A 71,388-nucleotide genomic window follows, 5' to 3' on the forward strand; every position below is an offset into this window, starting at 1 on the left:
TTGGCTCCTCCTGGTTCGATAAACCTTGGTTTCTTTCTGAGGGAAAACTTGCTACTGTCTGCATCACACCTTCCTCTTGGGGTTCCCAACGGACGTGTGATGTACACGCCATCAATCGTTTACCTACTCGAGGGCGAGCAGGAACTAAGCTTGGGGATGCTGATACGTATCCAACGTACCTATAATTTCTGATGTTCCATGCTTGTTTTATGACAATACTTACATGTTTTGCTTGCACTTTATAATGTTTTTATGCATTTTCCGGAACTAACCTATTAACGAGATGCCGAAGGGCCAGTTGCTGTTTTCTGTTGTTTTTGGTTCCAGAAAGGCTGTTCGGGCAATATTCTCGGAATTCGACGAAATCAACGCCCAGAACCTTATTTTTCCCGGAACCTTCCAGAAAGTCAGAGGGGGACCAGAGGGGTGCCCTAGGGGCCCCACACGTGGTGGCGGCGCGGCCCAGGAGGGGGGCGTGCCACCCTAGTGTGAGGAGGCCCCGTGGCCCCTCCGACTCCGACTCTTCGCCTATTTAAGCCCTGGTGACCTAAAACATCGATACCAATTGATGAAACTCCAGAAAGACTCCAGGGGCGCCGCCACCATCGCGAAACTCCAATTCGGGGGACAGAAGTCTCTGTTCCGGCACCCTGCCGGGACGGGGAAGTGCCCCCGGAAGCCATCTCCATCAACGCCACCGCCTCCATCATGCTCCGTGAGTAGTTCCCCCATGGACTACGGGTTCTAGCTGCAGCTAGTTAGTACTCTCTCCCCCATGTACTTCAATACAATGATCTCATGAGCTGCCTTACATGATTGAGATTCATCTGATGTAATCGGTGTTGTGTTTGTTGGGATCCGATGGATTGTTACATTATGATTAGTCTATCTATAAAGTTTGTGAAGTTATTGTTGCTGCAATCTTGTTGTGTTTAATGCTTGTCACTAGGGCCCGAGTGGCATGATCTTAGATTTAAGCTCTATACTTATTGCTTAGATTGTATCTACAAGTTGTATGCACATGTCTATGTCCGGAACCAAAGGCCCCAAAGTGACAGAAATTGGGACAACTGGAGGGGAAGGCTTAGATATGAGGATCACATGTTTTCACGGAGTGTTAATGCTTTGCTCCGGTGCTCTATTAAAAGGAGTGCCTTAATTTCCAGTAGATTCCCTAGAGGCCCGGCTGCCACCGGCTGGTAGGACAAAAGATGTTGTACAAGTTTCTCATTGCGAGCACGTATGACTATATATGGAAAACATGCCTACATGATTAATAATCTTGATGTTCTGTCTTAATGTTATTTCAATCCTATCAATTGCCCAACTGTAATTTGTTCACCCAACACTTGTTATTGGAGAGTTACCACTAGTGCAGATAGTTGGGAACCCCGGTCCATCTTTCATCATCATATACTCGTTCTACATGTCATTGGAAGTAGTATCAACTATTTTCTGGTGCCATTGCTCTCATATTACTGTTACTGCTGCTGTGTTACTATTACTACTGCTCTCATATTACTGCTGCTTTCACATCACCCCTGTTACTAGTGCTTTTCCAGGTGCAGCGGAATTGACAACTCAGTTGTTAAGGCTTATAAGTATTCTTTACCTCCCCTTGTGTCGAATCAATAAATTTGGGTTTTACTTCCCTCGAAGACTGTTGCGATCCCCTATACTTGTGGGTCATCAATGAGCATGATCCATAGGACAGGTGTCTCGAGAAGAGAGATGAAGAAGCTCACCCGAGAGATCAACTTGGCAGAAGCATCATGGCAAACATCCCCGAGTATATCGAGTGGTCCTCTCAGAACATTACGTTCAGTCGAGCAGATCACCCGATGACCATACCAAAACCAGGACACGCTGCCTTAGTAGTCGAAGCACAAATTGGGGGGTTCAAGATGAGCAAAGTCTTCATGGATGGTGGAAGCGGGTTAAACCTGATATTCGTCGACACAATCAGAAGTATGGGGATCACAATGAGGATGCTAGAAGAAACAGACACTTGCTTCCATGGGATCCTCCAACTGCACCGGGCTACTCTCTTGGCAAAGTTTACTTGAATGTCGTCTTCGGCAAAGCCGACAATTTCAGGAAGGAAAAGATCGAGTTTGAAGTAGTAAACTGGGAGTCACAGTATCACGCTATACTCGGGAGACCAGCTTATGCCAAGTTCATGGCCGTACCGCACTATGCATACCTCAAGCTGAAAATGCCTGGGAACAACGGGACAAACATTACAGTCTATGGAAGTTTTTCACGCTCGGACAATTGTGATCGCGACTTTCAGAGGATTGCTACGAAGTTCGGGTCACAGCAAGAAATTGTTGACCCTCTACCCAAGCTGTCATTACGTGAAATCAAGGAGGAAAAAGATGTCAGGGAAACCAAGAAGAAGCCAGCTGCTCCTGTCCTAAAAGCTCTGACAGCCGAAGCTTCGGCAGTAGAAGCTTCGGCAGCAGAAGCCTCGGCAGCAAAAGGTTCGGCAGTTGATGGCGCAGAAGGCATAGGAGACAGCAAGACGCTGGCAACCACTGCCCAAATCCGTGGTGAAACCAACAACGCTGCAACAACCACTAACGTGGTGAAGAAGCCAGAAGAAGAGAAGAACCCCTTCATTGCTTAAACAATTTATCAGCATTTAATTCTGCCCCTTTTATTCTAAACAGGGCCTTCCTTTTTTCGCCCTCTAGTCTCATGCTTACCTTATCAATAAGATTTTAAGCTTCGATTCTTTGTTAAAGCTTTGCAGTAATTCAAAACGACTAAGCCGCATCACTATGCAAACATAGTACAAGGCAGAAGATCGTGCTCCAAAAGAAAAGCCTCTACGAGTGCTACAAAACATTAACCTTTCCCTTTGCTATAGATGCCTCTACGAGTACCGTAAATAGCAAGAGTCCGGAAATACATACAACCCATGTTCGATATTTTACTTATGGAAATATCAATGGACAACGGGCTCATCGGCAGCATCATTACACCCGAAATATTCGGGAGTGACTGCCGAAACATACATCGGTTGAAAGCAAAGTTGCGCATACAACAGGTTTAGCAAAACCTGCAACACGAGCTGATCACTCAAATGATTTGCTAACCAACCAATACACATACATTTAAAACGAGCAACTCAGATTCGCTCAGTCAAAACTTGCCAACGGCATTAGCACGGTAAAAGTACATATGCATGTATCTACCGAACAAAAGGGCCTCATTACATAGTCCAAACATTTGGATGAAGTCGCCAAATTATCTATTTCAAAAACAAAACTTAATCCCTGAAATCACCCTTGCGGAGTTCCTCTTTCCTCAGGTGCCTTTGAGTCCTCCTCAAGTCTGTCGACAATTATATTGGCGGGCAACAATACCTTCGGATACAGTGCCTCCAAGTCTCCAGTTGCGTTGGCAATCGACAGCAAACCTGCTGAGGGATAACGGGCAAGCACAAGGGCAAGTGTAAACCTGGCCCCTGCAAAAACTTGCGCACGCACCAAGTCTCGGATCTTCTTGGCATTACCAAACTCAGACATCAAAGCTAGGAGCGTGGGGGGAACCGCGTTCAAAGGGAACATCGTTTTCCAAACCACCCTCATAGCCTTGTAGCACTTGTCGAAGAAGTGATGGACCTGCTGAACCCGATCCTGAAATTGCGCGACAGCCGAAGCCTTCGAGTGCTCTCGCCAGAAAATCTCTTCGGCTGAGGATAGCTGGGTTAACGCATGCACACGCTCGTGAATCCGTTTATTCTCTTCCGCACGGTTCAGAGCTATGACTGGTAAAGAAATAAATGAAAGATAAGATGAGGCGTTGTCGACAAAAGGGCGCAGGGATCAAGAAACTCACAGTTCAAACTCTCGGTAGCTTTATGCAGCTCAGTAAGAGCGTACCGCTCCACGTCGACTGCAATCTCGCTCTTCTTATTGACAATAGCAGCTAAGGCGTAAGTGCTGCGCAGGTCCTTTTCCATCTGGGTGATCCGATCCTTCATTCGCTGGATCCAATCACCTTCAGGAAGAACACCCGATGAGTCGTCGACGAATGAGGGCACCGGGAAAACCTGCAGGAAACAGCGTTAAAAAGGATGTCGGATACGGCCAAATTGGACACCCAACGTAACTCCCATCGGGAGAAGTGCAAGTGAAAATATTATGATAAAGGTGTGCCAGCAACATTGCCAGCGCAGGTAAAGTTTTGCAACAGGAACAATGTTTCGCATCAGCTCAGTTTGTTACAAAAATCAAGGGGCCTGGGTCTGATTCGACAAACTAGGTCCAGCCGATGTCCTCCCTGACGAGACTAGTTCAAGGAGCTGATGAGCACAAGTGAGGGCAGACGTTTTAAAGGCGCTTAAGTCAACAAATCGCCCATCTTGCTCTTTCGGCAGCTCCTTAGTCATTCCTTCAATGTCAGCCTTAAAGTCGTAACCCATCAGAAGTTGGAAGGCAAGGAGGGCACCATAGGTACGCGAAGTACGCTTGAATACCTCGATAACCTCCTTGGTGTCAACCGCGAAGGCATCAATCAGCTGCCCCAGAGTCTTCTCCTGTTTGATCTTGGGGAAAATCATCGAGTGCATCCGCGCCAGGGCACCCTTTCCCTTTTCAAGAAGCTCCCGGGTAAGCTGGTGGGAGGCGAGAACCATCGACACACCATTCGCCGGAGAGTTGTTCGGGACTTTGTCCAAGGCGGCGGGGATCTTGGCGGCTTCTGCAAGAAATCGAATTGGAAAAGATCATTAATGAAGAAACGAATCTATGAGAAGTAATAATCAACAGAGATGTATGAAAGAGCTTACCAAGTAGAGCCAAAGCAGATTGACGAAGGAGCTCATCCTTTTCAGCTGCCCGAGCTTCCTCCTCCTTCAGCCTCTCTTTCAGCTTGTTCAGCTCCTCTTTTAGGGAGTCGACCTCCTGGCGAGCTATGGCAGCCTTTTTAATGGCGCCATCCAACTTTGAAGAGGAAGACTTAACTTCCTCCTGCAGTCGAACGTTGTCCGCCTCCAGAGAGGTAAACTGAGAGGCAAAGGCATCTAAAGAGGATATCACACCTCGCAGGTCCTTAAGGGAAAAAGGATGTTTTACAAAGAATCATTAGGCAAGGCATATTCCAAGAGATTCGTGTTGTATTCAAGAAGGGCTTACTGAATGAGGAATCATGGTGGCGGCAGGAATGTCTTTCCCCTTGGAAAGGGAAGAAGCAGTCGATGCCTGGGCCGCGGGAGTTGCCTTAGGAGCCGAAGCTTCGGAAGCTGCAACGGCCGGCGGAACAACATCAGACCTGGCTTTCTTAGACGGAGGCTCAATAAAACCTTCGTCACTACAAAAAGGAAACGGTCGACAGAAGTTATGTAGAGAATGCGAGGAACAAGAGGACAGAATAAAGTAAAAAAGAAGAAGGTATTTACATATCGAGAAGATCGTCTTCGTCAGCAAAGCCGCCGATCGATCTCTTCACGGGCGAAGCCCTGGTCTCCTCCACAGCTGCATTAACAAAGGCATCATGATCAGCGTCATCATCACGCACTGATCCCTCTGTGTAGCAAGCATCATCGGCTGAAGGGGGAAGATTGGTGTGAACAGTTTCTGAATCTATCGGATCATCACAATCGCTTTCTGGGCTTGTGTGCTCGATAGTTTGAAAATCAGTGGGTACAAGGAACCCCTCCCCTCAGAAATGTCGTTCGGCGAGTCGTGCAGGTTCCCATAGGCTATGGCGGTCTGATGAAGAAAAAATATATGAGGACAATAGTACTTATGTTGACTAGGAAGATGTCAATGGGAATTTGAAAGGAGAAGTTACCTCTGGCGGTGGATGTTCGGCATCGAAAGGAGTGTAAGAAGATGTCAATGGGATCGAGTCCTCTTGACTAAAGGAAGTAAGGCGACGGACTTCATCGAGTAGTTCCTTTTCCGACAGTTCGGCCGCATTAATCCTAGTCTCATCCTTAGGACCTGAATACAACCACATCGGGCGAACTCTGACCATGACTGGTTGGACTCGACTTTTCAGGAACACTGTCGCCACCTCTGTGCCGACCATGGTTTGACCATCAGCTTCCTTGATCCGAAGAAATTTGGCAAATAATTCATCGGCTGCTACTTTTTCGTCGGGAGAGAGAATATTCTTCCAGGAATTCTTCGGCTTGGCTTCAAGGACATCGACTAAGCAAGGAAGCTGCGATTCGGGTGACAAGGAATCCTTGACGTAAAACCACTTCAATCTCCACCCTTGCACGGATTCTCTCATTGGGAAATTGAAGTAGTTGACATCCGAACGAGCTACAAATCCCACTCCTCCGGTGACAAATGATCCATTACTACTGCTGTATCTCTTCACATAGAAGATCTTTTTCCACAACCCAAAATGAGGCTCAATGCCCAGAAACGCCTCGCAAAGGGTGATAAACACAGCAACGTGGAGGATGGAGTTGGGAGTAAGTTGCCATAATTGGATCTCGTAAGTCCGCAAGAGATGGAGGAGGAATTCATGAGCGGGAAGCAAAAGACCCCGGTATAAGAACGACAAGAACATCACGGTAAAGCCAGCAGGGGGATTAGGCCGAGAAATCGCACCTGGAAAGATCACATTCCCCTCATCAGAGGAGATCAATCCCAGGCTTCGGGATCTCTTATCGTCACGCTTGGTGACGGTTGATGCTATCCAATCTCCAGGCCTAGCTACTGAGCTTGGTGGCGCCGGCGGCGCCGGAGCTGGGGGAGGAGCGCTTGGGGCACCCTCCTTCAGAGGAATCGAGGAAGATTTGGCGGCGGCACCACCGCTTGTGGAACTGGCGGCGGCGCTAGGGTTCTTCTTCTTCACCATCGTGAGATCTGGGAGAAAATTGGAAAGCGGTGGTGGCGGCGCGGCAGTTGCGAAAGGGAGAAGAGGAAGAACGATGAAGGGAAGTTATGACGAATGAAGGAGAAGATTGGGGATTTTCATCCTTTGGAAAATTTAAGGAAGGCCCCGTACTGCTAGTGGACCTTTTCTTCAGTTAATGGTTGCAGAAATCGAGGAGGTGCCTCAGTAACTGTGTAAAAGGAGCAGGAATTGCTCGAAAAAAGGGCCGGTGGGTCGCGTCTTATCAGTCAGAATCGAGGTGTCAGAAAAACGTCATTAATGACGTCATGAGGAATGATTGCATACGAAGAAATAAAAAGCTATCGGATGGTCAATTCGAGTCTATGCACAGATTGCAAAGCATCAGCATTTAGACTCGGGGGCTATTCCCATCGGGAGCGCTGGACGCGCACCCGACAGAATGAGGACTCGAAGGAAAAATTCGACTCGAGTCTACACCCGGACGCAAGCGCACGTGCCCAGACTCGGGGGCTACTCCCATCGGGAGCGCTGGACGCGCACCCGACAGAACTTTTTTTCACTCCAGGATCATGCCCGGGGACTTGATTCTGTATAGGGTAACGTTGTTTTGCCCTCGGCAGTTAACCAACAAAAGTTGGGCACGTTATTCATTATCCCTTGCATAAGGAAAATATATCGGATGACCTACGAAGACTTGCAGGAAAAATTTCGGCAGAGGAAAATGTTCGAGTGGTACAACTTGAGTCTACGCACGGATTGCAAGCATCCGTACCTAGACTCTGGGGCTACTCCCATCGGGAGCGCTGACGCGCACCCGATAGAAGAAAATGGTGCAGACAGAAGGAAAGCAAAGAATGATCAAGGAGAAGGACGTCGGAAGAAGACATGCTTCAGTCTCTACCCGAACTATGTTCGGCTAGACACTCGGGGGCTACTGACGTGGGCATTACCCTTCGGGTAACCAATGTTGCTCTACCCTATACGGTCCAGCTGGAGGCCCATGAAGGTACTTGATGGCAAGATGGGCCACTAGGACGGTGCGGCGGAAGGTTCCTTGAAGTACAAGACGCGGAAGGAGCCGAACAAGGAAAGTTTAGAGATAGAACTACTGTAAACCTAGTCGTACTCGGTTAGACCTCTCGAGACCTGGCCTCCTATATAAAGGCCAGGAGAGGGGCTATCGAGGAACACACAATCAACCTTAGCGATCTTAGCCAACAGAAGTTTAGATCTAGGTTACCCTAGCACTTAGCTATCTCGACGAGATCTCAGCCGAACTATTCGGCACCCCATTGTAACCCATTATCATCATAATCAAGAACAGACAGGCAGGACGTAAGGGTTTTACCTCATCGAGGGCCCCGAACCTGGGTAAATCGCTCTCCCCGCTTGTCTGTGAACCGATGTCTCATGTCAGCTTGCAGGATTCCATCAACCCTAAGCCCCTATCGGAGGGCATTGCCGAGGAGCACCCTCGACACATTCTAAAAGTGCAACACATCCTAAGGAAATCTTTACAACTCACCAATCCTAAATCATCGGGGTTAGGTTACGCTTAGGGCGATTGCATCTCGTACTATGCATTACAATTATGAATATGACTATGTAGTGGGCAATGGAAGCATGGTATGTGTTATTGGTGGAGGTTCCATTGCAAGGGTTCTAATCATCTAGGACTAATTACCAATGTCGTCTAGTGATTCTAGCGACATACATATCGCGTTAACCATGAGATCTATAATGGCTCTAGGGAAGTCAGTTTTATCTTTTTTCCTTCTGCATATCAACGGACTTGATAGAGCCTGGCTGGGTTTTGTGATAACACCGTAGTAGGTTGGGAAATCCTTTTAAATCCCCATCCATGTGGATGAGAGCGCTCTACCGTCTATGATGGATTGTCCGTAGCACATCGAGTGTAAAGCCATATGATTAGGAGATGTCTACCAGGGATGTGCGGATTGACAAAAGGGTGGGTATGCAGGGTCGCGGAGAAGGCAGTGATTGGCTTGGTTCTTATACTAGGCCTCACACCAAGGAAGTGTTGACGAGGCTCATGACTCGGTTGGCAACAAGGATAAGTTCTCTTCTGGGAAAAGTAACGCACATCTGCAGAGTGTATTGAATTGTGGCTTGTCACTCCCTGTTCCGGGAAGGGAACTACGGACGCGGCAAGAAAGGAACTCCATGAAGTTTTGGTCAACCTGTGAAGACTGACGGGCATAGTTTTCAGAATAAAATAAATATTTTGAAGAAATGTTTATGAAAATTTGCATTCGCCTATGACTTTCTGGTCTGTGGCTGTAGATAGTGCATGATACACCTATTTCCTATAATGAACTTGCTGAGTACGCTCGTACTCATTCCCTCCCTTTTGAACCCCCTTCTTACATCAAAATCACCGAAGGAGAAACTACCGTGGAACCCGAAGACGAAGGAGTCAACTACAACAATATGGAGAACCCAATCAAAGAAGTCAATGGAGACAACTTCTGCATCAGCTAGAGTGGAAACCTAGACTAGTAATAGAAGGGAACTATTTCCCTAATCCTAGCACCAAAGTAGGTAGAATTCTATAACAAGCCAAGTAGCTCTAGAGCTAGTACTAGCAATAAGATAGACTTCGAGTTGTTCTTTTGGAGCTTTATTTGAAGTTTTGCCTCACTGTAAAGTAGGAGGCTATGTTGATCTTCTGTAAACAGTTCGTGTATCCTTCTATAGACATGCATTGGACTCGCATATCTTTCTGTTGTACCACTCTGAGGGATGTAATATGAGTGGAATGGTGTTTCACTTGTGTAATGTCAACGACATGCGTACTACACCATGCAGTGCTATGCTGGGTCATCGCAAAAAGTTGGCCAATCATAATTTGGGCCGTTTGTACTGCTTTTGTTTGACCCATTATGAAGAAACTATAGCCTATATTGTACTAACCCATGATTTGGGCCTTTGCTCAGTGATCAATGTATGGCCCGTTATGCCCTATGACAGCCCATGTATTCTAGCACAGTCGTAAAGAAAATAAGGCACATATAGTAGGCCCAGTTCTACGGCGCCAATAAAATCGATTATGGCCCAAATGAGGATGAAATGCAGCCCTTTCTTTTGTACTGTTATGGGTTAATGCAGCCCATTTAGGATGTATAGAATATTCTGCAAAAGAGGGCCACTTACAACATTCGGGCCAATTAATTATTACAGCATGTTTACAGTGTCTCTCGCAGTCCACCTGCGCAGAACAGAAGGCTCATAAACATTTGTGCCCAATACTGGCTTGCACCAACTAGCAGAGCCCTACAGTATTAAAATACATGCGCCTACATATTGCAGGCAACATTCACACCGTATCAAAAATAACATACAATCTTTGGCCAACGAGCAGCGTCGGAACGACAGTTCAGTTAGCACCACCGCATCACCAGGAGAGAAAAAATGACACTTCAACCATCGAACACTGCACCACCAGGTCACCACGTTACCTGGGTTAGAATTTCTAACTTTTCGTGAGCATTATCTTGCGTAACTCCTCAATCCTTGCCTCCATGATGACATGATTTTTTATCCTTCTTCTACCTTGCTACTGAGTTTATCCATTTGATCACGTTGACTGCTCACAACATCCAGCAGCTATGCGCTTCCTCTCTTCTCTATCTCCAAATCTACAACAAGGTTGCTAATCTTTGATCCAAAAGAACGCACGAGCCCACATTCCAAAGAAAAATTAGGTTTGGTTGTATTTTTCTAGAGGACCTCGGATAGAACCTAGGCCTCATTGTTTTGTCCTCCATCTGCCGTAGGTTCAAGAGCTGCTTTTTCATCTCAGTTTTAATTTGCAAATAAGAAAATCAAGGTTATGAGAAGCAGCATGATATCATTCAACTTCCTGCAAATTCTTTGAAAGCTTACTTAGAATTACATCTTGTACTACGGTGGAGAAGAGGGCGCGGTCTCAGCGGCGGCGGGGCATGGCAATGGCGCGGTCTCAGCGGCGCGTGCTAGAGGAGAGGGCACGTTGGCGGCGGCGGGGGGAGGGGGGGGGGGTGGTGTTCAGCGGTTGGGAACGTGTCGCGGCTCATTTTGTAGCGCGCGCCTCATTTTCTAGCGCGCGCCAAATATTCCGCGTGCTGCAAAGTTTTTAGCGTGCGCCTTTTTTACCTGCATCTGCTGAACCGTCCGTCTTCGTTGCGTGCGCTAAACTGAACCGCACAGGCAATATACGACGCCGGTTGGAGATGCTCTAACGTGTCCGATTCAACTAGGAATACGTACGTACACGTGCATATATGTCGATCCGAACCGGCTCCTACAGGTCAACCTGGAACAGATCCACACGTATTTTGTTTCGGAATTAAAGATCCACTACACGTAGTTGGACTCGATCACGGACTGGATCGACTACATAAAATAGGCATCGGTTGTTGCCTCTGTTTGTCCAGCGCAGCGCATCGCCTCCCACCTGATCCAGGCCGGCCGGCACCACGAAAACCAAACCTACACCAAAATTCCAGCCGCCGACACCACGCACGCCCTGAATCTGATCGCCCATGGACGCGATCTACAACGCCCACTGGGTTGGCAGCTGCGCGTCCCACGAACAACTCTTCGTCAACATCCTCTGCCGCCTCCCGCCCTCCACGCTCGCCGTCGCCCGGCTCGTCTGCCGCAGGTGGCACGCCGCCGTTGACGACAACAACCTCCTTCCAGCCGAGTACAACCATGTGACGTGCGGCATTCGCGCCAGCAACTACGGGGGCCACTGGGGGTATTGCTCCATCGCCCCGACGGCAAGGCCTTGGCGCCTTAAACCAGATAACAAGGAAAGGCGCCATCATGACGCCCCTACTGATGACAACAACAACTACCTCCTTCCCAGCGGCTTCAGCAACGTCGATGGCCACTGGGTGTAACGCTCCATTGCTCGCACGCGTGACAACTTTGTGCTGAGCAACTACGGAGGGTGCTAGACCTGGGAGTGATCGATCCTTCATCGCCCCGACCACATTGTCTCGCAGAGCGAGAGCGAGCGGCCAAACGCGGAGTAGGTCCGGACATTGTAGCGGTAGCAAAAGCACCCAAGTGTTGCCTCATTATTCTACTCCTATATTTTATTTTATTTTAGATGATGTAATCCTTTTGCTCATAACCTATTGAACGACGTTGCACTTATTTAATTTCAGTATGGACTTCGTAAAAAAGGTGAATATTTACTCTTCCCCTTATTATTTGTTCGGTAGCTCATAACTTTGCTAAATATGACAACATATATAATGTGACACACCAAAACTGGTACAATGAGGATTCTACCGTTTTCGCCAAAAAAATCCGCGCAATATCAATTCAGAGACGCCCACCTGATCCAGGGCGGCACCACGAAAACCAAATCAACACCAAAATTCCACCACCACGTACGCCCTGAATCTGATCGCCGATGGACGCGATCTACAACGCTCACTGGGTTGACAACTGCGCGCCCCACAAACAACTCTTCGTCAACATCCTCTGCCGCCTCCCGCCCTCGACGCTCGCCATCGCCCGGCTCGTCTGCCACAAGTGGCACGCCGCCGTCGACGACAACAACCTCCTCCCGGCCGACAGCCACTATGTCAAGTGCGGCATTCGCGTCAGCAACTACGGGGGCCACTGGGGGTATTGCTCCATCGCCCCGACGGCAAGGCCTTGGCTTAAACCTGCAGGTAACAAGGAAAGGCGCCATCATGGCGCCCCTCCTGATGACAACAACAACTACTATCACCTCCCCAGTGGCTTTAGCAACGTCGATGGCCACTGGGTGTATCACTCCATTGCTCGGGCAGCAACGTCTCGGCCCAAAATACCGGCCTAACGGCAGGCATGGTCATACCTTCTCTTGCACGCGTGACAACTTTGTGCTGAGCAACTACGGAGGGCGCTAGACCTGGGAGCGATCCTTCATCGCCCCGACCACATCGTCTCGCGGAGCGAGCGGCCAAGGAGCGAGCGGCCAAATGCGGAGTAGGTTCGGACATTGTAGAGGTAGCAAAAGCACCCAAGTGTTGCCTCATTATTCCACTCCTATATTTTATTTTATTTTAGATGGTGTAATCCATTTGCTCATAACCTATTGAACGACGGTTCTACTTATTTAATTTCAGTATGGACTTCGTAAAAAAGGTGAATATTTACTCTTCCCCTTATTATTTGTTCGGTAGCTCATAACTTTGCAAATATGACAACATATATAATGTGACACTCCAAAACTGGTACAATGAGGATTCTACCGTTTTTGCCAAAAAAATCCGCGCAATATCAATTCAGAGACGCTCACCAGCACAAAGCGCATGTCGAAACAATATCAATATCTGTTAAGCGGTCATGTGCGCTTAACAGACCCGCGCAGGCCCTGGTCCGATTTGATACACCTTTGAGGTAGTATTCTCGAAAAACTAAGTATTGGGTCAGACTTGATCGGGTGCTGATTTGTTAACACATTTTTGTCATGAATTTCATACACGAGTTGATCATTGTGTTTATTGGTAAAAGACAGTGAAATAAACAATGACATCAAGCATGCCGTGTGCTAGGGACTCGAACATAAGATGCTTTTGTTGTTAGTTGGTTTCACAGTTTCAGCATGTATCTCACTAATAGTTATTGAGAGCACCCACGAATTTTTTTATATTGAGATCCCGGCTTAGATCATATGATTCTCCATGTATCTCTTTCAGAGTTTCAGCATTCCACAAATAGCATTGGTTTGAGTATGATTAGTAGGTGAGGCTGTTGAAGTAACCGCACTGCAGATTATCCATGTCAAAGTAGTGTTCATTGCGTAGATACAATTGACTGAACTAGAGATTAATTCGGGGCTCAGACATATTGATGCAAGTAAGCTGAAAGCGCATACAGAATCCAACAGGATGATTAGCTAATTGGAAAAAGTGTAATTAACTCAACATGAAGGAAAAGACACATGGACTCGAGATCAATATGGCAGGAGCAGAATCTAAAGGTGTATATGATGCCCCCCATAGGGGGCCTCACAGCGCTTTGGATTTTGGGCCGTTAGATCGAGCTGATGTGGCGCGATCTCGGCCGGCCGTTCGTCCAGGGCAGCGAGGCCCTCCCGCAGACCCGCATTTTATCCAAGGGTCATCTGAACCCGCCCGGCCCGGCGTCTCGCGGGAAGAGAGCACGCAACCCACTTCCCTCGCGCCAAACCCTACCGCAGCATCTGCTCTCTCCTCTTCCCTCGCGCCCACCCCCTCCCGCCGCCATCTCGCGCGCCCCTCGCATCGCCTGGAGCAGCACCACCCTCTGCTTGCGCCGCCGCGGTCCCGAGGTAGGCCACCGTCTCTGTTGATTTTCCCAACGGCGCGCCTCCATCTTCCTTGCGCGTGCGGCGGCTGCCGGCGGCATCCCCTCAGCCATCACCGTGTCCCTCTACAGAACCATCGGCGCGGGCGACGGACGGCGCAACCGACCTCCGGCAGGGGCCGCTAGCTCGGGCAAGGGGAGGCGTGGCCCGGTGCGCCAGGGAAGCGCGGCCGACCTCCGCAGGGGCCGACGCGGGAGGGCGGCTCGGGCGACCTTCATCAGGGGCCGGGCGAGAGAGCCCTGGCAGGGCGTCGTGGCGACCTCCGTTACTCCGGCGAGGATGGCGTGGTCGCGGAGGAGTGTCGAAGGACGGTTAGCAGGGGCGGCGTGGGTGAGCTCCACCAGGGCAAGCTCCGGCGAGAAGTGCACGAGATAAACAAACGAGGCACTCCGGCCTCCAGATCCGCTTGGGAAGAAGTCAAGAGGGCGGACCACCATGAGGTTCTCCTCCAGGAACTCGTCATCGTCCGTCGCGGCCGGTAACCTCCCAGATCCCTCCCCATCGATGTCTTATTTTTTCGTGGTTAGGCTGCCTGCAAGGCCCGTCGTACGGGAGTGCTCGGATCCCTCCTCCCTTGGGAGATTGGATGTGGTGTGCCTTGCCTCGGGAAGATCCAATCAGGAGTTGTGTCGTGTATTGCGAGCGTACGAGACACCATTCCTTGATTGCAGGTATTAGGTATTTGGATTGCTTATTACGGGATGGTTTGGGGGCAACTGTGAACGACAACTTAGATACAAACAGCAGCTGCCCTCTTCCTTACTACTCTTTTCCATGAGGGAATAATTAATTTAGATGTCTTTGTGGATTTGTATACTCAAGCCTTCGTGGGCTTACTTTGTTAATTCTTCACGAGCAATAGCAAATAATTGTTTGTACAAACCTACCTGTTGCTTGTCTTTTTGCAAGGAATTCATATGTTTGTCTGGACTGGCATCTATTCCTGGTATTTCTGGAAGATCGGATATCTCCAGCCTTCTTTTCTAAGCTTAACATAATTTTCTTTTGTGTGGAATGGTTTAGCAATTTTACGTAATGGTAATAGGAGGTGTTGAATCTTGGATTGGTGCACAACTGGGTGTCTATTTGCTTGCCATTGTCAGGTTTAATTATTTGCTGACCTATGCCAGTAATGTTCGCAAGCATAGTACGTCTCTCTCACCATTCCCCTCATCTCAGATTATTTTTGGTCCAGATTTACCAGGTTGTTACCTAGATATGAATTATTGCTTGCCAAAATCATTGATTGTTTGTGTTTTAGATCATGTATACATGTGGCTCTATCAAGTGGATAATACTGAACTTGATGGATCTTCCGTTCCTCTATCGCTTTAGGCGATTTTGTTAATCTCTGAAACCGAAAGTATGATCCTTATTCTTATTGTAGTATTCCTTTTCATGGTTTCCTGCCATCCACTTCAGACTCCATTTTCTCAACAAAGGTGGCTCCAGTTGTCCAATACATGTAAATGGATGCACGGTTGCCTGAGTCCATGTTTCCGATCATTTTTCTTTGTCTTGCTTACAAAACATGTTTAATGAACTGCAATGGCTAAAGAAAATCTATTTTGCATGTTGCAGGATTTTTTGCAGGTGATGAAAGAGGAGATATACAAATCAGCAACTATTGTTGCATCTCTTCCTTTGTAGGTTTCCTCCACTCTTGCCTCTTGCGTTGTATTTGATGATGGTTTTGATTTCTGCATGCTTGAATAGTTTGTCTATATTTCCAACGTTAGTCTGAGTAGCTGCCTCTATGGTGCTTTACTGAATGAACAAGCATTTTCCTTCTAGAGTCTAATGGGTTTCTCTAATAAAATAGCAATGCAATCCCTAACATGCTAAAACTGAGAAACCAATACACGGAACAAATAATTTACAACCCTGTAGTGAGCTGGTTGGTACTTTTTTGTATTATTTATAAATATATTGTTAGAAAGTTAGCATAAAGTGTTCGTGGAAATGAATTTTATTTTTGGTTTACCTATGGATCTTCCTCTGTCTCTGTGATAGAAGTTTTAGTTTCTTACTCCACCTGAAAACTAAAAATTTCATCAAAATAAGGCTCACATTTGGATTTACACTGCCACTAAATTAGGAAATTGATTGGTTGTATTTCTGTTGGCACTTTGGCCTACCTATGTATTTGTGTTTATCAATAAATTTTTACTGATGTTTCAGTTTGGGCATAGCGGTACCAATATGTTTAGTGTCGCCATGTTGAAGCTCTGTTTTGGTGATGTCTTGATTTAATCATAACTGAATCAAACTAGGTTGCAAATATCATAGAATTTATAGCGCATGACTGAACTTGTGTGATTCATGGCAGATAGGCCAACCAAGGATATTTAGTGTGTTACTCGTGGCACGGATTGCTTGTATGCTGATGCCCCAATAAGAGAATATAATTTTCTGTAATCCATGTTGTACATGTTACTGATCAGTGCAAGGTTGCCTCAGATCTTCATCTGTTTACTGCATTTCTTATTCATTTCCTATTTGTTGTTGATGTAGTTAATTATGGCTGGACCTTGGAAACCAGAACTTGCAGCTGTTTTTATGTATTTCAAGTTCATGTGCATCATGCGTACCATGCGTCGCCTCCTCATCTCAAAATGCGGCTATGGTATTGGTGTGCTGCTTATTCTTTTACAATGGATCACTTTTTTATGTACTTCGCTGTTCTCATGTTTTGGTCCGTTTATATATGTTAGGGCTTGTATCCTTGAATCTATCAGGGTTAATTATGGTCTTCATCACGAACCGCTAGGACAGAGCAGCTTAATGATCGTGTATCTCAGAAAAGCATCAAAGTGAAGTCACTCATTTTAGGTGAGTACAGCCAATATGCACCATATTTAAATTTGTTAGATGTGTTTTAGCTTCTCTAACTGCACAATATTTCTCCGACCTTTTCAGCATTTGCATTCTTCTATACATCTGATGCTAGCACCGGTGGCAGACAAGACTTCCCAGGTGCCTGATGCGCTTCCAACTTCTTGTGAATACATTTTATGCATTTCTTGTGAATACATTTTATTCATGTAACTTTTGCTAGAGGGTGGAGTATATATAGTTGGAATTTTTTTAAATAGTTCTGACATTAGTTTATTTATATGTAACCTTGTTCTAGAGAGGATAGGCGTCAGAATGTGGTTAGTTTTGCATCTGTCAAGCTTGCTGCTGTTATGTATAATTTAAATTTTATTTCAATCGGTTATTAATGGTGGAAACATTTTTGTTCTAATTTTTTTGTATCCATGTGAGAGAAACAGAATGCTGACATCATCCTTCGATAACAGGGGTGGCATGGGACATGGTTGGATCAGCTCACAGTGAGCATGCGTGCCAGACCTTGACTTGAGCAGAGCTGAGCAGCGTGTTCTAAATAATCTGAAGTTTTGGCGTGGTTGTAGGTGGGGAGCATCAAACCATTCCGAACCAGCGCCAAGTAGGCAATGACTCTGATGGTGCTCCAGTTACATGGAAAGAGTACAATTCCATGCGGTTCACATTCTAGGTAGATGATAGCATGCCATCAATGTTCCTCTGAGACGTGAGTAGGAAATGTGTTTCTGCTACATAATCACACTCAGATCCATTGCTACTAATTTGTAGCTCGTGCTTTACAGGTAATAAATGAAATGGTAACATTGCGCATGGCATTTTCATAAAGAGTGAAATATGTTCAACTCAAAGGTGTGGCCCTACTTATACAATTGCAGAATACTAATCTATCATGCATACAAGCCAAACCATTTTATTCTGATGTTATGATCTAAGAAGTCGAATATTACTCTTAATTCTGATTGTGCTTTCATCAGTTTCACATTGAACATCAGTTTAGAGTATTACTGTGAGTACACCATGAGTTCTTGAACATTTTACTCTGACCGAATAATGTCCACCCATTCTCCTGTCAGTAGTCACTCATAAATTTGTAGTCAGTGGGTGTGCCATGTAGCTTAAAAGATAACCTTTCCCCATCCTTACTTTTGAGTGGTTCCTAATTAATCCTGGATTGTAACTATTGTTTTCTGTAGGATCTCTGATCTGATCATACTTCCATCTTTCATGTTGTTCAACTGATATTATTGAATAAATTGCTGGTCTACTCTCTTGGAATATTTGTATGTTTAGTCATCCTTTTAGAGAATATTTCATACTATTGTGTTGTCTTCACTAGGATTTATCGAAAGTACTATCTTCGCTTCTTCTCCCCCTACATTTCAAGGATACCTGAGCCCATGAATGTTCAGAAAGTCACCAGGGAAACTGTTGCAGATCACATATAGGCAAGCCACTTAAATTTACATTTTGGTATTTACCAGTACCGTGCTAACCTTGCACTACTGAGCTTAAGTCTGTACTGCACAGTTATCTTGGGACAAAACACTGCCACCACCATCACAGACCTGGGTCTAAAAAACAAAGGAGTAATACTAAAGCTGGATTTTAAGAACACAAGTTTGTATCTTCACTAAAATACTCTGTAGTTATAGGAACATATCAGGAGACAAGTCAATCAGTAGTCTGCTTGAAAATGTTTTCCTGCAGTAGTCTCAACACCATTTAAGAAGATTCAGTAAGTGTGCCATGCTAAAATAAGGTTGTTGCATCCAGGTCAAGTAAAAATAGAAGTGGCAGTTGCATAATAAATCATTTGATGCTGGTATTTTTTCCATTTGATATAACCATATTAGTAAAAGCAGGTAATCAAATCATTTTCTCTACTTATGCTTCGATGTGCATCTGATTTTCAAATTTGACCAGTTTGTGATGCAGATCAAGCAACATTAGTTAAGACTATCCTGCCAACATTAATTATGTAAATCATAGATTGCCTATGCCTATATTCTGTTTTATTTCTTTGCAAAACCGTTTAGTATTTCAGTCCGCGTGAATTTTGAGATTTGTACAAGTTGTGCCTTCGTTGGACCTGACCAATATTGGCACATGCCTCTTTTTTCTCTCTCTTTTTTAGGTGTTGTTTCTTCTACAGTGTACATGCCATTTTGAGGAAAGTATGTTAGAAGTCTGGCTCTATGCATTGATTTAGTAGCCTTGGTGATTAATTTACTCATATACTTACTTTAAATATTAAAATGAACATCCATTTCAGTTTCAAAACTATACTCAGATATGTGACATGCATGTATAATATATTTCCTCTCTCAATTTCAGCTACGTGAATTGTTTCAGATTCACGCATCAGATAATAATTCACATATTTAAAGTACATTTTACAGTCAAATTTCTACTGATTCAGCCTTTGTATACTAATAGGTCAATATCGTTTCTCAAGTAATTTTTAGAATTGAAAATCAATGTTTTGAATTCTATACAGATTTGTCAGAAAGATGCACAAAGTCACGGAGCCGAGGAGAGGCATTGCTGATTCACGGTGGGCTTTCTGCTGGAGAAAGGTGTGTGGGTTGTGGTGTCTAGCATGTTGCAACCATGGGTATTAGGCTCATTTTTTGCTCTAAGTAGTCTAACTTAGTTTCTTCTGCAACTAGCTAAAACTCAATATACTTTCATTAAAATCCTCTTGGTTCTGAGTATGTGTACTATTCAGATTGCTCTTTTCCAACGACAGATAACCCACCTTTGTGTGCACCAAAATTATGAACCGCAAATCTATAGGTGTTTGTGACTTATTGCATCAATGTTATAATTTTTACTCAAAGTATGTATTCTTGTGCAGTGCCAGATATTTCGTGAAATAAAAATGTTTATAGGGTTGTGTGCCAATAATATGGAGCTTAGATTGATATTGATCAGGTGTTTATCATCTCATAAAGAACATTCATAGTCTCTTTGCCTTTTTTGCTTCTGAACTAAAACTTGCTAAAACTACCCAAGTGTCGAGGAGCTTGCCTTCCATCTGACATGAAGGTAGCAGCTTTTATCCATGCCAGTCAAACCACTGTTATGACTAAATATGTTAATCGTCGGCTCGTCCCTTGCAGGCATGGACTAAGATACCTAAAAATCGCGGACTGCACACTGGCCAGTAGTAAAAATCTTAGACTATGAGCTTGGTTGGTGGCCCTTGCATAATTATCTGTTATGCTTAATTACTGCTTATTTATGTTCACATAGATTCGTCACTCATTGACTAGGCCTGTTGTGTCTTGGATATACATATTATCCAAATGTGCCTCCTCTTATGTAGAAAAAATATATTTGTTTGTTGTGTGGCATAGCATGATGGAAACTGATAATTGGCCTCTTCCCGATGCAATCGACCAATTTGAGCGCATCATGGCTTCTCCGCTGCCTACCATTATCCCTTTCCGTCTCCTTGCAGACAATTACCCAACAAAATCTGTTATTGAGCTAAGCAATTTCTCAAGCTAATGTCTACTGCATATATTTAACTATTATAGTCTAATGGTTAAAGTGTTAGTTTCTCTTGTTTCTCTCTTTGATTATTTTGATTAATTATTTGTCCATGGTCTTTGCTATGATATTATTGCTTCTTAATAGTGTATATAGCAAAACTTTAATTACCTCTTTAAGGTTTGAATTCTACGGGATCATGCGCCAAGGTGCACAACTAAATTTTTCTATCTTAACATATATATGTCAAAGCTTGTGTATTTTTATGTCATGACCTATTTGCAGTTTTTTAATCGTTTGTTCTTTTCATTATCACCAAATTAATATTCCTATTTCCTTACATCAAGATTGAAATGATTTCCCTTTCCTTTGGTAGATTTTGGCACACAAGATGTTGTGAATGACAAGCGCGTTTATGGTTGAGAACATCAAGATTATTCCCATAGAGGAGAAAGCAGTTTATAGGTTGTTTATTATACAACCAGCACCATGTAGTAAGACATGTGGTATTAATGCACCATGTAGTACGACATGTAGTATTAATGTTGATTTACATAGTGTTTCACCTATCAAGATAGTTTGATTTTTCATTTGATGTTTATTACCCCAAAATATTCATCTATTTTCCTGATTATATAGAAGTGTTTGATACTTCATTCGTGATTGCTTGTGTCTTATCCTAATTTCAAACTATTGGTTTTGTTTTGTAAAACCTAAATAGAGTGTTATCATTTTTCCAGCCAATTTTTATCTATCAGTACATAAATTGTAAATCAGTGCGAATTTTATGGGATCGTGCGCCAAGGGCACCCCGAAAGTGAGTTTTGCATGTGTAAAGCTGCATGTGGGCATTGTCTATAAGCTTTTTCCACTACGTTCATGATTTCGTCTGATTTTTTACTAATGTCATCCTCAACTTTTTTTTGCCTATGTTTTATTGTTGATATATAAAGTTTAAATCAGGACAAATTTTACGGGGTCGTGCGCCAAGGCGCACATTTAAATCTAGTCTATCTAAAATCTAAAGCAGATGCATGCCTGCAAGTTCACTCCAAGGTCCAAGCTAGTTGATCCTGGTGGCGTGAGCCATGAGCACTCGCTCGAAGCTGGGATTCAGCAGCACCTTGACAACGGCGAGGGCCTCCTCCTCGCTGCGGATGTTGGCGCGAGTCTCCAGCATCTTGGTGAAGGGCCCGTCCCACTTGCCGGTCCTGTTGGAGCGGAGGATCTCGTAGGACATGGTGTCCCAGTGCTCGATGTAGGGCAGGTGCTCGGCGTTCACGCGGGCTCCGCTCTCCCATCCGCTGCTGACGGTCTCGTGGATGGGCTGCAGCCGCTGGGCCTCGGATAGCATCACCTTGAGCGACGCCAGCGCCCGCTTGAGCGGCTGGTGGTCGGCGGTGGTGGCCGGGTCGTAGGCGAACATCACCTGGGCCGCGTGCTGCATGGCATCCCGCCCCAGCGGCACATCCGGCAGGTTCGCGAGGCCGCCGATGAGCTCCTCGTAGCTGTCGCCGAACGGGAGGGGCGTGGACGTGGCGAACAGGTGCTCGTGGCCTGGGAAGGCTTGCCAGTCGCCCCTGCCGTTGGTGAAGCCGGGCAGCGAGAGGTCGTGGGTCTGCATGCCCACGGAGGTCTTGCCGTCAACAGGGGCGTGGCCATGAAGATTGACGACGATGAGTGCAGGTCTGTCGTCTTTGGCATCAGCAACTGCTCCGGCGAGAGCGAGCATGAGGAACAGGAGGAATGCTGGTGCAGCCATGGCGATCGATCGAGATGTGTATCTGTGTGTCTATCTCTATCTCTTGGAGGTATATATGGTGTGGCTGGCAAAGGAGAAGCACGCAGTTCGCATAGCACAGCGGCGGTTAATAGCTCAGTACTGCAATGAAATCAGCGAAAAAGGCGTGACTAATCTGTTGGGGCAACTTTTTGACCGGCATCAGGCGCGTGGGGGAAGAGAAAGGATGGTTTCGATCCCAAGCTCTAGTGTGTGATTCAGAGTAGTACTCGTGCTACGCACGTGATACAAGTGATCATGTAGACTGGTTTCCCTCTCTTTATTTCAAAAATTCCACCTTGCAGTATAGAGATGGATTTAGTGTTAGGAGAATGCAAAATAATACTATGTTTATTCCATAAAACCAGTAGTCGAAATTTGTTGTTGGAATCAAAGGGTGTATCCAGTTCTAATTCTTGTTTGTATGGACAACACATGGAATTTGATGTTTTTTCGAATTTGGACACTATAAACTTGATGTATCTCTACTACTTAAAAAGACTAAAGTGGTTCCTTATTCTGCCATCCACAATACGTCAAGCTTCGTCGTTCCTTTCGTCGTCGCGCTTCCCCGTCCGTCGTCCACATGGGCCAGGCCCAATGAAACCTGCAGATCGAATCCACCTGCTCCACTGCTCGACCTCCCCCAAATGCATCGATTCAGGCTTCATCCCCGCCGCCGCCGAATCCACCTACCCCTGCTCGATCTCCCCAAAATTCATCGATTCGATCTTCAACCCGTTGATCTGGCGTTCACCCCGCCCATCTGCTCCGCCCCTTCGATCCGGTCGGCGTAGAGGAGTCGCTCTGGCGCGCTGCACCAAGCACGTGGCTGCACCGGCGCGCTCCTCTCCAACGCAGCGCGTGCACCCGCACCGAAGGCGAGAGGGATGCGGCGCCCGGCGAACGGATGACCAGATCGCCGGCTTGACAATAGGTTAGGAAGCTCTCCTACGGGACACTCATCAAGGTTGTCGATCTTGGTGCAGCTAATCGGCCGGCCGGATTTTTTTCTCAACGAGATGGGGAATGCTTTGATCGCCGTTCCACTCCTCAAAATCCAACGACAAGACGACCCGTCCACCGCCGGTCGACGACCCCTGCAGCCTACAGCCCGCGATTCAGCCTCCTACCAGCCTTCAAGCATCCGTCAAGGCAACAAACCAATCAGCGGCTCTGGCCTACATCATCAGGTGAGCCACTGGTGCTAACCTGCAGCTCATTGACTCAGCTCCATCTCCATAGTGCAGAGGTAATATTCCTTTTCTTTGATTTGATGCCAGTTAGGACGAGATGGGAAGAGGCACACGATCTATACAGGTGGACATAAATTCTACATATACGTCACAAGTTAAGCCGATGATGGTTGATAGAGGGCTTCTCCTTTTTTTATTAACTTTAGATTTTGTTTCTGGAATTCGCTTTTGCTTCTCCCGGGTTAAGCCCTTTGTTGACAGAGGTCCTCTTTTCCTGTTTCTAGGAGGAATCTTCAAGAAAAGCCATCAGGGGATAAGAAAGGTTCAGACTAATTGATGCCCTTCAGCCTGCAAGTCTGACTTTGAAAATTTACCTTTGACACACAAGCTCGCAGAAAGCATATTTCATTAATACGTAGTGATGCGTATGGCTGTTAGTGGATGGCATTACTGTGTTTACAAGACATAATTTCAGTGTTGTTCTAGCCTATTTTTGATGCTTTGCATTTTCATGCACATCTTGTTGTACGACAGGAAGAAGGTTTGCGTGTGCTCCATCTTCTCAAGTAAAGGAGTGCTGGATTTAATGCCAGGGCTAGATAAACTGGCAGGGTCGTTTCTCATGGAGTTGTACTCATTGCACTCACCTGGTATGTTCATTTTGGATATTTATTAAGCATTCTATAATTTTGTTGTATGTGTAAGTTTACCAGTCTCAACCAACGTCTAACATTTTGGTATGATAAATGGATTTATATATTTATGATGAAATGGATAGAATTTTATTTTATTGGAAAGGCTGATTAATAGAAAAAGGAGTTTACATTACAAGCCTAAGACAAGACCGAGACACCCACACACACACCCAACACTCAAAACGATACTACGACAAAGTGCCGAAATCCGTCGAGTGCTTCTCTAAGATGCTACAGAGAGAGTTCCTCCGCTAAACAGGACCCATGCCGGTGAAAGTCGCCGTGCTTGTGCATCGACGAAATTACCAAGAACCTGCCATCCGCAGCCAAGTCGCGTACCACCCGGATCCCGCGAGCCCACCACGGCTCAGCTGTGGGCATTGCTGCTCCGGCCTCAGCCCAGATCCGGGGACGCCGTCGGCGCAGCGGCTAGCTCCCAGCAACCTCACCCGACGTGCAAGTGTGCAGTCTTCAGCAGCCCACCATCAAGCACAGAGGCCAGCCCACCACTGCACATCCAGAGGCTTGCTTGCGCTATCCGATGAAGATCCTCGTCGCGCAAGCCACCGCGATACCGCTTGATGTCTACTTCCCCCTCCTTTTCCTGTAGACAGTGTTGGGCCTCCAAGAGCAGAGGTTTGTAGAACAGCAGCAAGTTTTCCCTTAAGTGGATCACCCAAGGTTTATCGAACTCAGGGAGGAAGAGGTCAAAGATATCCCTCTCATGCAACCCTGCAACCACAAAGCAAGAAGTCTCTTGTGTCCCCAACACACCTAATAGGTGCACTAGTTCGGCGAAGAGATAGTGAAATACAGGTGGTATGAATATATATGAGCAGTAGCAACGGTGCCAGAAAATAGCTTGCTGGCGTGTAGTTGATGGTGGTAGTATTGCAGCAGTAGTAACACAGTAAAACAGTAAACAAGCAGCGATAGCAGTATTTAGGAACAAGGCCTAGGGATTAGACTTTCACTAGTGGACACTCTCAACATTGATCACATAACAGAATAGATAAATGCATACTCTACACTCTTGTTGGATGATGAACACATTGCGTAGGATTACACGAACCCTCAATGCCGGAGTTAACAAGCTCCACAATTCAATGTTCATATTTAAGTAACCTTAGAGTGCAAGATAGATCAATTCGACTAAACCAAGTACTAACATAGCATGCACACTGTCACCTTCATGCTTATGTAGGAGGAATAATACACATCAATACTATCATAGCAATAGTTAACTTCATAATCTACAAGAGATCATAATCATAGCATAAACCAAGTACTAACACGGATGCACACACTGTCACAATTACATCGTGCAGGAGGAATAGACTACTTTAATAACATTGCTAGAGTAGCACATAGATAAATTGTGATACAAAATACATTGCAATCATAAAGAGATATAAATAAGCACTTCACTATGCTCTTCATAACAGTGAATAAGTATTCTGTGAAATATAGCCTAAGAGACCCACACGGTGCACACACTGTCACCTTTACACACGTGGGACAAGGAGTCTCCGGAGATCACATAAGTAAAATTCACTTGACTAGCATAACGACATCTAGATTACAAGCATCATCATATGAATCTCAATCATGTAAGGCAGCTCATGAGATTATTGTATTGAAGTACATAGGAGAGAGATGAACCACATAGCTACCGGTACAGCCCCGAGCCTCGATGGAGAACTACTCCCACCTCATGGGAGCTGCAGCGGTGATGAAGATGGCGGTGGAGATGGCAGCGGTGTCGATGGAGAAGCCTTCCGGGGGCACTTCCCCGTTCCGGCGGCGTGCCGGAACAGAGACTCCTGTCCCCCAGATCTTGGCCTCGCGATGGCGGCGGCTCTGGATGGTTTCTGTGTGTTTCGTCGAACGTGTCAGGGTTTTCGCGACGGAGGCTTTAAATAGGCGAAGAGGCGGCGCCAGAGGGTCGAAGGGGTGCCCACACCATAGGGTGGCGCGGCCCCCCTGGCCGCGCCGGCCTAGGGTTTGGTGGGCCTGTGCCCCCTCTCTGGCGGCTCTCGGGTGTTCTGGATGCTTCCGGGCAAAATAGGAACCTGAGAGTTGATTTCGTCCGATTCCGAGAATATTTCGTTACTAGGATTTCTGAAACCAAAAACAAATGAAACAGAATGGCACTTCGGCATCTTGTTAATAGGTTAGTTCCAGAAAATGCACGAATATGACATAAAGTATGCATAAAACATGTAGATAACATCAATAATGTGGCATGGAACATAAGAAATTATCGATACGTTGGAGACGTATCAGCATCCCCAAGCTTAGTTCTGCTCGTCCCGAGCAGGTAAAACGATAACAAAGATAATTTCTGGAGTGACATGCCATCATAAACTTGATCATATTGTAAACATATGTAATGAATGCAGCGATCAAAACAATGTATATGACATGAGTAAACAAGTGAATCATACAGCAAAGACTTTTCACGAATAGTACTTAAAGACAAGCATCAATAAGTCTTGCATAAGAGTTAACTCATAAAGCAATAATTCATAGTAAAAGCATTGAAGCAACACAAAGGAAGATTAAGTTTCAGCGGTTGCTTTCAACTTGTAACATGTATATCTCATGGATATTGTCAACATAGAGTAATATAATAAGTGCAATAAGCAAGTATGTAGGAATCAATGCACAGTTCACACACGTGTTTGCTTCTTGAGGTGGAGAGAAATAGGTGAACTGACTCAACATTGAAAGTAAAAGAATGGTCCTCCATAGAGGAAAAGCATCGATTGCTATATTTGTGCTAGAGCTTTGATTTTGAAAACATGAAACAATTTTGTCAACGGTAGTAATAAAGTATATGTATCATGTAAATTATATCTTACAAGTTGCAAGCCTCATGCATAGTGTACTAATAGTGCCCGCACCTTGTCCTAATTAGCTTGGACTACCGGATCATCACAATGCACATGTTTTAACCAAGTGTCACAAAGGGGTACCTCTATGCACTTTGTCTGAGAGGTCTAAGGAGAAAGCTCGCATTGGATTTCTCGCTATTGATTATTCTCAACTTAGACATCCATACCGGGACAACATAGACAACAGATAATGGACTCCTCTTTTATGCATAAGCATGTAACAACAATTAATAATTTTCTCCAAAACTGAAACTTCCACCGTGGATCATGGCTTTAGTTAGCGGCCCAATGTTCTTCTCTAACAATATGCATGCTTAACCATAAGGTGGTAGATCGCTCTTACTTCAGACAAGACGAACATGCATAGCAACTCACATGAAATTCAACAAAGAGTAGTTGATGGCGTCCCCAGTGAACATGGTTATCGCACAACAAGCAACTTAATAAGAGATAAAGTGCATAAGTACATATTCAATACCACAATAGTTTTTAAGCTATTTGTCCCATGAGCTATATATTGCAAAGGTGAATGATGGAATTTTAAAGGTAGCACTCAAGCAATTTACTTTGGAATGGCGGAAAATACCATGTAGTAGGTAGGTATGGTGGACACAAATGGCATAGTGGTTGGCTCAAGGATTTTGGATGCATGAGAAGTATTCCCTCTCGATACAAGGTTTAGGCTAGCAAGGCTTATTTGAAACAAACAGAAGGATGAACCGGTGCAGCAAAACTCACATAAAAGACATATTGAAAACATTATAAGACTCTACACCGTCTTCCTTGTTGTTCAAACTCAATACTAGAAATTATCTAGACCTTAGAGAGACCAATTATGCAAACCAAATTTTAGCAAGCTCTATGTATTTCTTCATTAATGGGTGCAAAGTATATGATGCAAGAGCTTAAACATGAGCACAACAATTGCCAAGTATCACATTACCCAAGACATTATAGCAATTACTACATGTATTATTTTCCAATTCCAACCATATAACAATTTAACGAAGAGGAAACTTCGCCATGAATATTATGAGCTAAGAACACATGTGTTCATACGAACCAGCGGAGCGTGTCTCTCTCCCACAAAAGCATTTATTCAACAAAAACAAAAACAAGAAACATACTGACGCTCCAAGAAAAGCACATAAGATGTGACCGAATAAAAATATAGTTTCAAGAGAAGGAACCTGATAATTTGTCGATGAAGAAGGGGATGCCTTGGGCATCCCCAAGCTTAGACGCTTGAGTCTTCTTGATATATGCAGGGGTGAACCACCGGGGCATCCCCAAGCTTAGAGCTTTCACTCTTCTTGATCATAGTATATCATCCTCCTCTCTTGACCCTTGAAAACTTCCTTCACACCAAACTTCTCATAAACTTCATTAGAGGGGTTAGTACATAATCAAAAACTCACATGTTCAGAGGTGACAAAATCATTCTTAACACTTCTGGACATTGCCCAAAGCTACTGGAGTTTAATGGAATAAAGAAATCCATCCCACATAGCAAAAGAGGCAATGCGAAATAAAAGGCAGAACAGTCCGTAAAGACGAATTTCTAATAAATACTTCAGTTGCTCAGATCAGAAAACTCAAAACTAATGAAAGTTGCGTATATATCTGAGGAACACGCACGTAAATTGGCATATTTTTCTGATTTTTCTACAGAGAAAACAGCCCAGATTCGTGACAGATAGAAATCAGTTTCTGCGCAGAAATCCTAATCTAGTATCAACCTTCGATTAGAGGCTTCACTTGGCACAACAAAACACAAAACTAAGATAAGGAGAGGTTGCTACAGTAGTAAACAACTTCCAAGACACAAATATAAAACAAAGTACTGTAGCAAAATAACACATGGGTTATCTCCCAAGAAGTTCTTTCTTTATAGCCATTAAGATGGGCTCAGCAGTTTTAATGATGCACTCGCAAGAAATAGTAGTTGAAGCGAAAGAGAGCATCAAGAGGCAAATACAAAACACATTTAAGTCTAACATGCTTCCTATGAAGAGGAATCTTGTACACAAATAAATTCATGAAGAGCAAAGTAACAAGCATAGGAAGATAAAACAAGTGTAGCTTCAAAAATTTCAGCACATAGAGAGGTGTTTTAGTAACATGAAAATTTCCACAACCATATTTTCCTCTCTCATAATAATTTTCAGAGGCATCATGAACAAACTCAACAATATAAGTATCACATAAAGCATTCTTATTCACATGCATAAAAGTATCATTACTCTCCACATAAGTATAATCAATTTTATTAGATGTAGTGGGAGCAAATTCAATAAAGTAGCTATCATTATTATTTTCATCATCAAATATAGGAGGCATATTGTAATCATAATCAATTTTATTCTCCATAACAGGCGGTACTAAAAGACCACTATCATTATAATCATCATATATGGGAGGCAAAGTATCATCAAAGAAAATTTTCTCCTCAATGCTTGGGGGACTAAAAAGATCATGAAAACCAGCTTCCCCAAGCTTAGAACTTTCTATATCATTATCAACAATGGTGTTCAAAGCGTTCATACTAATATTACTACCAGCATGCAAATAAGATTCCATAGGTTTTTTAATTTTCGCATCAAACAATCCATGTTTTAAATCAGGAAATAGCATAAGAAGCTCATTCTTGTCCATTATGCCAAACTAGTGTAAACAAGAAACAAAAAGATGCAATTGCAGGATCTAAAGGAAATAGCTTTGAGTACTTACGGCGCCGGAAAATAGCTTAGTAGCCGAGATCCGGAGTGTGAGTACCTTTTACCTTTCCTCCCCGGCAACGGCGCCAGAAAATAGCTTGATGTCTACTTCCCCCTCCTTTTCCTGTAGACAGTGTTGGGCCTCCAAGAGCAGAGGTTTGTAGAACAGCAGCAAGTTTTCCCTTAAGTGGATCACCCAAGGTTTATCGAACTCAGGGAGGAAGAGGTCAAAGATATCCCTCTCATGCAACCCTGCAACCACAAAGCAAGAAGTCTCTTGTGTCCCCAACACACCTAATAGGTGCACTAGTTCGGCGAAGAGATAGTGAAATACAGGTGGTATGAATATATATGAGCAGTAGCAACGGTGCCAGAAAATAGCTTGCTGGCGTGTAGTTGATGGTGGTAGTATTGCAGCAGTACTAACACAGTAAAACAGTAAACAAGCAGCGATAGCAGTATTTAGGAACAAGGCCTAGGGATTAGACTTTCACTAGTGGACACTCTCAACATTGATCACATAACAGAATAGATAAATGCATACTCTACACTCTTGTTGGATGATGAACACATTGCGTAGGATTACACGAACCCTCAATGCCGGAGTTAACAAGCTCCACAATTCAATGTTCATATTTAAGTAACCTTAGAGTGCAAGATAGATCAATTCGACTAAACCAAGTACTAACATAGCATGCACACTGTCACCTTCATGCTTATGTAGGAGGAATAATACACATCAATACTATCATAGCAATAGTTAACTTCATAATCTACAAGAGATCATAATCATAGCATAAACCAAGTACTAACACGGATGCACACACTGTCACCATTACATCGTGCAGGAGGAATAGACTACTTTAATAACATTGCTAGAGTAGCACATAGATAAATTGTGATACAAAATACATTGCAATCATAAAGAGATATAAATAAGCACTTCACTATGCTCTTCATAACAGTGAATAAGTATTCTGTGAAATATAGCCTAAGAGACCCACACGGTGCACACACTGTCACCTTTACACACGTGGGACAAGGAGTCTCCGGAGATCACATAAGTAAAATTCACTTGACTAGCATAACGACATCTAGATTACAAGCATCATCATATGAATCTCAATCATGTAAGGCAGCTCATGAGATTATTGTATTGAAGTACATAGGAGAGAGATGAACCACATAGCTACCGGTACAGCCCCGAGCCTCGATGGAGAACTACTCCCTCCTCATGGGAGCAGCAGCGGTGATGAAGATGGCGGTGGAGATGGCAGCGGTGTCGATGGAGAAGCCTTCCGGGGGCACTTCCCCGTTCCGGCGGCATGCCGGAACAGAGACTCATGTCCCCCAGATCTTGGTCTCGCGATGGCGGCGGCTCTGGATGGTTTCTGTGTGTTTCGTCGAACGTGTCAGGGTTTTTGCGACGGAGGCTTTAAATAGGCGAAGAGGCGGCGCCAGAGGGTCGAAGGGGTGCCCACACCATAGGGTGGCGCGGGCCCCCCTGGCCGCGCCGGCCTAGGGTTTGGTGGGCCTGTGCCCCCTCTCTGGCGGCTCTCGGGTGTTCTGGATGCTTCCGGGCAAAATAGGAACCTGGGCGTTGATTTCGTCCGATTCCGAGAATATTTCGTTACTAGGATTTCTGAAACCAAAAACAGCAGAAAACAGCAACTGGCACTTCGGCATCTTGTTAATAGGTTAGTTCCAGAAAATGCACGAATATGACATAAAGTGTGCATAAAACATGTAGATAACATCAATAATGTGGCATGGAACATAAGAAATTATCGATACGTTGGAGACGTATCACCGCTCAAGAGGCTAGCGCGTCACCTGCATCGCAAGGCGCCTCCCATGTGCCAGCACAGAGATCCACGAGGAAGGACTACGGCCTGAACTCAAAGCTCCAAAGACGACGCCTCCATGGAGGGTACGACGTCAAAGACGCCGCCGTCACCCGATTTGGCATGTCAAATCTAAGGTTTTCACCCGGAACCTGAGACCCTAGGCGAGGGAGATGCCGGAACTCCTCGATGACGCCACAGAGGAAACGGCGCCCTCAGGCGTCGCCGTCACCGGCCCCGAAAGGCAGGGCTTTCTCCCGGAGAATGGTACCTCACCACCGCACGCACTGTCCGCTCTTCGCCCAGAGCTCACGCGCTCACCAACCAAGGGAGGACTCGCTAGCAGGTCTGCGCGCATCCACCTCAGAGAGGCATCGCCGGCCACCCAGCACCGCCAACCGTGCCGCCAGCGCTGCACGGGCGCCTCGAGCCACCATGCCAAGATGGCGTTAGGCTAAGCTCAACCCGGCCAGAGCATCAACACCCTGCGCTCGGAGCCGAGGAGGACGGGCGTGGAGCAGGTGGGTGACCGCACCCGGGCGCAGGTGCCCAGACCGGCCGGGGCCCGCCTTCCCCGGATCGGGCCCGAAGGGCCCAGATCTGGGCTGGCCGACCCGCGCCGCCACGGCGCCAACTCCGGCCGCCCAACACCGTCGCCGACAACCAAGCGCCGTTGCCGTCATCTACAGCGCCGTCGCCGCCTTTCCCAGCGCTGTCGCCATCGCTGGGCAGCCATGGAGCTCCTGCCGCCGCCATCGGGTTTACCCGCGCCCCTACAGACATGCGGTTGGTGGAGATGCCCGCCGCCGGCGGCACCGCGCGAGCTTTGCCCGGTGGCTCCCGCCGCCGGCGGCGGAGGAGGGGGCGGAGTGGGTCTGGGGCGGAGGAGGGATTAGGGTTTAGCCCTGACTCGCCCGCGGGGACGAGCCAGGAGCGTCCGTCTCTCTCCTATCTCACTGAATCTAGCACAAATTATTGATGTTCCTTTTTTCTATTAAAATTTGTGTGTCAAACATTGTATTGTTCAGTAGAGTTTATCTCATGCTTCAATTTAGTCTATGGTGCATCTTGTTTAGTCAGAATGGTACTCCAAACTTAAGGGAGAGGACATTGTATTTTAAGCAATATTAGATTGGAAGTTAGATACTCGAGTTATAGTATACTAGCAGAAGTGCTCGAGCATTGCACTGGGAAAGACAAATACTCAAACACTCATGCAGTCATGCCTCTTCTATTTGTTACCATTGTCGATGGTGGTCACATTTTCTCTTATTCATGATAAAAATAATTATGCATAATAAAATCAGATTGCAAACCCTTCACTGCACTAACTTGTAATAATGGTGGGCTCCATCCTTAATTTTTATTAGTAAGATACAAATTTAAAACAATTTAATGTTAGTACACATAATATTATGGTCGTCTTCTTGCTGGTACGGCTCTTGTTCACAGGAGGTATGGGGGCGGCGGGTAGCTCGAGCGGTTTGAACATTGTCTCTACCTCTTCCTTCTCTCGTCAAATGGGATACTCTTCGTGCACCGACAGTTTGCCCTGTCCGCGAGCTCAACTCAAGGTAACCACATCACGCATGCCCTTATTTGCTTTCCACTGTGCCTCGCAGAATCTTTAATCATGCCTAAGGTGCAGGCATGCGTGCAGTGCATGCAGTGGTGAAGGAGACAGGGCAGCCTTTGTTAATTGTTGTGCATCTAGCACCATCTGGTACTCGTATTTTGGTTGCGGTTCATCCTAATCGAGCTCGCCACCGTCGTGTCCTCTGCGATTGTTCATGCTTTTCCCCTTCTCCTCTCTCTTGTCACCGCGTCGAGCTCCTCTCTACCCAACCCCGACACCGCCCCCTCTGTCCAACTGCACACCAGACGCCCCTCCTCCTATCAGGGCGACGCCCATGTCTGCCCCACCCCTTCTGAGCGGCGAGGCTCGCCTTCCCACGCGGGCGACGCGCCGCGACTGCTTTCCCTGCTGCTTGGACCGACGAGCGCTAGAAAGAGTATAAACTGAACCGGTATAGTGGCTTTTGTCTGTATTATGTATTTTGGTGGGAGGGCAAAATGGTCTAAAAAATTGTTGGACGAAAATTTTGGCAGAAACATTACTCCTTTATTACTAGATATAGATTCTAGAAATCAGGTCTAGGGAGCCAATGCTACTTTTGGAATCCCAGCTTATAATCGCATCACTTATCACATTTGTTAGGAGCATCTTTCCTGATTCAAATGCATAAGAATATCTCGAAATATGTGCATTAGCTTTAACATTTGAGTTCTCTCTCTTAATTTGGTTGATCATTTACGTAGGCAGGGCCTGTACCGATATGTCTTTCTCATGTATTTATCTTTGACTGGTAGTATTAAAATGACATAAAAAATAATGTGCACACTAAGAAGAAAATAGCAACAGTAAAATGTTGAAGTGTAAAAAACTCAAATCCAATTTTATTCTGGATGTGACCTTGTCATCGGAGCACTTGATGAAGAGCAAGCAACACATTGCGTGGCTTGAGGTGAATGATTCTGAATCAAAAGCATCCGGCCACATGCCACAGGCCACAGGAACAGGAGATCTCTTGTGCACAAATAAATCATATCTTAAAAAGGTTGAGCAAGAAGTTCTAAGGTTTTGTCTCAACGCTGCCCTTCAGATTCATAAGATTCATACACTGTACAATAAGATAAAGATCTTTCTAGAGCTTGGAAATAGTGACTTAATTGTGGACTTGTTAGTAACTTCATTTTGTTCCATATACCTGGTGGTGGATTTTACAAAGGGAGATATTGTCATCTTCTGCATTGCTTCGTGAGATTTGAAGAGCTATTCTGAGAACAATGACAAGATTTTATCTGGGTCTAGGAAAGCCACCTTTAAAGCATACAAGGGGTTTATTGTTTCTGATGTTTATTAACTTATTACACTGGTATCTCTCATATGTCAGATTGTGTTGTTTTAACGGAGCAGCAAAAAATCAAGTTCATAATGTGTTGATATATGTTACTACTGGAATATCATCTCTCATGTATTAACTTATTGCTGATTCCTAGATAACAGTGTAAAGATGTACAAAGATGCAACCTTGACAATATTGTATAAGAAATACAGTTAGGACTATGCAAAAGAAGGATTCAACTGGGATTTATGAGCGCTGATGTCAGTATTGTATAAAATTGAATGTGGCAGAGAATTAATTTGCAAGGTTTTACTTGATCATATTTCTCTTCTTTGCAAGTATTTGGGATATGTGGAAAGAACAAATGCATGATTGTTCTGCTTATTCAAGTCTTGTCATTCTGGATATTTTGGGACATTTGAGTCCGGAGAATATGCTTCAAGAGGATGCAGGAGTTTTTTCTCGAATGATTTGAATACGTAGTGATGATTTTCTGTAATTGTTTTGTTATTGTCTTGTGCTGACTACGTTTTAATTTGTTTCAACTACACCATGCTCGTAGTAGTATTCAACTTTTTGGAACAAGCAAAATTTATTCTAGACTAAACACGAATAATGAATAGAAATTGGATATTTTTATGTTGTCATGTATAGTGGACAAATCTTTTTTTACTTTGCTCTGATCATGTGGTCATTTAATATAAATATTTAACTCCTTGGTTATTAGTTTTCAGGTACAGTCATATTTTTTACGAGATATCACACGGTATTATACTTTTCACATTATTATAGTGGCGCCATCGATAGTACATATGACAATCTCTAATACTATGAAGAGGGAGATTCATCATTTGTGCGACCCGTCATCCGCACTTGTAAGAAAAACCATTGCCAAAAAAGATTATGTTGAAAGAACCAGTTTGCATGTGTGTTCATACTGATGTGCTTCAATTCGAGCATGACAAAGTAGTCAGCACGGGACATCATTGAGGTGTTGAAGGGTTAGGTGGAAGAGGATAGCCTCGCCGTCATACCTTGGCCTTCAGCGAGGCCATGGCTATGCTGCTACACCTGCAGAGGGAGAAGGCCCATGCAAAACTTGGACCTTTGCCGGTTCTACCGTGCAAACTTGGACCTCTGCCGGTTCTGTTGCCTTGCCGACAGGAAGATCGTCATTGTTGCCGCCAAGTTTGAGATTATGGATCCCGCTGCAGTGTCAAGGACATGTTGCATCATTTATTATCTTCCTCATTTTTCAATGTTTTACTTTGTTTCCTTCCCTTAATTGACCTGCTGACCAGCTAATCGTGCTCTTGACCATCTGTGTTTGTTTCAGCGAAGGAATCAACATAATATTCTTGTAGATATACAAGAATTCTTGTTCCTCAATTGAGATCCCGTTTCCTAAAGCTATTCCCTTATGTACAAGTGTACGACTACCCTAATATCATGTTTCTAAACATGGATAATGCAAATTTTGGAGTGAGTGTTTGTTTTTAATTTTTATAGAAAGTTGTGAATTATATATGTGCATTGAGAAATGAAATTTAGTACCCGTGGCAACGCACGGGCATTTGTACTAGTATGTAAAAAAAAATGAGCTGTTTTGTGGTACCCCCAGATAAATAACAACCATCCATACTCGTCAATCCAAGGGTTCACAACAATTCATACCTGGGCAAAAAAGATGAGAAGTATGATTCATACTACTCGTCCGGTGAAGTCAAAATCGGCGCCGCGAGCCGTAGACAGGCTCAGCCCAAGAGAGCCCAACTTGTCCTGTGTCCATTGAAAAAAAAAACAGTCCTAACTCCTAACCCTCTCTTCTTCCGCGACTCGACCTCGCTGCGTCGATGCCGCCGAGCCGATCTCCATATGCGCCACCCCAGGCAACTTCCTTGGAGTCGCTGCAGCGTTCCGGTGGCCATCGTCGACGAGGGCGCCTCCCCATGTCTTTTTCCGCGAGTGTTGCCCCTGCGATTACATCCACTCGCAGGTGGAGATCAACTCCAAGATGTGGGGCATCCTCGCCGACTGGATCGAAGCGCATGAAAAGTTTGATCTGATGCCGGAGTCCATGTACCTTACGGGCTACATCATCGACCGACTTCTCGATGCACCCCGTGCTTCGGACGGAGCTACAACTAGTAGACACCTCGGCCCTGCTGATCGCCTGCAAGTAGGAGATCTGAGCTCCAGAGGTACTAGACTGAAGAACTTCGGTTAAATTGCACTTTCAACTGTCCACTGAGTTCATGTTTGTATTATTTAAATTACTCATGTGTAAATGGCTAAGAATGGTTCGATTTCTGGTTTAGCTAGTATGTTTCCCTCTACTGGAGCTGAAACTTCGAGAAATGCTTAGTCGGAAGTTTCTCTTTTGAGTAGTTGCAGCATTTACTCGCCATTACCTGTTTCAGATCTGCCGTAGTAGCTTGTGTTTGCTCAGTATGTGGTGGCTACCAACTTGCTGACTTGTATTGTAACATAAGTAGACACCTAATAACAAGTACCTTGTGTCACCAATTGTTTGTGAGTTGTTTGAAACATGAGCATTGACTGCATACCGTCTCAAGTTTTTTCCCCCAAATTTTGAAATTGAGGATTTAGATTTTTGTTAGCCTAGTTTTGTCAATCTTAAGCTGTTTAAATTCAGTTGTTTGTTATCCTTATTATTGGCATTGTACTGACCAAATCCAAATCACCCAAAGCTAGCACTTGATGACTTCGTGCCATGTATTTCCTCGTTAGGTATATATGTAACAGTGACATGAATGCTTCAACACTCAATTGAAGTGGTCTACTGATGTGGGCTCCCGACAACATCTAAGTTTGAACTGGATCGTGGTGTTTTCCTTTTTGGGATGTATTACTTTCTCATTTTTATTCAGAATAGTTTGCCTGATGTGCATTTACTTACTCTCGAGCATTTACTTGCTGTGCATTTACTTACTTGCTCGTTTTTATTCAGAATAGTTTGCCTGATGTGCATTTTTATTCACAATTGTCACTACTCAGGAACCTCCTCTCGAGCAGTTGAACAACAAAAGAAGAAAGAGGCACTTGTGTGACAGAAGCAATGCAGCAGCTCAACACTGTAGTGACAATTGTCACGGTTCAAGTCTTTCAGTAACAGAAGAAATAGCTGAAATGAAGCCTGGATGTATTTGTATCCATTTGCTATCTCTATCATAGCTAGTTCTAATTATTATCATGTGTATATGACTCTTTGCAGGGAGAATGTTCAGGAGGAATTCCTTGATCATGGAATACTCACTACTCTGAGAAACTGGCTTGAACCTTTACCCATGGAAGCATGCTGAATATGAATATCCGAACTGTGTAGTGTGTACTGAAGTTACTATCTGATGTAGGCGAAATCTTCTTTCCCTTCTAAAATGTGGAATCACGGTAGTTGTAGCATGAAAGCACTACTGTGAGGCCAGTTTCAAGGAGTCAGAATGGAATCACACATATGGAAGAAGAAATCCAGAAGAGGAGCAAGATAAATACTAAGCTGGTAGCAGCGATTAAGAAATTAAAGTAAGAAGCAAAATCAATTCAGAGAGCTCATAGAGAAGAGATGAGAGTTAGAGACAAGGAGGTGGCTTTTGTACTTTTGGTAGCTGGATGTGGATTTGTTTATGCACCGTGTGCATTGTGGATCAGAGGTTGTATATATCTGTGTGTGTACGAAAAGATCATGATTGAATATAATATTGTGTGTTTGCAATATTTTATAAATTAAATAGTTAGTTGAATGAATAAAATTCAGCGCTGTGTTGCCAAAATCATAGAATGTTGATCTATCTCAGTAGTTATTTGAGGAAATGTACCTAGTTATCCTGGTTGTGATGTATATATTTGATTGCAGGTTTGCAGTATGTTCTCAGGTTCCTATGTTTCAGGAAAATGTTTCCAGGTTGGCACAATGTAGTCTAGATCTATATATATGATTATTCTGAACCACTAGTAATTCCCAGATTGACCAATATGATTATAGTATAAGAATAAAAATCAACCTTGCATGAATCGGTTGTCAGATTGAGCAATGTATGCAGAACTAGCATGTAGTGCAAACTAACCAGTACATGTAGTTCACAATAACTAGTACATATATTTCACAATAACAAATACATGTAGTTCACAACAATAATTAGTACTGCACATGTATTTCACAATAACTAATACATGTATAATTCACAATAACACGTGTTCATTTAAACCTATTGTTCAAAACGAGTTGAGATAAAAACAAAGTGGAAAATATTCTGGAAATCTGTGTGACCAACAACCAACTATACAACATCTGGATCTTGTGCATTTTGGGCCTTGAGTTTTTTTCAAGTCCAGTCTTTCAAAGTTCGCAATGTATGGTATTCTTGTATAAAGCTCGTATAAAGCCACCTGAACCGTGGCAAGTATTTCACCTCTTCCTTTCTAACATTGAACCCTTTGCCCTTAGCATATTCAATATAGCACTGGAATCCTTCCTGCTAACCCCGCGGCGGTACTCTTCACCCTCCATGTCTGAAACTTCCATCATTAAAGTAAGATTCATGTTATTAGTCAAGTAAAACATGTCTTAAAGAAACAACTTTATGTATAAGATGGAGCTGCATATGAAGCACCATTAAGAGTTAGCCTGGTGTTTCATTGCCATTCAATATTAAAAGGATAGGAAAGCCTCCTAGAAATTCTCTCAGTCAATACTATAAGTTGAGTGTAAAATTTGTGTCCTCTCTAGTATTTAGTTAACACTAAATATGAACTTGAACAGATACTTGGGACAGGGGCTAGAGACTCATTTTAGTGGTCAAAGAAGTTCAGCTCCTGACAATCTAGTTGATATGAACATTGAAAAAGGTAGATTGGCTCTGAGTTCTAACAAAACAAATATAACTCAGTGAATTCGTGATGAAATTCATCTATGCCTAGGACGATAAAAGGGGTAGAACATGTTGGAAGTAGACAGTTCTATCCAAAGTTCCAGACCAAAAGATGCAACATATGTGAAACATGAGTAGAATTAGGTGCTGGGACTTTGGAGAGGTAATCAACTAATCATACACGATTTTCTTTAGTTATCTCCTGATGAGGTCTCAATAATTTAGATGGCTGCTAGTACTAGTCAAAACCTCAAAGGGGAAGCTCTGAGATTTGTGGGGGAGATGGATAGGGATCTATTCAGTGACCGGAGTGAACCACCTGTGGTGAACCGCGGGGCGGCGCAGGCTGCGTGGGAGGTGTCACGGTTGAGGAAGGCGGCCCCCGAGAGATTGAACTCGGCGATGACGGACTGCAACCACCGCTCGTACGCGGCCGCTGCGGCGAGACACCGCGGCCACTGGGAGGAGACAGCGGCGGCGGCGGGTCAGGTGGAGCCGCTTGGGCGTGTGGGCTTGCGTTCTCCAAGGCATCCCGAATACTGTTTTTTTTTTTCTAATACTCAGCTTCTTGGGCCTGCTGGGCCTAATCTAGGTCGTTGAATCTGTGCCGTCGGTTGACTTCATACCTCTCCCTCCACTAGGAGAAGTAAAAGGTACTGTAAAAGTAGCCAAAAAAAATAGCATGTGTATATTACAATGTACTCCCTCCGTTCCTTTCTATAGTGCCTATAGATTTTTGGCATTTGTTTCAGAATATAAGGTTGTAGCTTAGCTTTTTTTCAATTACCCCCTCTCCATTCAACTCCCAAATCGTTCAGGTCCCAAAATTGTTATGGTATGTTAGGAAGATATGGATTTCCCAAATTTTACGTTGATCTCAAACCGTTCAGCTAGGGGTCTTGTGTAAAAAATACTCTTGCGCTAATTTCCGTGCCAAAAAACAATAGGCACTATAGAATGAAACAGAGGGAGTATATATTATTTCGCACACATATTAAAACAGTATAAACGGAATAGTGTGCTCATTAGCCGGTGCTTTTAGGGTCAAACGAGGGTGTACTTGTAGCTAGGATCTTTTGACCAGATAAACATTACGTAGCTCTACCACTGAGATCAAACCTATATGGGCAGAAGCCATGAAAACTACATCGCTCTGAAGCTTTTTTTCCTGTAACTCCATGATCGACCCGGCCAGATACTGGCCAGAAATTGGCCGGAAACCATGGCCGCCATTCCCCTACCTCCGCCACTACCCCCAGCCGCCACCGTTTCATTTCTAGCTGCTCTCCCCAGCTCTATCTTCGAAGTTTGAACTAGGATTTCGGACGAAATCATGTAGGGCTGGACGAGGGAGAGGAAGAGGACATCCGGAATTGGAAGAGGACGGCCGGACGAGGAGAGGAAGAGAGAGACGAGGGTGGGGAACCTACTTAGGGCATCTCCAACGGGGCGACCCATCCCACGTCCGCGCGTCCGGATGGGTCGAATTGGACAAAACTACAGCCCAACGCGGCCACGCATCGCAAATGCGGATGGCCACGGTGTCCGGAACGACCCAAACCCGGCCCAAATCTGGGCCAGGTTTGCGTGACCGCGGATGGCACGCGGCGTCCAGTCGCGTCCGCCTGCTCGCCTCCCTTGGGCCCATCTGTCGGTGGGGGCGCGCGTCATATTAAATGTGGACTGGGAGGGATATATCCCTGTCCAGTCCACTCCTCACTCCACTCGACAGTTCTCCACACGCGCAACCGCCGCCATGGCCCCAAAGAGGGCTTTCGCTCCCGGCGCCAACGACGGCGAGGCTAGCAGCAGCCGCTGTCCTCCGCGGGCGCTGAGGGCCGGGGGACACCGCGGCGGTCTCTACATCGGAGAGGCCGCCCGCGTCGGCGCGGCAATGGCGCAACCCGCGCCGCTGCTGCCAAAGCCGGAGGAGGAAGACGACCCGAAGATGCGCGCCGCGATGGCGCTGTCCAAGTCGGACGAGGCCAACTGGCCGCATCTCGCGGAGGTCATCCGCACCTTCATGATGGAGGAGCAGGCCCGACAGGCGGTCGAGGATGCCGAGGCCTGGGCGTTGCTCGACCAGGTCCGCCGGGAGGAGGAAGCGACGCGGCGACACGAGGAGGCTAGGCTCCGTCGCGAGGAGGAGACGCGCTAGGAGGCCAGACGCGTGGCGGAGCAGGAGAGGCGCCAGGAGGACAGGCGCCTCGCGTGGCAGGAGAGGCAGCTCCGCCTCAGGGAGTAGGCGGAGCTCCGGGCTGCTGCGGCGGAGCAGCGGGCGGCTCCGAACCCCCACTCGGCCAGGGAAGAGGCCCTGTGGTCGTCGTGGCCGGAGTCCCCGGCGCGGTCCACAACAGCGCCTCGCCGCCCGGGAACGTTGTCGACGGCGACGAGGCCCACAGGGACTAGGCGGCGCACCGGCGGCCACCTCGTCCTCCTCAAACCCTAGTATAGGTTTTTTTTATAAGTTTAAAGCCCATATAGAGGGTTTTCTTTTGGTAGTTTAAATTTGCCCAAAATAGGGCATATGTTTAATGAAATATGGTTAGGTTTAATTGTTTTCGTTTTTTGTTGTTTTTACATATACGATGCGTCCGCGTGTTGGGCGCAGCGTGCGACCCAAACTGACACGCGGACGCGGGCCGTTGTCCGCGTGTCCATGCAGCCACCCAAACGAGCTAAAACGGACGACCCAACACATGCATTTAGGTCGCCGCGTTGAAGATACCCTTACCGCCGCCGAAGAGTTATGGCAAACGGGCAGAGTAATGGGAGGGCTTCATTTTATTTAGTGAATGGGCTCGACATCAAATATACTACTCCCTCTATTTCAGTTTATAGGGCTTGCGCGTATACCTAGGTTATCATTTGGACATGAAATACATTTATCCATCTTCAATCTGTAGACTAATCATAATGCTATTTGCAATACATTATATAAGTGATTGTATATGTAGCTGTATGTAATCATATACATATACAAATCTTCAGATGTTGATATTTTTTATGTTAAAAATATAAGATGTTGATATCAGATATGTACACCAAAGAATAACTAATATTTTATTTAATTACTATTTGAGTTCCAAAAGATATGTACATCTATGATAATTTTTGCATTCAAATAAAAAATTCTTGGCAGAGATGAATACTACATTTGGATCGTTAAAGTGGACGTACTATTTGGATAGTTAATGCTGGCGGCGCGGCTAGGGCTGGCTCCCGGTGTTGCATGGGGAGTAGGGGTGTAAACGGATCGGATCGGATTTTGCTCATACCATATCCTCTACCATATATTTTTTCTCGGATTCGGATCAGAGTGGATATTGATCTTTTTCAGATTCGAACGCGGATATATCAGTGTGCGGATTCGAATCGGAAATGGAGCGGACTCGAACTGGAAACAGAAATAATCGGATATATGCTCTCATCTCATCGGTAGATAGTTATAGTTCTTGCAAATATTGAGAGAGATTTAAACTTTTAGATTTGTAAAGTTAAGAAAAAAGAGATATAATAAGCTAAAATTCAAGCATTGTTAGAAAATTTAGATATAAATATGCTCGTCAAATGAATTTGGTAACTTAATAACTACTAACCTTTGGCCTTTCCTTTTGACTAAAAATCAGATTATCCGGTTTTAGACCTTCTGATTATCCTAATAAAATTTCAGATAATCCATATCCGCATGCTATTTGCTATACTGTATCCTATATCATATCTGGAGCACCACTTCAAAATCGAATATCCTTATCCGCCGAATCCTTTAAAACTAGATATGGATACCCTAAAACGGATTCCGCGCCGGTTTCGATGCGAAAATTATCCTATCCATTTACACCCCTACTAGGGAGGGATGCGAGGAGCACCTCATGTTCTGTCTCTTTCTTGCTCTTTGAATGCACCACGTCTCCTGAACTCATATGCATATTTCAAACATTGGTTACAAAATTCTCCTAACAAACAGTAAAGATAAAAAAATAATAAGTGAACAAGAAAAGAAAAACAGAAATCACCTCTTCTGTTTCCCTGGTGAAGGTCGTCGTGGGTTTCTTGCTGGGCCACGGGCTGCTACCATCACGCCCTCGTCGTGGATCGACAGCCCGTGTGAACCCTCGAATCACAATCCCCAATTTTTCGCTTCAACCTGCTTAACCCTAGTTCACAGACCGGACGGCGGCCGGCGGCCGGCGGCCGGCGGGTGAGGGGCCTCTGCTGAGGACGCGAGGATTCGCGCGCGCGAAGTGCAGCGAGAAGACGAAGCTATCAACGGAGTGAAGGGGGGCTTGGGGTCGTGGTGGCTTGCAGTTCGAGTCGGCGTCGGTAAGCTCTGGACCCCCCGCCCTTCTCCCCTCCTTTTTCTCCTCAAAAATGTGTCGGCAAAATTTGTCATATATCGTCCATCTGTTCATGCCAGCTTGTTCCTTTGTTGGTTTTGCCTCGCAAGTAACAACTTGTTATCCCACAGTTCGAGTATACTGCTTAGACATTTCTGTATTACTGTCAGTCACTGAATTAACGTACAAAAGATGATTATTTTCTACTGTTTGCAGCCAGCACTTGCGGTCAATGGTGTATTTTTACCGGCTGATCCGGATTTGCATGCCTTTGTAATCCTTTTTTTTTTTGCTTATTTGTCTAAAGTTTGGTGTAAACTATTCCTAAGCTGTTTGGTCGATACACCAACTCACACGTTTAATTCCTGCGGGGCGCCATTTCGATGCATGGCTAGAATTTTGCGGTGAGGTACTTTGTTTTATTTATGCATGTTTATACATAAAATTTCACCATTATTTGTCAATAGAAATGTCATGCCTGACTCTGCATTTGTTGTGCACCCACGACTTATTTTTTTCGTTTACCAATTCTTGGAAGACAGAACCTAAATTTTTCCAAATCAAAAAAATAAAAAGAATCTAAATATGTCAAACTTGCTTCTTGATTTTTTTGCCCACAAGTTACTTTAATCAGCCCCATAATTTTTTTAATATGTCTTCGCAGAAAAACCCAGTACTAGGAAGATTAGTCAACTGGAAAATCAGGAATTGCTAATTTAAAGGCTGCATTGCTGTATTGGGTTTACTATGGTTTCTGAGGAAGTCAATTCGAAGAAGCAAAGAAACGAGGAGTGCTTCATAAACTGTCTCCCAAGAGACCTCATCGAGCGGGTATTCTTGAGGCTTCCAGTGAGCACTTTATTGATGTGTGTTGGTGTCTGCAAACCCTGGCAAAACTTGATCCGGGATCCTCAGTTTGTCACATTACACCTCAAGCATGTGTCCCATTTTGCCCTCCTATTCTTCGGAAAAGAGTCTATTGCAGGCGAACGCCACCCTAGTGACGCTATCCTGATTGATGAAGCATGGTCACAGTCGACATATGCAGTACCAGTGGTTAGGCCTGATGATATTCTTTTTGGTTCATGCAATGGGCTTCTTGGCTTATACACAAAGACATCATCAATCAAGATAGCTAACCTTGCAACTGGTGAATGCTTGCATCTGGAGAAACCTGTAAAGAATCTCAAGGGTGACCACTTCTCCTCATATAGCTTTGGATTTCACCCATTGACAAAAGAATACAAGATTACACACTTTCTTCGTGATTGTGTTGAGGATCACCCCGAGAATAAAGACAGATTCAAGTTCATTCAAGTTTATAAACTTGGCGATGAGACATGGAAAGATATCAGAACTCCAGAAGACTTAAGCTTGAACTGTGTGAGAAACTCTGGTTCAATCAATGTTGATGGAACAATGTATTGGCTAACTGAAGATATGGCAGCTAACTGGCATCATGCTGTTATGTCTTTTGATCTCGGTAAAGAAAGTTTTGCACGGATACAACTACCAGCATCAGTACCTGAAGATTGTGCTTCTGGTGGTCCTCGTCGGTATTGGATCAGAGATATTAATGGGAAGATAAGTATAGCAACTGCTCAAACTCATCCTTCTGAGCCGACAAGGCTTGTTGGTGAGCTGCAGATCTGGACACTTGACAATAAAGCGGAGCAAAGGTGGAGCCAGAATTATAATATTCTGGCAACAGATTACATTCCGGGACCAAGTTTGGCTCATGGTGAAAAGTTGTTGACGCAATGTCGTGACGGTAACCTATATTCGTATGAGTTGCTTGCGGAGAACGTCACGAGTAAAGTGCTTAAGATGGCGAAGCTGTTAGATTTTAGCCCCCGCAAACCTGACAACATGCAATCCTACATTTGTGTGAAGTCACTTGTACGTCTAGATGTATACAAGAAAGCTGGTATTGTATGTAGGCCAAACCAACGGGAAGGCTTGGAATCGAAGAAGTGGGAGGCGTGGCAGCAGATGCTCTCTAAGATGGAAGAATTGTGGAGCTGCATTCATCAAAAGGAGAATCATAGTATTGTATGCTGGCTAAATTTAAATTTACCTTAATGAAAATTAGTTTATGGGAAAAATTAACAAATGAGTTGACATTTGATAGGCATCTTCACAACAACTCCGCATACGGCTCAATGCTCTACTACCACATTTATCAGATGATTCGATTCGACAACAAATAGGCATGGAAATTGGTCAAAAGTTTCCAGTCTTTCCAGATCAAGTAATTCCTTATCTATATGAAACTAGCATATCTTTTCTTTTCATATTTTAGTTTGAATAGTCAATAACCATTTGAAGAGCGAAGGCATAATGATGCTTAAGTGCACTTCTATTAGTGCTGTAACACGTCTTGAATGAAACTCCAGAAGGCAAGATCCCTCCGGCGGCTTAATTTTGTAGAGCAGAAGCGGGATAGAGAAGCTTTAGATGCTCGTATCAACAAGTATCTGGAGATTATCAAGGTATAGTACTATAGTGTGTTTACATTTCCTAACAAGTAGCAATATCAAGTATGCGGATATTTCCAAGGTATAGTACTCCTTCCGATCCATATTGAAGTTGTACTAAATCAACAACACTTAATATGAATCAAAGGGAGTACTATAGTGTGCTTACATTTACTAGCCATATCATCCATGACTGTCCTAAATGTCAAACTAATAAAGTTAAGCTATCTACAGGGTACGACTGAGGCACTCGACAACATCAGTAGTATGATCAATAGTGCTATACAGGTTCAGGTAAAGGTTTACATTTGATTTGATTTATTATTGTTTTCCCTTTCCGCTACAGCTTGCTAGTTTTTTTACCACTTGTTCTAGTCTGTTCTGCAATGAATATGCAAATTAATTTCTCTTGAAATAAACCAAAGTAATTATGCCTTCTATTCATATCAATGAATGACTTGTACTATAGTACACTTATTTTTTATCAAATATTTTAATTTGTGCCCATGTGTGTACTTATCTTCTTTATGCTAACTGTGCAAGTTGTCTAGTTACAGAACTTATCGCGCTGTTACATTGGTAGTTAACTTATTTTACATCAGATGAAAAATAAACTATTCATCAAGGTTTATATGTAGATGCCTTAAATATTCTGAACCAGGCATTGCTGCATAAACTTTATGCTGTGATTACCAGGTATTCCTGCATAAATTTATGGTGATACTGGCCTCTAAATGATACCAACTGTTAAAAAAGTAGTGCAGATAATCATGAACAAATATAAATTTAATTTCACAGCAGTGATATACTTAATCAAAATACTACTCCCTCTGTTCCATAATTCTTGTCGCAGATTCGGACAATGTGTCTAGATACGTCCGAATCTGCCACAAGAATCATGGAACGGAGGGAGTATGTCATAAATGTACTCCATGAGGATAAAAAACACAAAATCTGCTGAAAATAATTCCAAGTTAAATAGAACAAGAAGGCTGTTCATACTAATTTTATTTTTTGTTTGTATTGTTGTATGTCTCTGTTTGTGATTCAAAATTTGCATGGCAGTCCATACAATCATACACTATCTGGGTGATTTCTTTCTAGAATTAAAAGTGATCATTTGATATCACAGTATCATTGAGAGTCCAGTATCACTAGATATGTTTTCCTGTGATTCTTATCTTTAACTTATTGGACTTGAATATTATGAAGTAACAACTTCATGCTAGGAAGTTTTATTGTTTCGTCTTGAAATAGCATGTTCTTGTCTGCATTTATTATACATTGCTGGCATGCTTTGTTAATGATGAGTATGAATGTTTTAAGAGAGCATGGAATTACACGTTAATTTAGTTGTTGTCAAGTAGTTTGTCAGAGGGACGGGAAGTTGTTAAATTTTTTTGACAACTTTACCGTAGGGGAATCCCCTACGGTGTGAAATTTTTATGTAAATATATCCAACCGGGTGCGGTCACAAAGTTTAAAAGAATACAATCAGGGGGGGGCAGAAATGTGCTAGTGACATTGAAAAGACTAAAAAGATAGGGCCAGAATCCAGTCAAGGAGGGCTTGAACTTGATCTTCCTTGACTTTGTACCTATGAACCATCAAATCATTTTGAAAGTTTATTTTCCAGCGAGCAAGTGAAGCGGGAATCCCTCTGAAAATAACATCATTACGTAGCTTCCAAATATTCCACGCAGTGCATGCCAAAATTTCCATAAAACATGGACCGGTGAACTGTGTATGTGCAGCAAGAATTCTGTCAGACAAGGACATAGACATGTTCCAGTGAATACCCACTGAGTTCCAACAATTAATTGCAAAGTCACATTCAAAGAAGAGGTGATTTCTAGATTCAAGCATCGTCTCCGAGCATAAAACGCAATCTGACCCAGAATCAAGGTGCCATTGCTTACGTAGCATTAGATCTCTTGTATTTAGTCGATCCATCATGAGGAGCCAAGAAAAAACCTTCAGCTTAGGAAGAGCCTTAGAATTCCATATAGCGTTCAGAGCACCATCTGTTGGGAGTTGTTCAAAGAGGAAGTTATAATACCTAGAGGAAGTGTACTTGCTTCCCCACACAAAAATTCTTTTATCAACTGATCCCATTTCCAACCTTTTCTCAGCTAACAGATTAATAACTTGCTGATATTCTTGGAATGCTTCCATCGAAAGAGGCAAAGAGAAACCGGACCGGAGATCAGTAGCCGCAAACTGAGCCACCGTGGCGTCTGAGTCCAAGGCATAAGAGAAAAGCCTCGGAAATTTGTTGCAAAGAGTCACATCATCATGCCAAAAATCTTTCCAAAACAGAACTGAGGAACCATCTCCAACTTGACATTTAGAAATACTTCTGTACTCTTCCACCAGGCTGAAAATATCTTTACACCAAAAAGATCCTCTCCTAGATTGAGCATGAGGAGCCCCTTCATTATAAAGAGACCAAACCAGTTTCACCCAGGGTGTGTTATCTTTTTCATAGAACTTATGATACACAAGTTGTTAAATATCATACATGTTATGCGCACAGAAATCATCATAAGCACTGTTCAAGAACAGAGAACATTGGGAGTTGGAAACATGGATGTGTATCCGTTCCCACATTTCCATTTTCTCTTCTATTTTCAGTTTGGTACATTGAATTTCATTTTTCGCCACATGGTAGATCTTTGTTGTGCACCTTCTCTTTGAGAAATAAACAGAAAAGAGGATTCAGGTCTTCCTTATGTCTAACAGGAATTATATATTTCCCATGACATGTACCAGTGTCTTGATCTGATCTCTACTCATGTTTCAGGTGGGTGCATCAATTTCAAATGTTGTCATTTGCTCTCAGAATCACAGTGAGGGCGAGGATGCAGTTGACATTTGAGAGCTTATCATGACATTCTTCTTAGCTCGCTGGGATAGCTGTTCTGCTCTTGCTACTTTAGGTCTTTTACCTGCTATGTGATGTTTATGTTTGTTCTTATCTGGAATTTATCATGCTTATTATGCCTGTTTAGTCCATGTGATCTGATTTTGTAACATGTTTATTTGAGACCTTGAAGATCCATGAACTCTTTGCACTGAATATCTTGTAAAGTTTTGCAGTATATCTCGAAGTGAAAAGCCTTGTATATGCATTCTCCCCGGCTGAAAGCAAATACTAGGATCAAGCAGGTTCAGGACACCTGAAGTCTGAACTGAGACTGTGTAGCAACTAGCAAGAGCGTAAAAATGGGTGAATAAGGGACATAATTTGCCATTATAAATTTGCAAACACTGGCAAATGATGATATCCTGCTAGGGTATTAACCTTCTTGGATCTCCTCTGGTCCGGCGTCTCAACTCCAGACTTGGAGACCGGAACGCCATGCAAGTTGGAATCCTACTTGGATCGTTGCTCTGTGTATCTCTAGCTTTCCTGCAGTACTATAAGTAGATCCCATATATCCGTTATCAAATTGCATGATCGTCTAGCTTTCCCGCAGTACTATAAGCTGCCCCTACTCCTGCTCCTGTCTGCTCATGATCCTCGCGGCTGTGGTGGCTGTGATCTTCATGGCATATGCATGTTGTCCGCACCGTCCGCTTCACCTTGGAGGACACTTCCCTCGCACGGCTCGCCCTTGTTGAGCCCAACGGCACCGTTCTTGCCTACGATGTATCTCTCGCCGTAGCCCTACACAACCGCAAGTTTGCAACTGGGCATCACTCGCCAAGATCGGCCCAATGCCGCTCGACGCAGAGCTGGTGTCAAGATAATGCCGGGATCCGGCGAGGGGAGCTCGCTCGAGATCCGGCCGGGGGATATGGAGGTGTATGGCAGGGGCGGGCGAGAGCTTGCATATGGGGAGCGACGATGTGGCGGAGTTTGTGAAAGAGAGAGAGGCGGAGGGCGTGTTCCGGCTGGAGGTGAAGCTTACCGGGGAGGTCAGGTACCTGCCGCATGCACAGGCTGGAGGCGACCTGCCCGCTAGTTGCCTCTGTCCTCGCCGGCGGTCTTCACGAAGAAAAGTGCATTTGGCCATGCATCCATAGCTGATAGCTCCGTTGAGTAGGTATAGAAGAATTGCGACACAATGCACACCTCTGTTACTGATTGACATCCTATGACTAGGAGATGTTTGTTATATACTCCAGTACACAACCAGTACAACATATATTTAACACCCCCGCAGTTGGAACTACAATAGGAGCGATGTTCATGCTAGATCAGAATTCTTCAAAGACAGTGGTTGGCAGCCCTTAATTTAGTGAAAATATCAGCAAACAGAGAGCTAGTGGGGACATGAAGAACCCTAGCTTCGCTAAGAGCCAGTTGGAGGTTATGTACATGGCAGAGACATTATCAGAATAAACCACAGTCGCACGAGGAGGTGTGTGATGGAGCTCCTGAAGAAGTTGGCATAGCCAACATGAGTCGGCGATGCAATTTGCAACCGCACGATATTCGGCCTCCATACTAGGCCAAGAAACTGTGTGTTGGCGACGATAAGACCTGAAACCAAACTGTTGCCGAGAAACACACCGAAGCCAAAAGTAGACTTACAGTGTCATGCCCAATCAGCATCAAGTATGCAATCAGATCCAAAGAGAAAGACTTGTGAATGCGCAACCCATAATGAGAAATGCCATGTATGTACCGTAATATCCTCTTAATCAGCTAATAGTGTATATCTTAGGGAGCATGCATAAACACACGTACTTATTGGACCACATAAGAGATGTCCGGCCTTGAGTGAGATAATGGAGTGCGCCCCGCAATGCTCCTGTATAGACTCAGATCAGAAAAAAGGTGAACTGGGCATATCTAGGATTGCAATTTAGCAAGTCCTCTCCAAAATTTCCAAAGCATGTTGCTGCGACAAGAACAAGCCCTCATGTGTGTGATGGACATTAATCCTAAGAAAGTGATGTATGTCACCAAGTTCACTCATGGAAAATTCACTCTTAGGAAGAAAACATCGCTGATTAGTACTTATTTTAAGTCGGTTCCATCTCTACTAAAAATACAAATTCAACCGAGGAGACAGAGATCATAGAGCAACCTACCATACATGATTCTAATCCAGTTCATATGCAGACTTTTCATCTCATGTATAAGCCACACCAGTATAACCCATATCTTGGAGAGTCCTCAACTGCCTCAAAGAAAGCTCGCATCTGCCATTCGGGTGTAGGATGCATGCTAAAATGCTTGTCAGCTTGAGACTTGAGAGCTAATGGTGACATTCTTCTTAGCTTGCCCAGGCAGTTGTTCTACTTTTTGGCCCAAACAACAATTTCTGCGGTACCATCTATTTGCTTCCTTACGAAATTATGATATTTATATGGCACCTGTTGTTTGTCTCTGTCGAACATACCTTACCTGTAAGACGGCGATTTCTGCAGTACTACCATCTATGTAATGTCATTTTTTTCTTTGGAATTTATGATACTCATGGCACCAATCGTGTAGTCTGTGTGATCTGATTATCATATTTATCAGTTTTGAGTCCTTGAAGAATTTGCGTGATGGCAAAATTAGACAATATTGGTTCTGAAGATTTTTTTTTTTTGACATATTGGTTCTGAAGATTTGAACCAACTCTTGCCACGATGAATATCTGTTGAAGTATATGGATTATGCTCCCCTCGGTCGCCTCCTCCATGCGACAGGGGAGCCCAACCCCAGCCCGCCGCCGCCGCCTCCTAGCCCCCTGCCCACTCCCTCGTCGCCTCCCGAGGCCGCCGGCGGCTAAGCCGTCCGCCGCCGATGAAGGGGGCGGCGAGGACCTATGCCTCTCGGGCTCTCGCACGGTCGTCTCGGAGGGAGGACGCCATGCCGGACCCCGGAGGTCGTCGCCGTCCTCCGCCCCTCCTGCGCCCTTCGCCGTGGTGTCGCGCCTCGCGGCCTTCCTGCAGCCTGCTGCAGCTCGCCGTACGTTGACGCCCGGCCATGGCGCGGTCCGGCTGGAGAGGGCCCGATCTGGGCCCGTTTGGGCTCGATCTGGGCCTGGAGGGCCACGGCCTGTGCGCCGATCCCCGGCTCTCCCGGTGTGCGCCCCATCCTGCTGTCTTCCCCGGGGCCTCCCGCGGTCCTTCGCCGCCGCCTGCCCTGGTGAAGGCGTTCCTGCCCGCGTCGCCCTAGCCTTGGTGTGGTTTGCCGTCGTCCCTGCCGCGGCGCATCTCCGACCGCTCCTCGCGTCGGTGCGCCTGCGCATCGGCCCTGCCGGTGGGTTTGCAGGGCGGTTTCGGCCTTCGCTGCTTTTCGCAGCTCGCCGTCTGTCCTGCTTCTCGCCCCGTCCGGCCATGGCGTGGCTTCTGTCTGGCTTGTGGTGGACGCGGTTCGCCTGGCGCGTCGTTGCTCGGCTTCCCGGTGGCTGCCTAATGCATCGCTGGCGCTAGCGTGTGCGGCCTCGTTTGGGTGGTGACAAGCTTCATGCCCTTCTGGCTGGCCCAACGGAGGAGAGGATGCCGGATGCCGGACGAAAGTTCTGCACTGTGCCTGGCCGGTGCCGATGGCGGCGGCGCCTTTTGGTGTCGTTTCCCTTCTTGCAGGCGTCATCGCGTGTGGAATCTCCTGCCGTTGTGTGTGTCGTGTGGTCTCCGGGTGAAAACCTGTGGTGACCCGGCATACCACTGCATGGTGTAGTATGCAAGTCTGATATAACACCAATGAAACACCGTTCCACTAGTATTATATCGCTCAGAGTGGTACAACAGAAACATATGCGGGTCCAAGGCATGTCTATAGAATTACAACATTGACTCTATTACATAAGATCATCACAGCCTCCTACTTTACAATGAGGTAAAGCTGCAAATAAACTCCAGAAGAACGACTCGTAGTCTAGTCTTATCACGAACTCTATTTGTAGAGTATTTAACTAGCTATAGAGGCTAAGAATAGATTCTAGCTAAATAGGAGCTAGGTTTGGGAAACTAGTTCCTTTCTATTGCTTAATCTAGGTTTTCTCCATGGTGGATGTGGTATATGACTCCTTGATGGCGTGTATTTCACACGTTCGTTGGGCAACCCCAAGAGGAAGGTATGATGCGCACAGCAGCAAGTTTTCCCTCAGAAAGAAACCAAGGTTTATCGAACCAGGAGGAGCCAAGAAGCACGTTGAAGGTTGATGGCGGCGGGATGTAGTGCGGCGCAACACCAGAGATTCCGGCGCCAACGTGGAACCTGCACAACACAACCAAAGTACTTTGCCCCAACGAAACAGTGAGGTTGTCAATCTCACCGGCTTGCTGTAACAAAGGATTAACCGTATTGTGTGGAAGATGATTGTTTGCGAAAAACGGTAGAACAAAGTATTGCGATGGGTGTATTTCAAGAAAGAGAATTGGACCGGGGTCCACAGTTCACTAGAGGTGTCTCTCCCATAAGACGAAACGACATGTTGGGTGAACAAATTACAGTTGGGCAATTGACAAATAAAGAGAGCATGACCATGCACATACATATCATGATGAGTATAGTGAGATTTAATTGGGCATTACGACAAAGTACATAGACCGTCATCCAACTGCATCTATGCCTAAAAAGTCCACCTTCAGGTTATCATCCGAACCCCCTCCAGTATTAAGTTGCTAACAACAGACAATTGCATTAAGTATTGCGCGTAATGTAACTAGTGACTACATCCTTGAACATAGCACTAATGTTTTATCCCTAGTGGCAACAGCACATCCATAACCTTAGTGGTTCTTGTCACTCCTCCAGATTCACGAGGCATGAACCCACTATCGAGCATAAATACTCCCTCTTGGAGTTACTAGCATCAACTTGGCGAGCATCTACTAATAACGGAGAGCATGCAAGATCATAAACAACACATAAGCATAGCTTTGATAATCAACATAACAAGTATTCTCTATTCATCGGATCCCAACAAACGCAACATATAGAATTACAGATAGATGATCTTGATCATGTTAGGCAGCTCACAAGATCCGACAATGATAGCACAATGGGGAGAAGACAACCATATAGCTACTGCTATGGACCCATAGTCCAGGGGTAGACTACTCACACATCACACCGGAGGCGACCATGGCGGCGTAGAGTCCTCCGGGAGATGATTCCCCTCTCCGGCAGGGTGCCGGAGGCGATCTCTGGATCCCCGAGATGGGATCGGCGGCGGCGGCGTCTCACGGAAGGTTTTCCGTATCGTGGTTCTCGATGCGGGGTTTTCGTCACGGAGACTTTTTATAGGCGAAAGGGCAGGTCAAGAGGCGGCACGGGGCCCCACACCACGGGGCCGCGCGGCCAAGGGGGGCCGCGCCGCCTAGGGTGTGGCCCCTCCGTGGCCCCTCTTCGTCTCTCCTTCGGACTTACGGAAGCTTCGTGAGAAAATAGGCCCTGGGCTTTGATTTCGTCCAATTCCGAGAATATTTCCTTACTAGGATTTCTGAAACCAAAAACAGCAATGAAAACGACAGCGGCACTTCGGCATCTTGTTAATAGGTTAGTTCCAGAAAATGCACGAATATGACATAAAGTGTGCATAAAACATGTAGATAACATCAATAATGTGGCATGGAACATAAGAAATTATCGATACGTCGGAGACGTATCAGCATCCCCAAGCTTAGTTCTGCTCGTCCCGAGCAGGTAAAGCGATAACACGAGATAATTTACGGAGTGACATGCCATCATAATCTTGATCATACTATTTGTAAAGCATATGTAGTGAATGCAGCGATCAAAACAATGTATATGACATGAGTAAACAAGTGAATCATAAAGCAAAGACTTTTCATGAATAGCACTTCAAGACAAGCATCAATAAGTCTTGCATAAGAGTTAACTCATAAAGCAATAATTCAAAGTAAAGGTATTGAAGCAACACAAAAGAAGATTAAGTTTCAGCGGTTGCTTTCAACTTGTAACATGTATATCTCATGGATATTGTCAACATAGAGTAATATAATAAGTGCAATAAGCAAGTATGTAGGAATCAATGCATAGTTCACACAAGTGTTTGCTTCTTGAGGTGGAGAGAAATAGGTGAACTGACTCAACATTGAAAGTAAAAGAATGGTCCTCCATAGAGGAAAAGCATCGATTGCTATATTTGTGCTAGAGCTTTGATTTTGAAAACATGAAACAATTTTGTCAACGGTAGTAATAAAGCATATGTATCATGTAAATTATATCTTACAAGTTGCAAGCCTCATGCATAGTATACTAATAGTGCCCGCACCTTGTCCTAATTAGCTTGGACTACCGGATCATCACAATGCATTGTTTTTACCAAGTGTCACAAAGGGGTACCTCTATGCCGCTGTACAAAGGTCTAAGGAGAAAGCTCGCATTGGATTTCTCGCTATTGATTATTCTTCAACTTAGACATCCATACCGGGACAACATAGACAACAGATAATGGACTCCTCTTTTATGCATAAGCATATAACAACAATTAATAATTTTCTCATTTGAGATTTGAGGATTGTTGTCCAAAGCTGAAACTTCCACCATGGAACATGGCTTTAGTTAGCGGCCCAATGTTCTTCTCTAACATATGCATGCTTAACCATATGGTGGTAGATCTCGCTTACTTCAGACAAGACGAACATGCATAGCCACTCACATGACTTTCAACAATGAGCAGTTGATGGCGTCCCAGGTAAACATGGTTATCGCACAACAAGCAACTTAATAAGAGATAAAGTGCATAATTACATATTCAATACCACAATAGTTTAAAGCTATCTGTCCCATGAGCTATATATTGCAAAGGTGAATGATGGAATTTTAAAGGTAGCACTCAAGCAATTTACTTTGGAATGGCGGAAAATACCATGTAGTAGGTAGGTATGGTGGACACAAATGGCATAGTGGTTGGCTCAAGTATTTTGGATGCATGAGAAGTATTCCCTCTCGATACAAGGTTTAGGCTAGCAAGGCTTATTTGAAACAAACACAAGGATGAACCGGTGCAGCAAAACTCACATAAAAGACATATTGAAAACATTATAAGACTCTACACCGTCTTCCTTGTTGTTCAAACTCAATACTAGAAATTATCTAGACCTTAGAGAAACCAAATATGCAAACCAAATTTTAGCATGCTCTATGTATTTCTTCATTAATGGGTGCAAAGCATATGATGCAAGAGCTTAATCATGAGCACAACAATTGCCAAGTATCACATTACCCAAGACATTTATAGCAATTACTACATGTATCATTTTCCAATTCCAACCATATAACAATTTAACGAAGGAGAAACTTCGCCATGAATACTATGAGTAGAAACCAAGGACATACTTGTCCATATGCTACAGCGGAGCGTGTCTCTCTCCCATAAAGTGAATGCTAGGATCCATTTTATTCAAACAAAACAAAAAACAAAACAAACCGACGCTCCAAGAAAAAGCACATAAGATGTGATGGAATAAAAATATAGTTTCAGGGGAGGAACCTGATAATGTTGTCGATGAAGAAGGGGATGCCTTGGGCATCCCCAAGCTTAGACGCTTGAGTCTTCTTGATATATGCAGGGGTGAACCACCGGGTGCATCCCCAAGCTTAGAGCTTTCACTCTCCTTGATCATGTTGCATCATACTCCTCTCTTGATCCTTGAAAACTTCCTCCACACCAAACTCGAAACAACTCATTAGAGGGTTAGTGCACATTATAAATTGACATATTCAGAGGTGACACAATCATTCTTAACACTTCTGGACATTGCATAATGCTACTGGATATTAGTGGATCAAAGAAATTCATCCAACATAGCGAAAGAGGCAATGCGAAATAAAAGGCAGAATCTGTCAAAACAGAACAGTTCGTATTGACGAATTTTAAAATGGCACCAGACTTGCTCAAATGAAAATGCTCAAATTGAATGAAAGTTGCGTACATATCTGAGGATCATGCACGTAAATTGGCTTAATTTTCTGAGTTACCTACAGGGAGGTGGACCCAGATTCGTGACAGCAAAGAAATCTGGAACTGTGCAGTAATCCAAATCTAGTACTTACTTTTCTATCAACGGCTTAACTTGGCACAACAAAACACAAAACTAAGATAAGGAGAGGTTGCTACAGTAGTAAACAACTTCCAAGACACAAAATAAAAACAAAGTACTGTAGGTAAAAAAAACATGGGTTGTCTCCCATAAGCGCTTTTCTTTAACGCCTTTCAGCTAGGCGCAGAAAGTGTGTATCAAGTATTATCAAGAGATGAAGTGTCAACATCATAATTTGTTCTCATAATAGAATCAAAAGGTACCTTCATTCTCTTTCTAGGGAAGTGTTCCATACCTTTCTTGAGAGGAAATTGATATTTTATATTACCTTCCTTCATATCAATGATAGCACCAACAGTTCGAAGAAAAGGTCTTCCCAATATAACGGGGCAAGATGCATTGTATTCAATATCCAAGACAACAAAATCAACGGGAACCAGGTTATTGTTAATGGTAATGCGAACATTATCAACTTTACCCAAAGGTTTCTTTGTAGAATGATCAGCAAGATTAACATCCAAATAACAATTTTTCAGCGGTGGCAAGTCAAGCATATTATAAATTTTCTTAGGCATAACAGAGATACTTGCACCAAGATCACATAAAGCATTACAATCAAAATCTTTAATCTTCATCTTAATGATGGGCTCCCAACCATCCTCTAACTTTTTAGGAATAGAGGCTTCACGCTCTAGTTTCTCTTCTCTAGCTTTTATGAGAGCATTTGTAATATGATGCGTGAAAGCCAAATTTATAGCACTAGCATTAGGACTTTTAGCAAGTTTTTGCAAGAACTTTATAACTTCAGAGATGTGGCAATCATCAAAATTCAAACCATTATAATCTAAAGCAATGGGATCATCATCCCCAATGTTGGAAAAAATTTCAGCAGCTTTATCACGAGCGATTTAATGATTTTAGCGATTTCAGGCAGTTTTTCGCTTTGCATTCGAAGTGGAAACATTGCTAACACCAATTCTTTTATTAGTATGAGTAGGAGGTGCAGCAACATGTGTAGCATTAGCATTACTAGTGGTGGTAATAGTCCAAACTTTAGCTATATTCTTCTCTTTAGCTAGTTTTTCATTTTCTTCTCTATCCCACCTAGCGCAGATTCAGCCATTAATCTTATATTCTCATTAATTCTAACTTGAATGGCATTTGCTGTAGTAGTAATTTTATTATGATGATTCTCATTAGTCATAACTTTCGATTTCAAAAGATCAACATCGTGACAAGACTATCAACTTTAGAAGCAAGTATATCAATTTTCCCAAGCTTTTCTTCAACAGATTTGTTAAAAGCGGTTTGTGTACTAATAAATTCCTTAAGCATGGCTTCAAGTCCAGGGGTGAACTCCTATTATTGTTGTAAGAATTCCCATAAGAATTACCATAGCCGTTGCCATTATTATAAGGATATGGCCTATAGTTGTTACTAGAATTGTTAGGTAAGCATTGTTGTTGAAATTATTATTTTTAATGAAGTTTACATCAACATGTTCTTCTTGTGCAACCAAGGAAGCTAATGGAACATTATTAGGATCAATATTAGTCCTATCATTCACAAGCATAGACATAATAGCATCGATCTTATCACTCAAGGAAGAGGTTTCTTCAGAATTTACCTTCTTACCTTGTGGAGCTCTTTCCGTGTGCCATTCAGAGTAGTTGATCATCATATTATCAAGAAGCTTTGTTGCTTCACCAAGAGTGATGGACATAAAGGTACCTCCAGCAGCTGAATCCAATAAATTCCGTGAAGAAAAATTTAGTCCTGCATAGAAGGTTTGGATGATCATCCAAGTAGTCAGTCCATGGGTTGGGCAATTTTTAACCAGAGATTTCATTCTCTCCCAAGCTTGAGCAACATGTTCAGTATCTAATTGTTTAAAATTCATTATGCTACTCCTCAAAGATATAATTTTAGCAGGGGGATAATATCTACCAATAAAAGAATCCTTGCATTTAGTCCATGAATCGATACTATTCTTAGGCGAGAGATAGCAACCAATCTTTAGCTCTTCCTGTTAATGAGAAAGGGAACACGTTTATTTGTATAATGTCACCATCTACATCTTTATACTGTTGCAGTTCACATAGGTCCACCATTTTATTAAGAGGGGCAGCAGCATCAGCCGAACTACCACCAGAAAATTGCTCTCGCATAACAAGATTCGATAAAGCAGGTTTAATTTCAAAGAATTCTGCTGTAGTAGCAGGTGGAGCAATAGGTGTGCATAAGAAATCATTATTATTTGTGGTTGTGAAGTCACACAACTTAGTGTTTTCAGCGTTGGCCATTTTAGCAACGATAAATAAAGCAAACTAGATAAAGTAAATGCAAGTAAACTAATTTTTTTGTGTTTTTGATATAGTAAACAAGATAGCAAGTAAAGTAAAACTAGCAACTAATTTTTTTGTATTTTGATTTAGTGCAGCAAACAAAGTAGTAAATAAAACTAAGCAAGACAAAAACAAAGTAAAGAGATTGAGAAGTGGAGACTCCCCTTGCAGCGTGTCTTGATCTCCCCGGCAACGGCGCCGGAAAATATGCTTGATGGCGTGTATTTCACACGTTCGTTGGGCAACCCCAAGAGGAAGGTATGATGCGCACAGCAGCAAGTTTTCCCTCAGAAAGAAACCAAGGTTTATCGAACCAGGAGGAGCCAAGAAGCACGTTGAAGGTTGATGGCGGCGGGATGTAGTGCGGCGCAACACCAGAGATTCCGGCGCCAACGTGGAACCTGCACAACACAACCAAAGTACTTTGCCCCAACGAAGCAGTGAGGTTGTCAATCTCACCGGCTTGCTGTAACAAAGGATTAACCGTATTGTGTGGAAGATGATTGTTTGCAGAAAACTTGAGAACAGTATTGCGATAGATTGTATTTCAAGAAAGAGAATTGGACCGGGGTCCACAGTTCACTAGAGGTGTCTCTCCCATAAGACGAACAGCATGTTGGGTGAACAAATTACAGTTGGGCAATTGACAAATAAAGAGAGCATGACCATGCACATACATATCATGATGAGTATAGTGAGATTTAATTGGGCATTACGACAAAGTACATAGACCGTCATCCAACCGCATCTATGCCTAAAAAGTCCACCTTCAGGTTATCATCCGAACCCCCTCCGGTATTAAGTTGCTAACAACGAGACAATTGCATTAAGTATTGCGCGTAATGTAACTAGTGACTACATCCTTGAACATAGCACTAATGTTTTATCCCTAGTGGCAACAAGACATCCATAACCTTAGTGGTTCTTGTCACTCCTCCAGATTCACAGAGGCATGAACCCACTATCGAGCATAAATACTCCCTCTTGGAGTTACTAGCATCAACTTGGCCAGAGCATCTACTAATAACGGAGAGCATGCAAGATCATAAACAACACATAAGCATAGCTTTGATAATCAACATAACAAGTATTCTCTATTCATCGGATCCCAACAAACGCAACATATAGAATTACAGATAGATGATCTTGATCATGTTAGGCAGCTCACAAGATCCGACAATGATAGCACAATGGGGAGAAGACAACCATCTAGCTACTGCTATGGACCCATAGTCCAGGGGTAGACTACTCACACATCACACCGGAGGCGACCATGGCGGCGTAGAGTCCTCCGGGAGATGATTCCCCTCTCCGGCAGGGTGCCGGAGGCGATCTCCTGGATCCCCCGAGATGGGATCGGCGGCGGCGGCGTCTCTGGACGGTTGTCCGTATCGTGGTTCTCGGTACTGGGGGTTTCGTCTCGGAGACTTTTTATAGGCGAAAGGGCAGGTCAAGAGGCGGCACGGGGCCCCACACCACGGGCCGCGCGGCCAAGGGGGCCGCGCCGCCCTAGGGTGTGGCCCCTCCGTGGCCCCTCTTCGTCTCTCCTTCGGACTTCTGGAAGCTTCGTGAGAAAATAGGCCCCTGGGCTTTGATTTCGTCCAATTCCGAGAATATTTCCTTACTAGGATTTCTGAAACCAAAAACAGCAGAAAACAGCAACTGGCACTTCGGCATCTTGTTAATAGGTTAGTTCCAGAAAATGCACGAATATGACATAAAGTGTGCATAAAACATGTAGATAACATCAATAATGTGGCATGGAACATAAGAAATTATCGATACGTCGGAGACGTATCACTCCTCCGGCAGGTTTCTGCCCCTTGAAGTAGTTGTTGACTTCTCGGTCTTCGAGTTGTACTGTAGATCCTCCGTTGATGCCTCCATATCTAAGCAGGGGATTTAAGAGTGGTATGAGTACGAGCGTACTCAACAAGTTCATTATAGGAAAGAGGTGTTTAATGCACTAGCTACAACATTAGACCAGAAAGTGTAAGGGTATTTCACCCTTATCCATTATTTTGGTAACGATGTCACCGTGCTAAAGTATTTGGCCTAATATGTTTATAAGTACAATCTCAGGTATTAGGCAATGAGGCGTAAATGGTGTATCAAAGGAACAAGAAGGCTAAAGGTGACCCCCCATTTCAACAACAATCAAAAAGGGGTTACAGGAGAAATCCGGTCACCTGCCCGGTCCAACCGGGCCAGCAACCGGCCAGTCCGGCGTGGTGGCCGGTCAACCGAGGCGGCAACCGGCTCCGAAGGAGGAGCCGAAGATCCGGTTTGCGCCGGTCAACCGGGCTCTCGACCGGCGGGTCCGGTGCTCCGTCCGGTCCACCGGCGGCAACCGGCGCCAACCGGCCGCCAACCGGAGGAGCTCCAGGACCAGCAAAAGGCGTCCGGTCTCGCCCGGTCAGACCGGCCTCTCCGCCGGGCTGTCCGGTCTCGTGGCCCGGTCGGCCAGGGTTCGTCGAGGAAAAGCTGAGGTGGCAAGTGACAACGGCCATATTTCGAAGAACACTATAAATAGCCCTTCTCCTACCTCTAGACAGTTAGGCACTACACTACAAACTGTTCTTGAGCTCTCTCTCTCATACTCCATTGCTAGAAACACCAAAAGCCTCAGATCTCCCTCCTCCTCCACCCAAACTCAAATCCCTCCGGAATCATTAGAGGAGGACCCGATCTACCGTTCTACCAAGCCAAATCTCATTCCCCCTTGTATTCATTGAGAAGCTTGCTTCCTAGGGTTCCTTGGAAACCCTAGGTAGGCAAGAGGAGTCCGGAAGCATCCGGGCTGTGGATTTGCTCCGGGCAAGATTGTGAAGGTTTGGAGGCTACCTCAAAGTCTACCACAAGTGAGTGAGCTATTCCTTCGTGGGATAGGCTCCGGAGAATAGGGTGAGCCTTCGTGGCGCGGGGAATCCTTCGTGGGACCTCCACTCCTCCAAACGTGACGTACCTTGTTGCAAAGCAAGGGAACACGGGAATACATCCTCGTCTCCGCGTGCTATCGGTTATCTCTAACCGAACTCCTTACTTGTGATTTAACTGCATGTGAGAGCCTTCGTGCTCGAGTTAGTTGTATCCTCATATAGGTTGTTTCACCTAGTTTGCATTAGGCTCATCTTTATATTCCGCAAAGCCTAATATTGCAAAGAAAGAATTAAAATTTGTAGAAACCTATTCACCCCCCCCCCCTCTAGGTTTACCATCTCTATACTTTCAATTGGTATCAAAGCCTGGACTCTTATTAAGGGCTTCACCGCCTTAAGAGTGAGATGGATAAACTCTTCGAGGGTCTAGATGAAGACTCTAACCTTTCGGTTAAAGAGATGAAATCTAGATTCTTGGCATATGAGGCCGAGAAGAAGAAAAAGGAGGATGAGCTACAAAACCAAATGGCGAAATGACCTGCCATGCTTAAGAACCTAACTGCGGGTGGAACTTCTAGTGGGGCTTCGGTCTCTAAGGAGTCCTACCATGATGTTAACTATAACTATCCTAGAAACACTTCACCCATGCCTCATATAAACCATAGTGGGACCGTTCCCCATTACGATGGAACTCACTTTCCACATTGGAAATCTGCTATGGAATCTCATATTCGCAGTGCCGGTGTGGAGCTATGGGAGCTCATTGTTCATGGACATCCGGAGCCACAAGATCCCACTCGGTTGACCTCCACCGAGTTCTACAACCGTCAACTCAATGCATCCGCACGTGACAAGATTAGAAGTGGAATCAACCGCAAGCTTCTTGATCAAGTCGATGACATTGTCTCCGCTAAAGAGTTGTGGGATCGGATCGTAGTACTACAAGAGGGAACCGATTTGATCCAATCAGCTCTCTATGAGACCGCAAAGCAAGAGGCCTACCAATTCATGATTCGAGATGGAGAATCCATATTTGATGCCTATGCTAGGCTTGGTGCTCTGAAAGTAAGGGTCAAGGGACTTGGTGTTGAGAAGTACAATGACGGATTTGAGATGAACGAAGCCTTCATAAAATCCAAGGTCATTGCTATGATTGCCGTCAAACAAGAAGACACCAACCTTGGACTCAACTTGCAAATCATGACCAAGAGTGCCGATCTCAACTCCGATGATCTAGTCTCCTATGTGGCCGCCAATGAAAGCATGGCCAAAGCCGGAAAGAGGCTCAAGGCAATGAACCGTGTTGATGAAGCCTCACACAATCATGAAGCATCACACAACCTTGCTCTCAAAGCTAGAGCCGACCATGAAAGCAAAGAAGACTATGAGATTGAAGAAGATGAAGAGATGACATCCAACTAGTGACATTGCTACCGACTTTGCTTTCTTTGCCAAGAAGTACAAGGCAAAGTTCCCAATGCTCCTCAATGACAAGAAGAAGAAGAGAACTTGCTACAATTGTGATGAAGATAACCACTTTGCAAATGAGTGCCCTTATGAGAAAAGGGTAGACAAGCCAAAGTTCATCAAAGGGGTCAAGCCAAGATTGAAGCCGAACCCAATCAACGATCGGTACAAGAAGAACAAGGGAAGAGCTTTTGTTGGGGCCGAGTACTTGTCCGATGAAGAAGAGGAAGATGAGGAGAAGGAGGCCGGAGTGGCCGGTTTAGCATACTCTAAGCCCGGGTCACTCTTCACATATGACTACTCCAAAGATTACTCCACGGAGAATGATGTTGGCTCTTCCTTCATGGCAAGAACAACTCAAGATGATGACTCCGATGACTCTCCCTCCTCTCCAATCATTGGCTCGTGTCTTATGGCAAGGGAAACCAAGGTAATGGAACCTCCACCTTCCCTATCTAGTGTTCTTGATGATGAAAACGAAGATCAAGAAGAATTAACTATGCTTAAGGAACTCTATGATGTTAGATGCACCCTTCGTGGTGAAGCTCTTGTCAAGTTTGATTTCTTGATGGACTCACTCAAAGAAAAGGATGAGTCCATTGAGGAATTAGAATATCAATTGAATGAGAAGGAACGGAGATTCAATCTCCTAAGACAAGAGCTAAAAACCGAAAGGTGCATATCTCAAAGCCTTAAGCAACAAATTGAAACTTATGAACTTGATAAAGTTAAGGACCTAGAAACTATTGATAGGGCTCAATTATTGACCCAAGCGCTCAATGCTTCAAAGGAGGAGCTTGAAGTTGCTCATGCTTCTCTCACTAGGGATCTTGACCACCTTGAAAGAGCTAACAAGCTTGTCAAGGATGAGCTCAAGAAACTTGGAGAGAATCATGATCTACTTCAAGAATCCTACAAAAAGGCTCTTGGATCAATGAAGGATCCCATTGATGTTGAAAAGCTTGCTTGTTCCTCCATTTCCTTTACTAGTGAGCATGCTAAACTTGTTGAGGAACATGTTCGTTTACAAGAGGAACTTTCTTTGCATGTTGAGACCAATGCATATCTTGAGTCCTTGGTGACCAAATATGGTCTTGACTATCATCCTAATGAATCTTCTTGTGAGCAAGCATCTATTCTTGAGGAAAATGTTAGGCTAACAAAGGAACTTGCAAAGTTCACCACCGCCAAGAACAAGATGGGATTGGATGACCTCTTGAGTAAGCAAAGGTCAAACAATCAAAAGTATGGACTTGGATATACTCCCAAGTCGCACAAGAAGAACAACTACAAGAAGGAGAAACCCGCTCAAGATAAGAACAAGAAGGTCACTAACAATGGCAAAGCCACTAGTGGTGCCCACACGGGACCAAACGATCACTATGCATTATTTGTTGATTATTATGGTGATGTCTATGCTAACTATGTTGGCCCTCCTAATGGCTATGCTTATAGAGAGTACTCAATTTGGGTACCAAAAGATATTGTTGCCATTGCAAAGGAACCCATTAATCGATGGGTTCCTAAATCCTCTACTTGATCTTGTAGGGGTATTCCTCCGGTGGTCCAAAATGGGTGTTTGATAGTGGATGCACCAATCATATGACCGGAGGAAAAGGTGTGCTTGATCAATTCATTGAAGATATCCACAAGAAGTCAAGCATTACCTTTGGTGACAACTCAAAGGGAAAGGTACTTGGGTATGGCAAGGTAGCAATCTCTAAGGACTTGTGCCTTGAGACGGTTATGCTTGTTGAACACCTTGGCTATAACTTACTTTCTATATATCATCTTGCCGATGCCGGGTACAATTCATATTTCACTAAATATTATGTGCAAGTCTTTAGGAGTGACAATCTCAAATTGGTCCTTGTTGGATTTGTGGAGAACAACCTTTATGTGGTTGACCTCTCGAAAGAGAGCCCCTCCTTTTCCACATGTCTAATGGCGGCCAAGCATGACGAAGGATGGTTGTGGCATCGCCGCCTTGGTCATGTTAACATGAGAAATCTTAAACAACTCCTAAAGGGTGAGCATATTGTGGGACTAACCGGTGTTTCCTTTGAGAAAGATCGTGTTTGTAGTGCATGTGTAGCCGGAAAGCAACTCAAGAAGAAGCATCCCATCAAGAGTATTGTTACCACATCTAGGCCTTTGGAGCTCCTTCATTTGGACCTCTTTGGGCCATCACACTATGATACTCTTGGTGGAAGCAAGTATGGACTTGTCATTGTTGATGATTACTCAAGATACTCTTGGGTCTTTCTCCTTAAGTCTAAGGACGAGACCCATAGAGAGTTCATCACCTTCGCCAAGAAAGCTCAACGTATGTATGAATCCGAGATCAAGGCAATTAGGACCGACAATGGCACCGAGTTCAAGAACTACACTATGCAAGAGTTTGTGGATGATGAGGGCATCAAGCATGAGTTTTCGGCGCCATACACCCCTCAACAAAACGGTGTTGTTGAAAGGAAGAACCGGACTATCATTGAGATGGCAAGAACCATGTTGAGTGAATTCAACTCACCCCACAACTTTTGGGGAGAAGCCATCTCTACGGCCGTCCACTACTCCAACCGGCTCTTCCTCCGTCCCCTCCACAACAAAACCCCATACGAGCTCCTTACCGGTAACAAGCCTAATGTCATGTATATTCGTGTCTTTGGATGCAAATGCCTTGTTAAGAACAACAAAGGAAAGCTCGGTAAATTTGAAACTAGAACCATAGAGGGTATATTTGTTGGATATGCGGAGAACTCTCACGCCTATAGATACTACAACCGGTCCTCAGGGACTATTGAAGTATCTTGTGACGTGGTGTTCTTGGAGGATAATGGCTCCCAAGTGGAGCAAGTTGTTCCATGTGTTGCAGGTAATGATGTTGATCCATCTAGTGCCATCAAGCATATGGGCATTGGACACATCCGGCCCATGGAGGTTCATAATGATGATCAAGATGATGGAGTAGATGTCTCAAGCACGCCACAAGTAGAGCCTAGCTCAACTCAAGCCGAACCATCAAGAGCAACTCAAGAACCATCCTCCACTCAAGATGAGTCTCAATCCGAAGAACAAGAAGAAGATCCTCATTCCATGGAGCAAGATCATGATGACGATCAAGAAACATCCTCAACTCATGATCAAGCTCAAGTGGTCCCTCATGATCAAGTACTTGCAAGAGATGAATTCATTGATCATGAAGGAACCATTCGGAAGATCAAGGCCGCTACAAGGGCAAGTGACATGAAAGTGGATCAAGTCCTTGGTAGCATCTCAAGAGGAGTGGTAACTCGTAGACACCATGCATTACTTATCACTTATTGTCAACATCATGCTTTTGTGTCTAGTTTTGAACCACTTAAGGTACATGAAGCCTTGGTTGATCCGGATTGGGTAATTGCCATGCAAGAAGAATTGGAGTGTTTCACTCGTAATGAAGTATGGTCTCTAGTTGAGAGACCCAAGGATCATCACATCAATGTCATTGGGACCAAATGGGTATTCAAGAACAAGCAAGATGAGAACGGCATTGTTATACGAAACAAAGCAAGGTTAGTGGCGCAAGGGTTTGCCCAAATAGAAGGTATGGATTTTGAGGATACCTTTGCGCCGGTAGCCCGTCTTGAAGCTATTCGTCTCTTGCTTGCATTTGCATCTTTCCACAATTTCAAATTATATCAAATGGATGTGAAAAGTGCATTTTTGAATGGTCCCCTAAAAGAAACCGCATATGTGGCTCAACCCCGGGTTTCGAAGACCCATGCCGACCCAACCACGTGTATTTACTCCATAAGGCACTCTACGGTCTCAAGCAAGCTCCACGTGCTTGGTATGAGTTCCTTAGGGATTTCTTACTACATGATGGGTTTTGCATGGGTACGGTCGATTCCACCCTTTTCACCAAGCGGGTTAAAGGGGTGGCCTCTTTATATGTCAAATATATGTTGATGATATTATTTTTGGTGGAACTAACCCCAATCATAACAAAGCTTTTGAGCTATTGATGACTAGGAAATTTGAGATGTCCATGATGGGAGAGTTGAAGTTCTTTCTAGGCTTCCAAGTGAGGCAACTTGCAAAAGGCACCTTCATCTCTCAAGAAAAGTATGTGAAGGACATGCTCAAGAAATTCAACATGACCAATGCAAGTCCAATGAAGACACCCATGCCCGTAAAGGGGCAACTTGGTTCATGTGACGGTGAGAAGGATGTGGACATAAAGGTATACCGCTCCATGATAGGATCCTTGCTCTACCTTTGTGCCTCTAGGCCGGATATCATGCTAAGTGTAGGGATGTGTGCTCGTTTTCAATCCGCTCCCAAGGAGAGCCATTTAGTGGCGGTCAAACGGATACTAAGATACCTTGTTCTCACTCCTACTCTCGGGCTATGGTATCCAAAGGGGTCAACCTTTGAACTCATTGGCTATTCGGATTCGATTGGGCCGGTGATAAGGTTGATCGGAAGTCTACCTCCGGGCTTGCCAATTTATTGGCCGGTCATTGGTGAGTTGGTCATCCAAGAAACAAAACTCCACCGCCCTATCCACCGCCGAAGCCGAATACATATCCGCGGCATCTTGTTGCACTCAATTGTTATGGATGAAGCAAACCTTGAAAGACTATGGTGTGTCTCTTGGTACGGTGCCTCTTCTTTGTGACAATGAAAGTGCAATAAAGATCGCCAACAACCCGGTTCAACATTGTCGCACCAAACATATTGACATTCGCCATCACTTCCTACGTGATCATGTTGCCAATAAGGATATTGATCTCACTCATGTGGGAACAACCTACCAATTGGCGGATATTTTCACTAAGCCTTTGGATGAAGCCCGCTTTGTTAACTTGAGAGGAGAACTTGGTATTCTTGATCCTAAAAACTTGGATTGATTAACTTCTTGCACTATATTCTTGCATTTATCTTGCTATCTAGCCTAGAGGCATAGCACATGTGGGGATAGTCATCTTACCATGTCTTGGTATGATGCATACCTATGTGTGCAACATAAATAGACCCAATGTCATTATATGGACCCAAGCATGTCTCTTCGAGGTCTCATGACATTTGCGCTTTCACATAGGGGGAGTAATCCCCCGCCCCTCATTGAGCCTTCATTACCACTTGATTTGACTATATAAGGCCAAATGATCTTATTTCAAAATAACTTATGATTCTTGATATACACTTCGAATCATGCCCATTGTTGCTATTCACATCTTGTTTGGATTTTCTCTCCAATGGGTATGCCTAGAGAACTTTGTGTTTCCAACCCCATGTCTATGCTCATCTCATCATCATCTATCTATCTATATGTACATGTCATCATTTGAGCACTTACACACACTTACACACAGCATAGGGGCAAAAACGAGGCAAAATTAGACAATTCTGGGCTGGCCGGTCGCTGGCCCGGTCGGACCGGGTCCCTGACCGGATGGTCCGGTCGACCGGGCGGCAACCGGAGTTTGGACCGGGTCAGCCGGTCACCAGCCCGGTCTGACCGGAGATCTGACCGGTCGCGCGGCCCACTATATATTGGGAAGAGATACCCCTTGGGGTCTTCTTCCCCATTGTTCCCCAATCCCCAACCTCCATGGCCGGCGCCCTCAACACCTCCACCAAGATCTAGGCACTTCCCACCACAAGAACTTCCCCAAACTTCACCACATCATAGATCGGGGCCATTGGAACATCTCCACCGAAGGATTTGGTCCCTCTCCAACTAAGCTTGGGAATTTTTGGAGTTCTTGGGTTCCAAGCCCTACCTTGTGTTCTTCTTGTTCTCTTGATCAAGGAGGACAATGTCTTCGGGTAATGTACTCTCCTTTCCTCCCTAAGTTCTAGTCCTCCTCACACATTGCAAGTTCTTGCCAAAATTTGAGGAAACCTTAGGGTTAGGTTTAGGGTTTGCAAGTCCTCATGCCTTTAGAGTGTCTCTCAACACAAAGCACATTCTCCACTCTATTGCTATAGCATGTACTCAAGTTTTTCGAGTTTTTGCATGAATTTGTGGTAGAAATCTGGGCACAACATCCCAAATCGACAAACCCGGTCGACGCCTTGGTCGGCCGGCCGCTCAACCGCCGGCCCGGCGTGTGGCCTATCAACCGGTCGCAAACCGGACCATCCGGTCTGCTGCCCGGTTTGACCGGCCTGTGCGCCTGGTTGCCAGTTTTCGCACAAATCTCATCACGACACTGGGGTATATGCTATGCTTTTTGGATTCCCTCTTATTGATGACATGTACACTTACCCCACTGCTATCCTTGCTATATTTTCTCATTCACAGGAAGTTGGAGTGGTGAGCCATCACGTGGCCAAGTTGCCAAGCGAGGTCGGACGGCTGATCCTCCCCGCCGTTCTAGTAGCCGTGCACCCCCAAGCTCGGCAAGGTGCGACATCGGCAGCTCAGCTCGGGGCGAGAACCAAGTCTGTTGCTACCAAGCGCAAGGATAAGAATGTTGTCCAAGAGGATGATGAGGTAGTACCAACCATCAATGTTGGGGCTGCAAACCGTCTTGAGTGGCGGGAATGGAGGACAGAATCCGTATCGCTTTGAGAGGCCAACTTACACTCGTTCGGACAAGGCATTACGGACCAACACACAAGCAGCCCTACGGGAGGGTTTCTATGATTCTCATGAGTTTATGAAGCATGGGAATATTGTATCACCCAAGGCTATCAATCCTGAAGAACTTGCCTTGCACGAAGCCACCAAGTATCGGTTTGTGGTTCAAACCTTGAGGAGTCTGGGATTGTATGACCTTGTGTGCCTCAAGCCTGATGATACTCAAGATGATCCTACCTTTTGTCCCCTCCTTGTCCGTCAGTTTCACTGCACTGTCTTCTTCCATGAGGATGAAGCCCGCACCCTCACTTGGATGACCGGCAAGACAAAGTACTCATGCTCCTACTCTCGATTCCGTGCAGCTATGGGTTGTGGTGATGACGGTGATCCAGGGTACAAGATTCATTCACGGTCCGGGCTTACTAGGGGTGACATCTCTTTACGCTATCCTGCAAACCCTACGCTGGACCTCCCACCATCTCTCGGGATGTACTACTCCTATTTGGTACTTGCCAAGCTGTTCGGGAAAACCTCATCGGCAAGTCTGGAGACCACGGTGAAGTCCGGAACTATCACCTCAACTTGATGTACTATTGTCATCTGACGGGGTGAGGAAGATTGATGGCTGTGACCTTATCTACTGTGAACTGAAGAGGGCAATTATGGACCGCATGACTCCCAACTACGCCCAATATGTTCAGCGGCTCATCAACTACATTGTTCCTGCTCCTCGGAACGTTATTGGTGAGAAAGTCATCATGGATACATTCAAGTTCCCCATTCAGAGGCCACTCGTGAAGACGTTCCCTCCATGATGCCCACCGCTGAGCGCCGCTCCAAGGCACACCATGATCATGATGCTAGCTCCAGTCACACTCAGCGCTCCCAGCATGGGGCCGCTC

General features: G+C 44.6%; 3 protein-coding genes and 2 long non-coding RNA genes across 44 annotated transcripts; 3 read left to right on the plus strand and 2 right to left on the minus strand.

Moving 5' to 3' along the window:
* Window positions 1-13,900: 13,900 nt before the first annotated feature.
* On the plus strand, window positions 13,901-21,180 carry LOC139831091 (uncharacterized). Of its 29 annotated transcripts, none has more exons than XR_011745548.1 (10): window positions 13,953-15,644; window positions 15,761-15,825; window positions 16,694-16,805; window positions 16,894-17,011; window positions 17,099-17,155; window positions 17,482-17,735; window positions 17,812-19,605; window positions 19,887-19,963; window positions 20,152-20,223; window positions 20,901-21,180. It is a non-coding gene; the product is annotated as an uncharacterized lncRNA (long non-coding RNA). The 29 variants fall into 29 exon arrangements; XR_011745552.1 differs by lacking the exon at window positions 19,887-19,963 and having other exon boundaries at window positions 13,964-15,644; window positions 17,812-17,878; window positions 18,366-18,474; window positions 19,527-19,605; window positions 20,152-21,180; XR_011745528.1 differs by lacking the exon at window positions 19,887-19,963 and having other exon boundaries at window positions 13,901-14,143; window positions 14,251-15,644; window positions 20,152-21,180.
* A 381-nt stretch (window positions 21,181-21,561) lies between these two features.
* On the minus strand, window positions 21,562-22,613 carry LOC127301997 (60 kDa jasmonate-induced protein-like). The gene has a single exon (XM_051332326.2). The coding sequence runs from the start codon at window positions 22,284-22,286 to the stop codon at window positions 21,588-21,590; it is 699 nt and encodes a 232-aa protein (XP_051188286.1). The 5' UTR covers window positions 22,287-22,613; the 3' UTR covers window positions 21,562-21,587.
* Window positions 22,614-22,850: 237 nt separating this feature from the next.
* LOC127301998 (uncharacterized) lies at window positions 22,851-35,034 on the plus strand. 10 transcript variants are annotated; one of them, XM_051332333.1, is made up of 6 exons: window positions 22,851-23,497; window positions 23,588-23,654; window positions 23,785-23,822; window positions 24,039-24,150; window positions 33,106-33,227; window positions 34,443-35,034. In XM_051332333.1, exons 1-6 carry the CDS (start codon window positions 23,327-23,329, stop codon window positions 34,473-34,475), a joined length of 543 nt encoding a protein of 180 aa, XP_051188293.1. In that variant the 5' UTR covers window positions 22,851-23,326; the 3' UTR covers window positions 34,476-35,034. The 10 variants fall into 10 exon arrangements, 7 of the variants coding, with proteins under 7 accessions (XP_051188293.1, XP_051188297.1, XP_051188292.1 ...); XM_051332337.1 differs by having other exon boundaries at window positions 34,714-35,034; XM_051332332.1 differs by having other exon boundaries at window positions 34,721-35,034.
* Window positions 35,035-38,881: 3,847 nt separating this feature from the next.
* On the minus strand, window positions 38,882-39,982 carry LOC127301999 (uncharacterized). The gene is made up of 2 exons (XR_007852572.1): window positions 39,768-39,982; window positions 38,882-39,089 (listed from the first exon to the last, which is right to left on the minus strand). It is a non-coding gene; the product is annotated as an uncharacterized lncRNA (long non-coding RNA).
* Window positions 39,983-43,551: 3,569 nt separating this feature from the next.
* LOC127302000 (F-box protein At2g21930) lies at window positions 43,552-49,341 on the plus strand. Of its 3 annotated transcripts, none has more exons than XM_051332341.2 (6): window positions 43,555-43,771; window positions 44,450-45,837; window positions 45,917-46,036; window positions 46,182-46,277; window positions 46,497-46,556; window positions 49,066-49,341. In XM_051332341.2, exons 2-6 carry the CDS (start codon window positions 44,533-44,535, stop codon window positions 49,138-49,140), a joined length of 1,656 nt encoding a protein of 551 aa, XP_051188301.1. In that variant the 5' UTR covers window positions 43,555-43,771; window positions 44,450-44,532; the 3' UTR covers window positions 49,141-49,341. The 3 variants fall into 3 exon arrangements, with proteins under 3 accessions (XP_051188303.1, XP_051188301.1, XP_051188302.1); XM_051332342.2 differs by lacking the exon at window positions 43,555-43,771 and adding an exon at window positions 44,054-44,194; XM_051332343.2 differs by lacking the exons at window positions 46,497-46,556; window positions 49,066-49,341 and having other exon boundaries at window positions 43,552-43,771; window positions 46,152-46,278.
* Window positions 49,342-71,388: the final 22,047 nt, after the last annotated feature.

This window comes from Lolium perenne, chromosome 5 (assembly GCF_019359855.2).
Source record: "Lolium perenne isolate Kyuss_39 chromosome 5, Kyuss_2.0, whole genome shotgun sequence".
Taxonomy (NCBI): Eukaryota; Viridiplantae; Streptophyta; class Magnoliopsida; order Poales; family Poaceae; genus Lolium; species Lolium perenne.

What these genes read in the sequence shown, in the direction of transcription:
- LOC127302000 (XM_051332341.2), top strand. Translation starts at nt 44,533, where the DNA reads ATGGTTTCTGAGGAAGTCAATTCGAAGAAGCAAAGAAACGAGGAGTGC. An exon ending in TTCCAGTCTTTCCAGATCAA is followed by an intron (nt 46,037 to 46,181) that starts GTAATTCCTTAT and finishes ATGAAACTCCAG; the next exon opens with AAGGCAAGATCCCTCCGGCG. An exon ending in ATAGTGCTATACAGGTTCAG is followed by an intron (nt 46,557 to 49,065) that starts GTAAAGGTTTAC and finishes CTCATGTTTCAG; the next exon opens with GTGGGTGCATCAATTTCAAA.
- LOC127301998 (XM_051332332.1), top strand. Translation starts at nt 23,327, where the DNA reads ATGGGGAATGCTTTGATCGCCGTTCCACTCCTCAAAATCCAACGACAA. An exon ending in GCCATCAGGGGATAAGAAAG is followed by an intron (nt 23,823 to 24,038) that starts GTTCAGACTAAT and finishes TACGACAGGAAG; the next exon opens with AAGGTTTGCGTGTGCTCCAT. An exon ending in GTCCGCGAGCTCAACTCAAG is followed by an intron (nt 33,228 to 34,720) that starts GTAACCACATCA and finishes CCTAGATAACAG; the next exon opens with TGTAAAGATGTACAAAGATG.
- LOC127301997 (XM_051332326.2), bottom strand. Translation starts at nt 22,286, where the DNA reads ATGGCTGCACCAGCATTCCTCCTGTTCCTCATGCTCGCTCTCGCCGGA.